Raw genomic sequence first — 69,308 nt, 5'->3', positions numbered from 1 at the left:
TCAAACTCTGGAGCAGACAAGCACACAAGTCCACGCCCGACGATACCCAGACAGAGGCTAAGCAGATGCACAAAGACGGCCTCATGGGCCACCAGATGCATGGTGAGCTGGGAGTCCAAAGCCAGACCCATCCCTTTCCCTCACCACAACCTTCACCCCAATGCAAGAAAAAAAATGCAAGCACACAAGAGTGCACAGCAGCTTACAATAAGAAAAGTCCCTACACGCTCAATGTACACACGCACACTTGGACACAAAGGTGCACAGGGTCCAACCAGAAAGGTCCTGAGCACTTTATGGGTGAGCATGTACACATCCACATCCGCACAAAGGCACACAGAGGTGCACCCCAAAAGTCCCGAAGACACAAAGTTCTACGGAGATAGGCACACAGGGACAATTGCAGGTAAATGTGTGTGTGCATATGTGTGTTTGTACATGCACAAGCACACACATGCACACACAGTCACACATGCAAAGACTCAAAGGCACACACGTCAGGTAGGATGCGTGGCAGAGCCAGGCTGGGAAACCCACCCCGCTGCACCACAGCCGCTCGGGCCCTTTCCCCGCTGAGGCGAGAATGGCCGCCTGGCCTCTGGTCCATGGCCCTCCAGCCAGCTCCGGCCACAGGCACCGTCATCTGTCCAGCTCCGAGTCACATCAATTGTCGAGCCTCCCCTCCTCGCTGACCAGCCATCTCGGCCATCAGCGGCCTCGGCCATTAGCCGGCTCGCGCCTCTGGCCTGCATTTGTTGAATCTCCCTTACCTGGCAGAACCGTCCAGACCAATGAAGCCCTTTCAGGGTCTGCCTGACCCTTTCCTCAAGGGAGTCCGCTGTCCCCTGTTGTGTGACCTTCGGCCCATGCCTCAGGGCAACCACCCCCTCGGCACACTACTCAGGCTGTCATTTTTCAATGACCGCTGGCCACGGTGGTTCTGGTGGATCGCGAGGCTGTGTGTTGGAGTGTGTGTGTGTGAGTCCTCTTGTAGGCATGTGTATGGCTACAGCTGTGCTTTAAGTCAAAAGGAGCGTCTGTGTATGCGTGTGTGTGAAGAAGGGGTTAGGATAGCAGCAGCTGTGCTAAAAGTCGAAGAGTGTCTGAGAGTGTGGCTGTGTATATGGGGAGTTGGGGTGTCGGGCTGTGCTTCACCTATGCGTGTGTGCTTGTGTGTGTGTTTTCATGCAAGGGAGTGACTCAGTGTGTAGGTCTGGGCTTGGTGTGGGGGCCATGAAAGGCTGTTTCTGTCTTGGGCATGGGGGGCTGTGCGGCACAGGCATCTGCTTCTCAAGCGGTTGTGAGCCAGTGGACTGTGTCTCTCTGACTCCGTTGCCTGTGTTTGTGAAAGTGACAGATGCTGCCTCCCTGGCCTCACTGCGGCGGATTAAGTCTGTGAATGCCACATGAGTCTGCACCCCAGTGGGGGAGGGTCCCAGCCTGCTCTCACACTTTGGCGTGTGGGCCACAGCCCTGAACAGTAGAGGATCCTGGGCGTGAACTCTAAAGTACCCCCTTGTTGGTTTCTGCAAGGGAGACTGTGTTTGAGAGGACACCAAGGTGAAGGGCTCTGTGTGTGCTTGCACGTGCATGCACGCATGCTCACATGCTAGTCTGTGTTGTCCAAAGCACATTGTCACGAGATGCACATGTGTGTGTGACGCATGTGGAGGATAGCTCCCAGGGGCTGGCCAGGTCAAGTTCAAACTTTTCAGAGCCTCCACAGATGGGTCCTAGACCCTTTGCCCACCTCTGCTCTTAGCACCACGCCCCCAACCAGGACTGCTTCCTCCCAGCTGCCCTGGGCCATCTTTCTGCCCTCCCCCCTCTCCCCCTTCCTCAAGGCCTGAGCATCCTCAGAGACCTACTTCCCAGTTTAAACCCACACCTCCCTCTGTCTCCAGATTCCCACTGACCCTGAAGCTCCCTTTGTGCTCAGGCACTGAGATTCTCATCTAAGGCTGGGACGGGATCCACTTCTGAGTCCGGAATTGGTGCCTAACGATGGTTTTCAGGTAAGGAGTGCTCATGCCACTATAGCCTGATTACCTCAGGGAACAAACTGTACTTCATGAGCTCAGTGACTCATGCCACTCAATAAATACCTATTGAATGCAGGGACCTAGGATGTGAGGCCACCACCTCCAGCCTCTTGCTGAGTGTGTCAGAGCTGGGAAAGCTGCCTGCTCCAACATGGGGCTGTGGGTGAGTGAGGGAAGGTGCACCTGCCTCTCGAGGCCAACCACCTGCGCCTGGGAAGGGGCTGTGCTGCACCAGGCTTCCCAGCAGCCGTGGGGGCAAATGCAAGCTCATCCACAGCCCTGTCTTTAAACAGGCCTAGCCCTAAACTGTCACCGACAGGGTAAGCTCTTGACCTCCCTCGTTTGCGGCTTTCCATTCAGGATACAAAGTGAGACCCAGGTCCTCGAAGCCCTCACTGAGCCACGTAAGGCATCCATCCACCTGACACGTCCTGGAAGACAGGTCTGTGGATGGACATCTCAGGGGGCAGAGAGGAAGTGGGGAAGGAGCAGAGCCAGAGGAAAGAAGTGCTGCTGGGACAGCTAAGGGAAGGGGGACAGACCTCCAAGGACACACCACACTCGGTATGAGGAGTCCAAAGACCTCGACCCTAGCACTGCTTGGTGGCTTACAGGCTGGGAGAGTCATGTGGACCCCAAAGTCTCATCTGTGAGAGGGTCACCATCGGGGCTGCTGTAAGAGTGAGGCAGATGCAGGGGTGGTGTTGTCCTCATTATTATTATGAGATCCCGAGGTGTCAGACCGAAGGGAAAAATGACAAGTGATGTATGTTTAGAAGAAAAAACAGACCCCAATCTGAGGAGACCTCACACCCATTACCTCCTCCAATAATTATCCACTCCTGGTTTCTCAACCATTTCAATCAAAAAAACAAAACAAACAAACAAACAAACAAACCCTGGAAATAAACCAGCACATGCCAGACAGGGAAACCATTCCCTCATTTCATCAAGGTCCAAGCAGCCCCTGACATGGCCTTCTGCCCACCTTCCCAGGTCATCCCGCACACACACTGGGGTCATGTACCAGGACTCCGACAGCTCTATCCAGTCGAGTCCTGAGGTTGGAGTACTTAGCTTGGCTGTTGCATTGGTGGGGAGGGGGTTCTGACCTATGGCCCCTGCAGGCAAGGAGCAAGTGCGTATGAACCAGAATGGAGGTGAGGAGGTGAGGGGTGGCCACTGATGGACCCACTGGAAATCTGGGCAGCATGCATACTGCTTAGGATGTACAGGAATCTCTCTCTCTCTCTCTCTCTCTCTCTCTCTCTCTCTCTCTCTCTCTCATATATACTGTGGCCGAGTTCTTTCCCTACCATGGCCTCTGCCACAAACACCCTCCATTTTCCCTGCCAATACTGGCAGAAGGTAGCGAGGGCAACCAAAGCCCCCCAAAGATGGCATTGCAACCAGCCAGCGGTTGGCCAGCAGCCTAAGAGGGATGGGGACCTGGACATCTCTAACAGGCACCAATGGGCCTCTGTGCAGCGTTATCCAGAAATCAGGAAGTAGACACAGAATTGTGTTACTAGCAACGGGAGATCCTGCCTGTGGCCCTGACGCTGTGGGACGCTGTGACTATGGTCACAGAGCCATGGAGGGTTTCCCTGGGCTGGCTGACTTTGGGGGGGGGATCTTTTCTTGAACCCAGCTTCAAGGTTGCAGTGCAAGCACACTCTGAAGCCCACCCATACACCTGCGACCTCTGTGCACATCTCTCATCACTGTACCCAGACCCTGCTACACAAACCCACCCTCCCTCTGACCCAGAACACACAGAGACCCCTAACAAGAACAATAACAACAATAATAGCTCTATGCAGAAACAGTACTTTCACATATGACTTTATTTAATATGTACCCTCATGTGCACATACCACATTCAGACCTAGTGCACACACGCCAAGCCTCTCCTCTAACCATGCTGCACATCCAGATTCACACACCCACCACCGATGCCAGACGTGGCACACAGACCTGCACACGTGTGGATGCCTGCCACACACAGAGCCACAGTGCCTTCTGAGTGTACACATAGCGAGGGGTCCGTGAACACCAAGACAAGGGAAGGACTAGTACAGATACACACGCCAACTCCCTCCTGCACACCTATCGCCTACAATGGAGACCCCAGGACCGGGCACCCCGCTGAGCACACATGTCATGACTATGCCTTTGGCTCCTCACTCTGCCAAGGCACCCAAAGCCTGCACACAGTCAGCCCGTCCTGAGCACCACTTGCAATGCACACAGGCCTCGCGCGCACACTCACACCGCCGCCATGGCTGGACTCTGCGCACACCAGCCCCCGCTGCGCACAGATGCTGCGCTCTCCCCTGTTCCCTGAGGGAGGGGGGCAAATACACCTGACAGTGTGGCAAGAGACTAAAAGCTACCAAGTTAAGTGTCTCATTGGGTCTTTCTCTAAATTCAGGACCTGCTCCCCAACTTCACAGGCCCCAGGATGGAGGGAGAAAGCGGGGAGTGGTCAGCAGGCCAGAAGCTTTCTCTTAGGATCTTTTACTGGGGCTCAGAAGCTCTGAGGGCCCTCTCCAGTGAACCCTAGCCCTAATGTCCTCCCCTTTTCACTTCCCACTAGCCATCCCTGTCATTTTCTTCTCTGTCCACACCCTTCTTTCTCAGTAGGGCTGAGTCCATAGCCATGAGCCCTCACTTGAGGTCTTCCCCTCCCCCTCTCAGAGCCCCAGTGAGCATCCAGCCAGACTTCCCTAGGAGGCCAGAGGGAATAGAGGGTGGCGCTAGAACCCCCGGGGCAGACCCAAACCACCAGCAGGGGAAAGGGGGCAGAAATATATCGGGGAGTGCAATAGAGGTTAGGCTTACAGGAACTTGGGCGATTCCTGTGTTTGCATGGAGCCCCGTTCCCTGGCACACTTTTCAAGGCCAAAATGATGAATAAATGGAACTGAGGGAGGGGATAGAAAGGATAGGGAGACAGAGGAATGAATGGCAGGGAGGGAGAATAAAAGAAAGGGGGAGGGAAAAAGAGAGAAAGAAAGGGAGGTTGGAGAGAAAGAAGATAGGAAAAAGAAAAACTGGAGGGGGAGCTTTTACTGAGAGCAGGAAGAAACAGGAAAACTAGGAATCAGGGAGAAAGAAAAACCGGCAAAGGAGGTGGAGAAAAAAGACCTCAGAAAAGACAGGAGAAGAAGAAGAGAGGAGGGAGTAAAGAGGCAGGAGGAGGCAGCTGAGGGGTTCCCCAAGTTACAGACTTTGCCCGGAGAGCTGAAGGGCGCACCCTGGCTCCCCAACATCACTCTGGACCGTGGAGCTCCACTGCCCACCTCTCCTCCTGCCAGAGTCGCCACCGCCTCTCTGTACCCCATCCCAGCTGCTCGCGCTCCCCATCTTTCACCCTCGGGCAGTTCAAGACACCCGTTTCTTTCTCTGTACCCTCATTCCCACCCCCTCAGCCCGTTCTAGTTCCCTATACCTTCTTACCTGTCCCCCCCAAGCACCCTGCTTGCTCCGGAGCTTCAGACAGCATCACCAACCATTATCCTCACCATCATCACACTAAACGGGCCCCCACACCCCCCAGCAAAGGGAGAAAAAACAGGCGGCACCACCACCAGCTTTGAACCCCTCTCGCCTCATTTTCTCCAGTCGCCCCTTCCCCAAATGTAGGGTCCAAAAATGGGGATCCCGCCCAGCCCGGGGAGCCTCTCCAAAGCGCCGGAGCGGATGCCACCTCGCCTCTCTTCCCCGCGCTCGCTCTTTTTGTATACGGTGGCCCAGGCTTCGATGTGTTGTTTTGTTTTCGTCTTTTTATTGCTATTATTTTTCTTGCCCTTTTTCTTTTTTCTTTCTTTTTTTCTTTCTTTCTTTCTTTCTTTTTCTTTTCTTTTTTTCTTTTTTTTTTGGGGGGGGGGCGCCTGGGGGCGGCAGCGACGAACGCCCACCGCCTGGTCTCCGCCAGCTCCCGACTGTCGGCTCTTTCTCTAGTCTCTGCTCCTCTCGCCTCTCTCCTTTCTCTTCTGTCTCCGCTCGCTCCTCCATCCTTTCAGCTCCGTCCGCAGTCGACTGCTCTCCCCTCTCCCGACTGCCTCCGCCCCACGCCTCTTCTTACCCCGTCCTTCTTGCCCCTTCGCCCCTTTTTCTCTCTCTCTTCTGCTATCCGTCCTTATTTCTTCCCATCCCTCCCCCACCACCGCCACGCACATCTTTCCTTTGGTTCCCTTGCTGCTACCGACAGCAAGCCGGACCCCCCCCCTCGCCCCCAAATAATAAAAATACCCAGCCAGGGGGCAAAGCCCCGACGCCGGGCGCCGCGAGGGAGGCGAGAGGGCCGGGGCCGCAGCAGCGGCGGGCAGCCGGAGCGCTGTGCGGAGCGAGCGGCGCCCGCCCGGCTCCCGCCCGGAGAGCTCTCTGCAATAGGCCGAGCCGGCTGCATTAAGCTTCTTGCAATCAATAAAGCGCGGGTCAGATTATGCAAAGCGCATATATTAATATGCAAAGTTTTAAAGATTTTTAAATGGAAGGGCGAGCGCGGCGCGGGCGGGCCGGCAGGGGCTGCGAGGGGAGAGGGAGGAAGGGAGGGCGGGCGGGCAGGCGCGCAGGCGAGCTGGGGAGAGGAGGAGGCTGCCCGCCGCCCGCCCGCCCGCCCGGCTGCGCCGCGCCGCCTTGCCTTACCGCTGCTCCCATCGGTAGGCGCCGCTGTCTTCGCCATGCGCGTCAGCTGCACGGCTCCGAGGGGATGGCCGAGGAGGAGCCGCCGCCGCCAACGCTACCCCCGCTCCCGCTCCCGCTCCCGCTCCCGCGCCCGCTCGCTGCCTGCTGCTGGCGCTGCTCTGGCCGCTGCTCTTCGCCTGAGCTGCCCGCGCGAGCCCAGGCGCGCGCCATCCCCGGCTCCCACCTTGTCCCCATGGCAACCCCGGGCCCAAGGATGCTCAGAGAGAGAGAGAGAGAGAGAGAGCGCGAGCGAGAGAGCGAGGGGGGAGAGAGGGAGAGGGAGAGGGAGAGGGCGGGGAGCGCAGGGGACACGGAGGCAGGGAGAGGCCCCGAGACCGACAGAGACGCAGAGAGACGCAGAGACAGAGAGACGCAGAGACACTCGGCGATACAACGGAGGGACAAAGTGACAGGGAAGAGGGGCAGGGATTAGAGCAGGGCACCCAAACAAGGAGAACCCCAGAGAGCCAGAGACACAGAGAGATACACAGAGACACAAAGAGACACAGAGAGACACAGAAAGAGACAGAGGGGAAAAGGGAGGGCGGGGAGCAGAGGAGGACTCAAAGACAAGGAGAGACCCTAAGGCCCAGAGACTCTCAGAGACATCCAGAGACAGAGACAGAGGGAAAAAAGGAGAGGGGAGAGGGCATGGAGCACAGAGGACACAGAAGCAGGGAAAGAGACAAAGAGATGCCCAGAGGCAGAGACATGCAGAGATACACAGAGACACACAAAAACATACAGATTCGGGACAGAGAGAGAGGGATGGGGGGCAGAGGGGGACTCGAAGGCAGGGGGAGACCCTAGACCCAGAGGCTCAAAGGGACACCAGAAACATAGCGACAAGGAGAAAAGGGATAGGAGAATGGGCAGAAGTCCAGGGGACATGGAAGAAGGGAGAGACTAAGAGAGACAGAGAGAGGCCAGAGACACACAGAAACATATACACACGCACAGTGGGGTTGAGGGGCAACAGAGAGGCGGAGAGCAGCGGATGGGGAAACAAAAGCTGAGAGAGGCACCAAGAACCACAGAGACACCCAGAGACAAAGAGATAAAGAGAAGAGGTCCATGCACAGAGAAAGAGAGATAAAGAGCCAGAAAGAAGAAAGATAGCCACAGAGAAGAAGACATACAGACAGGAAGTATAGAGAGGCAGAGACAGAGACAAAGACAGAGAAAGAGATGTGCGAGAATCAGAGATAGGAGAAAGAGCCACATTCAGACAGAGAGGGATGAAGAGGCAAGACAGAGTTGGAGAGAGACAGTGACAGGCACAGAGAGATAGGCACAGAGATAAGAGAGACATGTTGAATCAGAGAGATATGAAGAAACAACCATTGAGAGAGAGAGGTAGAGTTAGAAAGGCAATGACAGAGACCAGAAGATACAGAGACTGAGACAGAGAGAAAAAGACACCCAGAGAGAGAGAGAGAGACAGATGATCAGTGAAATGTAGGCAGAAACACAGGGAAATAGATGTAGGGATTCTGAGAAAGATTCCAAGAAACAAGAAGAACGAAATGTGCAAAGAGAGACACAGAAGTCAAGACAGAAAAAGACAAAAATAAATACAGAGGCAGTGAGAAACAGAAAACCAAAGAGGGAGAGTTAAAGTCAAAGTGATGCAGAGAAACACGGAGGTACGGAGAAGGAAATAGACAGAGGCTGCGAGAGACAAGGAAAGAGAGGCGTAAGGAGACAGAGAGATACCATGAGAAGGAGACAGACTCTGGAAGAGGCTTTCTGGTGGACAGGGATCCACAGGAGATACAAGACAGAGACAGCAAGAGATAAAGGGAGAGTCGGAGGTAAAGAATGAGACTTAGGAAAAAGGGGACAGGACAAAAATCACCTAGGGAAGGCAGAAAAGGATAAGCTGGGGTGACAGCAGAGACCAGGCGAGTGAAGAGTGGGGCTAGGGGAACACCGAGGGGGAGGGGGCAGGTGGAGGAGACAAGAGCAGAGGGGAGGGAGGAGGCAGGACCCCGTCACTGAGCACCTCTCCTGTGCCAGGCACGGTAAGATTGGGGAGGGAGAGGAAGGAAAAAGGGGCCTGGAGAAAGGAACCCTGGAAAGTCTGCGCTGGGTCTGGGAAGGGCACGTGGCTCCCGCCCCCTGCTGACAGGGGCGCGGCGGTGCAGGCAGGAAGATGGGACCGCAGAGTGGTACCCAGACCCGGAGGGGGTTTAAGGGGAGGAAAAGGAGGAGGAGGAGGAGGAGGAGGAGGACAGGGGCGCGCGCCGCGTGGTCGCGGCTCAGCAGCTGCAGCCGGTCGCTGCTTTGTTACTCGCACCACTGCCCCGAGGACTGAGTGGGTACACACGGGACCCTCGAGACATGTGCGTGAAAGAAACACGAGAATCACCAACTGCCCACGTGTACAGAGGCTCCCGGGACCTACACTGCCAAGTACTTAACAGAAATAAATCCCGGAAACACCTACCCCGCGGGCGTACAAAGTAAGTACCAAGACCTCTGCGGAGGGCATACCAGGGAACTACTCACTACCCCCCCGGACGCAGACAACAGCCTCTTGGAACCCACACTGTGTGCACAGCACACATAAAGGCAAGGAACAGCTGCCCTACCCTGTGTGCACACGAGGTAGGTACAGGTACCTCTGCAGCACGTGTGTAAGAGACATGAAACCACTTAATATCCTCTGTACAGAGCAGGCTCCCTGGGTTCCACACTGCATGTGCACACACCGATAAATAAGGAACTGCCTGCGCCACCTGCACACAAACTAGGCTCACAGCAGCTACAGAGCACGCACAGGAGGGGTACGGAACCACACACCAAGCAGCTTCCTGGGTCCCACACGGTATGCACAACACACACGAATGCAGGAGTGCCCTATGGCCCTACCTATAGGGCAGGCACGCCGACCAATGACCTCCCTGGTGGGAGCATGACGCACACCCAGGAGCAGGGTCTGGAGACCCACAGAGTGTGTAAAGCACAACTAAAGATTTTCCTTACAAAGACACTTGGGTCCCACTAGTAAGGAGGGAACTCAAAAAGGATGCCTGGAATGCCAACACAGGGTCTGCCCACCCTGGAAGGAGCAAGAAGGCACAGTGGACCCTGCCATGAGTATTCCTGAAGGACTCCTGAGCGCCCCGTTGTCTGTGTACTATACAAACAGACGAGCTGCAGATGCCCGGATGCCCGATGGAAGGGAAGCTGCTGACCTGGGCGGGGCCGAGGATGTGCAGCCCTCTGCCTCACGCCCAGCACCTGGAAGGACCAACACACAGCAGGGGCCCATCCCTTCTAGGAATGACCAAGTATGTGATAATTATGTGCACAACAAATACACATTAAACACAGGGGTACCAATATTAAGGATCCAGAAATGCTGATTTGCTACACGTGAAGCCCGTATCAGATGCTTACTGGACAATGTGTTGAGAGGCAGTGGTCTGCTGCTTACATGTGATAGTTATCTCTTTAGTTATCCAGAATATCCACATCAAGCAGAAGCTGACATCCTTCACGTACTTACCAGAGGTAGATCTGAAAGGTGACTCAACCAAGTGTGGGTGCAGGTTGTCCTAAATGCTCTGGGGCAGGGCCCCACCCAGCCCTGAGTCGTAACCCCGCGAGGCTGAGTGCAGCACGTGTATGTATACATGCCAGACACATGCAAAGATGCATACAGCTCACTGAGCACAACACAGGAAAAACATGTGTGCTCTCCCTGGCCCTGAAAGAGCCCCCATTCCAAAAGTACTGGATTCCTCTGAGGAGTGTTTGTGTGTGTGTTCTGGGTGAGGGCTGTCTCTGGGTATGGGCGCCCACACGCGCACTTCTTCCTATGCAAATGAAATTGTGTGCTCGCCCCGCACTCCCTCCTCATCCTGCCTGCTCACATTTCAGAAACATGTAAAGTAACAGTACCTGGCCTATACTGGGTGCAGTTTGTTGTAAGCTATGAATACTCTTAATTGCATATGTGTGCATCAGAAAGTATCTCCAGAGAGATGTGCATGCTCATTAATGCAAAATGTCTGTTCATGAATCTGTGGCCCCCTATCTCTGTGTGTTTATACATTTTTGTGTCTGGGTCACAAGTCTTGGGTCTCTCTTATGACTCTGAGGATAAAGAGGGTGAGAAAAGGGAGACAGAGGCACAGAGAGGGAAAGAGGGAAAGGGCAAAGGAGGAGGGAAGTGGGGCAGGAAGCGGGGGGTGAGGGGGAAGAAGAAAACTGGAACTAGAATGAGACCTAGATGAGGGCGGAAGGAAGGAGGCCCTGGGAACAGAAGCAGATGGGGAGAGGGTGGGTCTAGAAGGAGCAGAGGAGCAGGAGGAGAATGGGTGGGAGGGAAAGGAAGGGTGGCTGAGAAGGAGGAAGGGAGTGAGCGGGGACTGACGAGACCATGGTGAAGTGCAGGATGAGGGTGCCAAGAAGAGGGAAGAATGGGAGAAGCTGTGAATATCTCCATAATTACAAAGAGAAGGTCAGTGTATATGATAGTTGATCAATAAATTTTTTGTTGTCGAAAGAAAAAAAAGAAAAGAAAAAAGAAAAGAGATGGGGACTAGGAAGAGGAGAAAGGAGGTGAGAAATGGAGGAAAGGAGGCACGGGAAAGAAATAAGAGAGATAGAGGTGTTTCTGGTCTGTACAAAATTTAGATATTCCCCCAAGGGCCTCCCATGGGTAGGCATTTGAGGTGGGGCAGGGAGTGGGGGGAATGACAGGCAGCAGAAGAGAGAAGGGAAATCATAATGCAGTTGCCCAGGATGGGGCAGCCAGCTGTCTCCATCATCCTGCAAGGGATGGGCCCCCCGGGCCACAGAGGAAGTACACAGGCCAGGCCCACATATAGAGGGAAGGGTTCTGGAGGAGGCGGGGAAAGTTGCTGAGAGACTGGCAGACTCCGGAGTGGGGGTGGAGGGCTCAAGAGGACAGAGATTTCCAAAGGCCAGGAGGAAGCTGCAGTGGGCAGGAGTGGGGAACTGAGGACCCAGTGGAGGAAAGAGGCTTAGAAAGGGGCTAGGACATGCCAACCAAAAACAGCCTGGCAAACAGAGGAGCAGCTGGAGGACTAGGTGAAGGCCACAGGCGTCCTGCAGATGGGCCCTGCCTTATGCACATCCCAGAGTCAGAAGCTCTCCCAGCCTGGCTCTTCCAGATCATTCTAAGAAACATTCACTGTGAACTACTATGTGCTAGGACTATGCTGCAAGCTGAAGACACAAAGGGGATCAGGACAACTCCGCCCTCACAGAGCCACGTCTTGGGGTGGAGGGGAGGGGAGGGGGGACAGACAAGAAATATGCAGTTACTGATACGCACAGTGACACAGATGAACCCCAAAGCAGTGAAAGAAGCTGGACACAGAAGACTACATACTGCAGGGTTCCATTTATATGAAATTCTAGACAGAGCAAAACTTTAGTGACAGGAAAGCAGATCAGTGGTTGAGAGGGGCTGGGCATGGGAAGGGACTGGGGGGAGCCATGGGAGTGTTCTGCATCATGACTGTGGTAGTGGTCACCTGACTGTGCATGTTGTGAGTGTGTGACAAAGAAAGAAACTGTACGCTTCAAATCGGTGAATCAAACTGTGCACTTAAAATTTGGGAATTTCATTGTACAATTTTTAAGTCATGCTGCAATAAAGCTGACCAAAAATATAAGCAAGTACAAGCCAGAACAGTAAGCCTTGAGAGAGGGAAAACACAAGACTCTGTAGGCGCCAAGAGGAGGTCGAAAAGGCAGTGAGGGAGGGCTTCTAGGAGGCAGTGATGCCTGAGATAAGACCTGAAGGATGGCGGGGGGAGGAGGCATTTCCCTGAAAGGACTTTCACATGGAAGCAGATGAGGACTGAAAAAAGTCCAACATGTCTCATACACAGAATGCAAGTAGGGCTATCAAGAAATGAGAGTAGAGAAAATCAAGATCCAAAATGCAAACCTCATGACTCTTGGGAGCACTATGTTGAATAAGCCCCACCTGCACCCCCAAAGGCCCACAAGGTAGAAACGACAAGACAGGATTAGAAATTTCTGATCTGCCTCCGTCGCCCCACTGAAAAGACTTCCTTCCTCTGCCATTTCAGAACTTCTTCCCTGCTCCCTTCACGTGGGGACATCTCTCCTCATTAGGAAACAGCTTCTGCAACGGCCTGAGGCCCCAGTCTCAGCTCATCTACCCACAAGCTCCCTGGCCCCCGCGAATCCCTCCCACCTGGATTCTGTGTGGCCACTGCCCCCTGGTGGCTGGAGTGAGGCACTACTTAGGAAGGAAGGACAGCACCAAGGCCAGGCGTAGTCTCTCTCCAGAGCTCAGTCCTAGCCACTCCCATTGCAGTCCCCACTCCCAGACGACCTCCACCTTACTAAATCCAACAGGCGTTTCAGTTCTATTCTACTTTCCTTCTCTGCAGCACATGGCCTCAAACGTGTTTAAAAATCCCCTTTGGGGAACTTGTTGCTAGATGGGATGCTGCCCAATTGATGTATCACTTAATAAGATCAATTAGATCTCAAAAAAAAAAAAATCCTCTTTGAATCTAAGAAAGCTCACTCCCTTGGTTCTCCTCCTGGGTCTCGGCTGCTCTCCCAAGGTGAACCATCTCCTCCCACAACTGTCTTCTCCATGCAGGTAACCCCCAAATTTGTCTCCAGCTTAGCCCTCTCTCCTAAACTGCAGAGCCAGATGTGAACCACCTCTTGGAGGTCCCAAAGGCACCTCAAAACCAACACATTCAACCTGAACAGGCCACCTTCCCCACCATGTACCCCGCCCCGGAGACCTGGGTTCCCTCTCCTCATAGTGGCACCTCCATCTGATCCGGCATTCAAGTCAGAAACATGGCCCCCAGCCTTGACAGCCTCTTCCTCACAGTCACATCCAAGTCAGGCTCACAATCTTATCCAGTTCATTTCTTTCCTTAATATTAAGATGAACCATATAGAAATCGCCAATCATGAACTGGCTTTTTGTTACAAAACAGTAATTTTGTAGAATTTAATCTTGTATTTCTCAAGTCCTACTCTTCTCTTCCCTGCTCACACTGCCCTAGTTCAGGCCCCCACACCTCCTGCTCACCTGCTGCACCTGGCCTCCCTGCCTTCAGTCCACCCTCCACATCGGCCACTGAGGGGCTCTTTCTACCACATGGCTCTGATCAAGTCATCTCTTGCCTTCGAATGCTTTCAGGGCTCCCCATTGCCGACAGGGTAAATGCCAAACTCCTTAGCCAACTTGTCGGGTCCTTCGCAATATCTGGCTCCCTTCCCCCTCCAGTCACTGCCCACTTTCCACTCTATATGCCCACCACACCAGACCACCACCACTTCCTTGAATCTGCCTCCTCTTACCTCCTAGTCTTGGCATATGCTGTTCCCTGTAACTGGAATGTTCTTCCCACTCCTCTCCTCCTGGCAAGTCTATTCCACTTCAAGAACCAACTCACATATCTGAGGCTATCATAAATATCCAGTTTGTGATACACAATATACACAGCTGGAGTACCTGTGTAAGTACAACCTCCATGGGGGAGGTGCTGGGGATGCAAAGGGAGAGAGGGTACAGTTGCTGCCCTCAGGAACTCATGGTCCAGTAGGAGAGACAAACACAACAATGAATCAATGAACAACACGATGTGCTGGGACACAAACCCAGCCTGGGGAAATTTTCTTGAGTTTTAAAGGGGAAATAACCCTGGCTGGTGTGGCTCAGTGGATTGAGCACCAGCCTGCAAAGCAAAGGGTCACCAGTTCGATTCCCAGTTAGGGCACATGCCTGGGTTGCGGGCCAGGTCCCCAGTAGGGGGTACATGAGAGGCAACCACACATTGGTGTTTCTCTCCTGCTTTTTCTCCTTCCTGCCCCCTCTCTCTAAAAGTAAATAAATAAAATCTTTAAAAAAAATAAAATAAAGGGGAAATAATTCTTCCAAAGTTGGAGGAGCATTAACCTCAGAGAGAACAGCATAGACCAAAGCCCACATGTGACAAGGAGCAAACCTTGTGAGGGCATCCAGTGGGGTTGCTAAAGCATGAGCTTTGCGGGAAAGATGCTGCTGGAGAGGCTGGATGGGGCCCAGTCCTTCAGCATCTTTTGATCTCAGAGACCATGAGTTGCACAAGGGCAACTTTGCACTTTTGAGAGATGCATTTGAGGGGGCAAGAAGAGAGACAGGAAAAATCAGGAAGCTGCTGCAATAGCTTGGGCAAGAGGTGCAAAAAGGCTGGTACTATGATATTGGTATGACGGGAACAGAGGAGGTGACGAGAGTGAAAAGCCTTAAGGTGAGCCAAGCCATCAGGCTTTACATTTGGATGTAAGGGTGGGAGAGATGATGGCCACATTTCTCACCTAGATGCCTAGGTGGATGGAGATGCCATTCACTGAGCCAGGAGAAAATCGGAGGAGGCACAGAACTTATTCCACGAAGTCTTTTTGAAACCTCTGAAGTTTGAGGTGCCCAGGGGACATCTTCTGCACCCAGTAGTCTATGTTGGTTCTACAGTCAATATTAGGATATATTCACGTGCAGTGTCATGGAGACAGATCTAGGCTGAAGATTTGGGCACCGTGAGCAAACAGGTGATAGTCAGAATCATGAGAGTGGATGACGTCCCTCAGGAAGGACATGTAGAAGGAGAAGAGCTACGGACCAAGGAAGGGGCCCAGGGGAAGAGCCGTACTTCAAAGGTGGGCAGAGGAAGAGGAGTCCTTACATGGACCAGAGAAGGAGTTGTTAGGGAGGAAGGAGACCCGTGAGCACTACATCGTGGAAGCAGTGGTAGGCAGCCTTAAAGATGCCCCCAATGCCACCGCCTCCTGGTACTCTTGCCTTTGTGTGATCCTCTCCCCGGGCATGTGGGCTGGACCTCTTCTAATGAGCAGAACATGGCAGAAGTAATGAGATGTCCTGTCTGAGTTGAGATTACAAAAAGACGAACGGACATGTCTTTCTTCCTTCCACCCCTCTTTCTCAAATTATTCAGCCTCGGGGAAACTATGTCCTGCTATCCTCTCCACACACAACTGGAGCCTTAAGTAGAGACCACACCCCTCAGCTGAAGGGCTCATGGATTCCTGACCCGCAGAAACTTAGAGATAATAAATGTTTGTTGTTCGGGGAGGCTAAGTTTTGGGTTATTTGTTACGCATAAGCCAAGGAAGAAAAAGATTTTTGAAAGAGAGATACTGGTCCTGGTCAATGGCGTTAAAAACTGCACATAAACACTGGAAAATGTCCTTAGATGTGGCAAAGGTCATTACCAAGCTGGGTTCCAAGGGTTTCGGAGAGTTGAGACGCCAATGAGCAGTGGAGGCTAGGGCTGGAGAGCAGGAGTGCTCTGCAGACATCTGCTCTCTCTGCCTGCCCAGCATCCATTTCCCCATCGTCTATGACATCGCCCTCATTTTCCTCTGAGTAACCACCCATGGCCTACCGGACACAAGTCCATGAGACTGTCCATCAGGGTGCCCAGCTGTCCACAGGCCAAGTGGAGGCCACGTGACTCAAGCTGCACCAATCAGAAGCTCTCCCTGGAATCTGAATCAGGAGCTTACGTGACAGGAGGCCGGAACCTGGTTAGACCTGATTCATGTAGCAGCCAGGACCCTGCGGAAACCGCCATTCCTTCCTGCTGCTTCCGTTCCTGCTACTGACCTGGTTCCAGTCCTTTCTTTCCAAAGCCTGGTTCCTCAGTCTCTGCTGCCATTGTGGGTGCCATCCTCATTTCCTTCTAATAAACTCCTTGCTCGCTTAAAGGAATCAGCAGGGCAGCTTCTGTTGCTTGCTGCCCAAGAACCCTAACTCATACTTGCTCTTTCAAGAATTTTGGATGTGATGAGTAGGATCACATCCAAAAGAGCAGACACAGAGTAGAGGGAGGTAGGGGTCTTTTGTTAGTTTTTAAGGTGGCAGGAATTTGGGCAATTTATAGGCTAAGAAGGAAGAGAGAGAAGGAAGGACTGTTGAAACAGAAAAGGGAAGAATTGGTGGGGTAATCTGGAAGTCCTGGCAGGATGGGTGACCCATGGGTGGGGAGGACAGACTAAAACAGAACTTGGAGAAGAGATGTAAATCTGGGTGTAGGTTTGAATAGGAAGTTGAAGAAAATTGATTGAGTTGATTAGCCTTAATTTCACTTGCTGAAACTGAAAGGGTGGGGTGGGGAGACATTCGTGGGAGAGTGGCAACTGACAGAGGAGGCTGACGGAGAAGTGGAGCGGCTCCTGTATTCACCGCTTTTCCACCGTTCTTCCCTGAGCCAGTATCAGCCACGTGGACCAAGGTTCGGGATGTGGTGACAAATGAGGCAGAAGGCCAAGGGTAGAAGGGACTCAAGGAAGTGCTGGTCAGTTCCCATTTTCTGGTCCAGGTCCGCCCTGCACCCCACTCTACCCAAGCTCTCTTGCCCTCTAACTTGTAAGAAGGTCCCCCATGGGAAGCACCAGCAGGACGTTAGAGAGTCTACAGGTGACTCTCTAACCTGTATGGATGACGCTTTCTGGGAGAAGAAAGCGTCATCCAAGATATTCCTTCTACTTCCAGCTCTGTGTCAGCCCCGTGGTTCTGGCAGCTGCTGTGCTCTCCACAGCTCCAGTGCCACTTGGGTTACACTGCATGGCTCTCACGGGGCTCCAGTAACACCATCATTTCCTTTCCTTGTCCATGCAGACATAAGGGTGGTCACAGCTTCCTGCTGCCTTCACCTCCCTTGTTGGTTTGCTCAGCGCTGCCCACACCTCTACAAAGAGTCCGTTCATTAAATTGTCTTCAAAATCCCAGCTGTGGTGCCCTCTGTTTCCTGCTGGGACTCGGGCTGTTAGAGAGCTTGCAAGAGAGATCAGATGGTCCCATGTGAGGCTCTGGCTGGACAGGGAAGGGAGAGAAGCCAGGAGGGGTCCGGCCGGCTGGCAGAAAGCAGAGGGATCCAGGGGGCGGAGCTCTCAGTGAGCTGAGGCTACAGGTGAGACCGCAGTGAGGGCCTGCCAGGCCTGGAAGGCAGATGCTGGGATCCGAGTGCAGGAAGCTGGATTTCAAACACAGAAGACAGCACTGTGTTGTGCCTAAAATCAGGGCTTTTTAATCTGCGACCCAAAGAGTCTGCTGTTGGACTCTTTTTGGCAATCCTGGTGTTGGCAAAGTTCAGCCACTTTGCTAAATGTTTCACCCAGGGAAGTGACTTCACCTTCCTGAGTGTGTATCCTCACTTTTGAAACGAGGATATTAATACCCACCTTACAGGTTTTGTGAGGGTAAACACATGTAACTCATTTGGCACAGTGCCTGGCATTTGATATAAGTGCTTAGTGAATGTTTGCTATGTATGCTGCACTTGCAGGTAATGACTGAGTTTACGGTATGGTCATGGGAATGGATGGATGGAGTGGGATGAAGGTTAGCAGAGATGAGGTGGAAAGAGACTGAGAGGCTAGATCACTGGGGGGATGGACCACCATGGGAGGCGAAGTATCCCACCCAGCAGGCTGGCAGGGGCCGTGGTGGAAGGTCTGTGAGGAGGTGCTGCAGTCTTCAGGAGTGAGGGGAAGTGACCAGGGAGTCAACAGATGTCGCTGAGGAAAAGGGACAGAGGGTTGCAGAACCTGAGGGCATAAGGCTCAAGAAAGCCAGGTTCTGTGAAGCTAGGCTAGAGTCGGGATCTGTTTCAGCTGAGTTCCCATAGCCATTTATATGTCCCTTTGAGATGTCCCCAGTGATCTCGTACTGTGCTATGACAAAGCTTGTCAAGAGAGGGATTGGGCCTGGCCCATCCTGTAGTATCGGTAGCTAGAATAGATGTATAGCTTGGTAAATGATTACTGAATGACTTGGGGGCGAGGGAAAGAGAAAAGTACTGGGTGACATTTAACAAAGTGGCAGAGCCAGGATTCCAACACCAGACTCTTTGGGTCGCAGATTAAAAAGCCCTGATTTTAAGCACAACACAGTGCTGTCTTCTGTGTTTGAAATCCAGCTTCCTGCACTCGGATCCCAGCATCTGCCTTCCAGGCCTGGCAGGCCCTCACTGCGGTCCCACCTGTAGCCTCAGCTCACTGAGAGCTCCGCCCCCTGGATCCCTCTGCTTTCTGCCAGCCGGCCGGACCCCTCCTGGCTTCTCTCCCTTCCCTGCCCATCTTATTTACCTTTGGTTTTATTTCACTTATATAACCTAATCCTTAAAAACAAAACAAAACAAAAACTTATTCAACTTAAATGTTTTCTGCCACCTTTATGCATGTTATTACACCTATCTAGAATACCATTACCCATTCTATCCACCCAAAGACTTTCTGTTCCTCATTCAAGAATAAGCAAAAATTAATCATCAGAGAGAATAAAAATAAACCACACTGATATACTACCACACATCTGTCAGACTGGCAAAATTAAAGTATTTTACAGTACCATGTTGACAAGGATGTAAAGAAGGAAAACTTTCATTCAGTACTGGTGGGAGAGTGAATTGATATAAACACTTTAGAAAAACACTTTATGAGTATGGTAGACTGGAAAACGTCTGCCAAAAATATGTCCATGGCTTAATCCCTGGAATCTGTGAGTTATCATACGTGGCAGATGTGATTAAAGTTAAGGATTCTGAGATGAGATTATCTTGGATTATTCGGGTGGGTCCTACATGCAGTCACATGTATCTTTGTAAGAGGGAGGCAGAGGGAGATTTGACCGACAGAAGAGGGGAAAATGTGACCACAGAGACACAGAGATTGGAGTGATGCAGCCACAAACCTAGGGTTGATGGCAGCCCCTAGAAGTAGAAAGAGTCAAGGGACAAATTCTTCTCTAGAGCCTCCGAAGGGAGTTAGGCCTGAGAACAACTTGATTTTGACCAAGTGAAACTGATTTTAGACTTCTAGCCTCCAGAATTGTGAGAGAATACATTTCTGTTGTGTTAAACCACGGAGTTTGTTTACAGCAGCTCTAGGAAACTAACATAGGCAGTATCTGCCAAACCTGAACATAGTCGTGCCCATGTCCAGCAATTCCACTCCTGGGTATATCCCCAGAGAAATGTAAGCATTTCTTTTACATTCTGCATTCACCAAGAAACACACAGAGGAACGTTCACAGCATTATTCATAACAGCCCCAAACTGGAAACAACCCAAATATCCATCAACAGTGCAATGCATGAACTACTTGTGGGATGTTCATAAAAATGATTCAACTGCAGCCCTGACCAGCGTGGCTCAGTGGGTTGGGCGTCGTCCTGTGAAGCGAAAGGCCACAGGTTCGATTCCAGGTCAGGGCACATCCCTGGGTTTTAGGCCAGGTCCCCAGTTGGGGACATGGGGACATGCCAGAGGCAACCGACCGATGTTTCTCTCACACATTGATGTTTCTCTCCCTCTTTCTCCCTCCCTTCCCCTCTCTCTAAATAAAAATAAATAAAATCTTTTAAAAAATAAAATGAGTCAACTACAAATAAACACATGGAAGAACCTCACACACACAACATTGAGCAAAAGAAACCAGACACAATAGAAAACATATTTTATGATGCCATTTATGTCAAGTGCAATAAAAGATAAAATTAACTATATCACTGAGTGATATAAAACTAGAAAGTTAAAGAAAAGCAAGAAATTATTACTTTCAAAGTCAGGATAGCCCTGGCCGGGTAGCTGTTTGTGAAAGCGTTGTCCTGGTATGCCAACGTTGCAGGTTCAATCCCCGTTCAGGACACAAACAAGAATCAACCTATGAATACATCAATAAGTGGGATAGATAACAAATCGATGTCTCTCTCTCTCAAAACCTCAAGTCAATTTTCAAAAGTCGGGATAGTGTTCCCAGCTAAGAAAAGAGGGCAGTTGTGACCAGGAGGGAGCACATGACAGAAAGGTAGCATGGTGGGGGGTAGCTTCTGGGGTGCTGGTCATATATCCCTTAACATGAGAGGCACAGACACTTTACAACAACCTAACTGTACATTTATGTTTTATGCACTTTTCTGAATGTTATAGTCACAATTAAAATGTATCTTGGTGGTGATGGTGGTGGTGGTGGTAATTTTTAATGGAGTGAACAGGGCACTTCCTAACCCACGAAGCCTTCCTGGGCCCCTCCACCCAGGTCCCCAGGGCTCCACCAGCCTTGGCTGCTTGTTCAATCACTGGCTACTCTGGGCTGAGTCACAGTGTCCCAGTCTGGCTCATCCACCAGAACAGAAGCCAGCAGCCAGGCTAGAGTCCTCTCAGAGTCCCCAGCAGAAGCCAGCCCAGGGCCTGGCCCACGGGAGGCCTAGGGGAACCTGTGCTTCCATGTCCCAGGCACGCATGGCCTGTCTCATGTTTCCACTTCACGTGGTAATCTTCGAGGCCCATGTCTGCCTGACAGCGTGTGGCAGCCAATGACTGCTGATGCAATGAGGTGGCTGACTCTACCTTGTCATTTGCCTTTGATGCTGTCCATATGTCTCTCTACATCCCATTCGGGAATGTTCCCTAGGGTTTAAGTGAGATTCTTGGTCTGGAATATCTCCTCTGTGTCATTCTGTTGAACTCCTATTCATCTTTCGAGAGCCAGCTGCAGGCTCCTCTTCCTCCGGCCTGCATTCCTCTGAGCTCCCACAGTCCCTTATTTCCCTTGGCTGCACCCTGTTCAGAAGTCTTTCTCACCTTCTGAAGCTCTTTGATCTTCCTGGGTTATCCTTAAGGCCTGGGTCTGACCCATTTCTGTGCCTCAGGGGTCTGCTGGGTCACTCCTAGCACAAGTGCGAGCTCTGACAAGCCCAGGCGGCCTCCACAACACATGTGCTCAGGGAGGCTTTGAAGGGCAAGGCATTGCCTCAACGTCCCCACCACTTGGACAATGCTGAGCCTGCACGCTCCAGAGGCCTCGAAGTTGCACACTCACTTCCCGCATGCACATGCCAGCCAGCGAGGGAGCATCAGCCTGAGGAGCCGAAAAGGGAACGTAGAGGAAGGGGGTGGTGTGTGTGGGACGGGCCTAAGGAATAGGGCGGGGCTGAGGCAGGCAGTGCAGCAACAGGAGCAGGACCGACCTACAGTCCTGGGGGTGGGGGTGGGGGGCGCAGGCGGCCCATCACTCACTAGGGGTTAAGAGACAGGTACCATGGCCTGAGGGAGCAGCAGATCCTGGAATTAAGCCCAGCCAAGAGGGAGCAGTTCCTACCCTTAAGCACAGCAAGCCCCAAGTAAAATTGAGCCCCAAATCTGGGAAGGTTCTGCAAAGAAAGCCTACTGAGACCCAAGCCAAGGACAGTCCCCCAGCTCAAGGGAAAGACAGTGAGCAAAGCTCCCACGTCCCTCCCAACCTGACTTGGTCCACCAGGGGAGCACTGCTTTCCATCTCAGTGTTGCTTCTTTATACCCCAGGCAAGTGACTTCCTTTCTCTGAGCCCATTTCCTGACAAACTGGGGGTGATATCCCTACTTCACACAGCAGGCTAAGTATTAAAGAGATCTTGAGTATGCCCAACAGATCTGGGATCCCTCCCAAAGAGGGTGCAGGGAAAGCAGCAGTCACAAAGTGAACGGCTGGACCAGGTCTGGACTCCCTGGCCAGGACTCAACTACTAAACCTGGCACTTTATCCCTTGTGTATCAACATAGTTCAAGGGTCCAGGACAGGTTCCCAGGTGTGAGTAGGTCCACCCCTTCCCATAGGAACAGCCAAGTTAGAATCCCTGCTGACCCCACCCCGAGCTCCCCAGTTCTGGTTCCCTTCCCAAACAGGAAGAAAACCCCAGGGTGTTGTGTAAGAAACTTGGTTCCTAAGCCCATAAACAAGTGGTGGGGCAAGAGCAGGAGGCTACAACCTCCTGCAGCCACTGGGGGGCACGAAGAAGTGTTTGGCCTCAGTAAGAGAAAGAACAGAGACCCAAATTTGAGAAGGTGACTGTCTAGGTGATGTGTGGGGAACCACCTGGAGAGGCAGAGAAACCTGGCTGCTGATCTGCTTGGTTTCCAAACCCTCTGAGCTGTCAGCCTCGCAGACAGCTGGCCCACATCACTGAACAAGTTAAAAATACTGGCACTCCCAAGGACCAAGCATGTGTCAGCGGGGCTGCAAGTGTTTGTGACTTCAAGGCAGTACAGTGGTACCTCAGTACTCATTGTTATTTCGTTCCAGAACTCATGACGAGTGTGGACACCACTGAGTACCTAGTGAAGCACACTTAGTCTTGCAGGGCGGCACTGTGACTCATACCAGTTCTAGCAAGGGCAACGAGTCCCAAAACACTTTTTTCTCATCAAAATGCAATGAGTACCAGGTGTGACGAGGTCTGAAGCTGAGTAGTACTGAGGTATGACTGTACTTCCTTTGACAGAGGAGGAAACTGAGGCCCAGAGAAGGGAGCAAGCCTGTGGTAGCAACTGACATGATCTGGCATCCTGTTCACCCTCCAGCCTGACACTGGGCCAAGAACTCCAGGATTGGTACTAGGCCCAGGCTCTCATCAGCTCCTTCATCCATCCCATTAAGAAAAAGTCCCGGGAAGCCTGATGCCCACCTATACCCCTTCCGGGGCAGTTTTATTGGTGCCATTTAGAAAATACCTTTCCCATCAGCCCCCAAGCCTCAGCCTTTGCCTTTCCCTTTCTGAGAAGGCAGCTGGCTTCTGGTCCTGGCCTCATGGGCAACAGCACACTTGGTCTGATACCTGCTGGCAACACATATCTGACACTCTAGGTGTAGGTCCTTGTGCAAGTCCATGTCCAGCACTGAGGAGCAGAAGAGGTGGAGCGCCAGTTCTATGTGTGGGCAAGGTGAGCAGGCCCCATGTGTGCCCCAGCTCCAGTGCCTGGTGTGGCTGAGGCCCAGGGTTGGGGGCAGTAAAATCAGAGATCCTGAGAGAGAAGCCCTTAAGCCAAGTAAGTATGTGGAGCAGGCCAGGGCAGGAGCCCAGGAGAGACTTCCATGGGGACAGTGTGTGCACACAGCCCAGGGTCAAGGACACAATATGCAGGGGGCCCTTGGTGACTACGTGCCCTTCCCTTAGGGATCTGCATGCTAGAGCCCCTGGCCTCCTGGAGCTGAAGGAACACACCTGAGGGTGGGGCTGGCGGGGCGGGGTGGTTGAGAAGGAAACTCAGCTGGAAGTGGTTTAGGCCTCAGAGCCCACATCCTGTCAGAGAAGCTGTCAATGAGCCAGGCTGTCAGGGGGCCTGGCCATCTGTCTATCTCAGTCCTCAAAGCTGCTGGAGTGACAGTCCCCTAGGATCAGTGATGGTCTTTATCCTCCTGGGAAGAAGGTGGCCCAAAAGCTAGGAGGCGGGGTCAAGTCCTGCCAGATCCAGAATCAGGAGGCCTCTGACGGGCGACGTCCTCCTTCCTCCTCCATGAGCAGCAGGCGGCGCCGGCCAGCCTCATAGTCAGCCTCGTCCACACTGACCAGCAGGCGCACAGCCTCCCGGCCAACTGCCTCCCGCAGGGCCTCAGTTAGAAACACACCCCGCAGGGCCTGCAGCAGGGCACCACTCAGGTAGTCCCCCCAGAAGGCGTCCAGATAGGAGAGCTCCGAGAACTTGATGTCACACACCACGGAGCCCAGGTCTCGGGAGCGCAGCACTGCAGTGGCCTGCCCGAACACGTCTAGCTGCCGCGCCAGTGCCTGGGGCCGCCGAGATGCCACACCCTGCTCCAAGGCTGGCCCATGTTCGCAGTACTCTGCTCGCACTCTGAGCCGGATGTCTGTGGAGAAAGAGGGACTCCTCAGTGAGGGGCTGATACCCAACACAACGCTCAAGGGGACTGCCTCCCCTCCCTCCCTTGAGCCTCCTCTGCAGGCTCCTCCCACTACCCTGAGGGCTGCACTGCACCTGCCCCACATCCTTCCCCCTTTTGGTAACCACACCCAAGTATGGGTGACACCCCCCCATGGCTTTCCTCCTCTGGTCTGGCCTGTTACCTCCTGACCTGGCGCCTTCCTCTTCCCCTCACGGGCCCCACTCCAGCCTCACCACCTCCTTGCTCTCTGCTCCCCGCACCGCCAGGGAGGTTCCACCCGGCCCTGCCTCTCTTCAGCCCTGAGATGCTCTGTCCCCAGTCTACTCCCTCACTTCCTTCAGCTCTTTGTTCAAATGGCACCTTCCCAATAGAGCCTATCCCAACCACCGCATTTAAAACTTTACTACCACCACTCTGGCTCCCAGCATTCCCGGCTCCATTTTTCCCAAGGCACTTACCACCTTCTCACCTACTCTAAGCTTTCCCTTCCTGTCATGCTTATCGCCCATCTCCCCACAATGTACGCTCCATGAAGGACAGATTTTTGTCTGTTTTGTTTACTTCTAAGACCCCTTGGCACATAGTAGATGCTTTGTTCCCTTGCATAAACCTGTGGTACACAGTAGGTGCTCAATATATATTTATGAAAGAATCAACGCATGAATGAATGACTACCCTTTAGGCAATCAGCCTAACCCTCTCCCACCTTCAAACAGTGACATTCATGTGGAACCAGCCACATTCCCAGACCTCCACCTACCAAGCAAGCACCAGGCCCAGGAGACTCAAGGCTAGAGCTGGGCTGGCTCTACTGGAACCGAGTGCTCTCTTTCCAGAGGCTGCTAAAATGGTAGGCTGTAAAATGACAGAGGTGCTGAGGGCCACTCTGCCCCCAGGAAGGGAGAAAAATGAAGCCTATGCAGGGCCAGCGATAGAGGGAAAGACTTCTGAGCTCATCGCATGAGCCACAGAGCACCTGGAGTTTCAGCTACAATTTCTTTTCAGCTTAAGCCAGTCTAAGCTGAGTTTTGGTCACTTAACAGCGCTGCCCTCATCTGCCCAAATGAGATCCCAGCTCTGTGCAGTGGACAGGACATGGACGCTTCTGAGGCTTACTCATATAAATGTGACCTCAGGCACATCACCTCCCTTTGGGATCACCGAACTTGCACCTGTGAAATGGGGCTACTAACGCATGGCACAGGCTGTTCTAAGGATCAGCTATAAGCTACACGTAACAGCAGTCCTCACCGCAGAGCACTATCTGCCAGGCGCCACTCTAAGCACTGGACACCTATGAAATCACTGAATCCACAAACAACTCTGTGAGGCAGGTCCTATGATCATCCCCACTGTACAGATGAGGAAATGGGAGGCAAAGAGAAGTGCAGTGACTTGCCCTACGTTACATGGTCAGGCCGTTCAGCACGTGCCCCAGAGAGCAGTTCAAGCCAATGGAGCCATTTCCAACCCAGGCACTAGCTATGTGACCTGGGACAAATCACAACCTCTCTGAGCCCAGTTTCCTGCCTAAACCCGGGGACAATCCCCGCTGTGGAGGGCTGTTAAAAGGATTAAAAAGAGCAAAAAATTGAAAGAAACTAGCTGGCACAGTGCACACATCATGCCCAACAGGTGCTCCAAGAATGGCAGCCTCCAACAGCTCCAATGCACCAAACGTTTTACCTCAGGGGATTCAGTAGCATTAGCCCTGTGCAGCAGGGGCCATATTCAATCCATCTGACAGATAAGGAAACTGATGCTCTGGGAGGGGAAGTGTCATATCCCAGACTCCCTTTACCTTTCACAGACCATGTGAGCAGCAGAGCGGAAAGTAGAAGGCAGGTCCCTGCTCCCTGAGATGACTTCTCAACACCGCCCACTTCCTCCTCCCACTCCAAACCCCAAACCCTTCCTCTTTCTGCCTTGAGAGGAACCTCGCCCCTGTCTGATCGAAGCCCAGGGAAAGCCCGCTTGGCTCAGCCCCCATGACCTCGCAGGGAACTCAGGCCCAGCTCCCTCCAACTCTAAGGACCAGGTAAGAACTCCGGGTTCATATCCTTGACTCCTGTGTCTGACCATGCCCTCAACTGGTGTGGACTGGGGAACAAGGGGCTGGGTGGAGCAGCACCTGTCCAAGGCCATACATGGCTGCTCAGTGGAGGAATCACAGAGCCAGGTGGCGGAGTCAGACAGACCTTGAGGCGAGTCCCGGCTCTGCCACTCTCTAGCTGTGCAGCCTTGGGCATGTGACCTCACCTCTCTGAACCTCAGTTTCCCCATCTGAAAAACATAAACAAACAAGAGGTCCCTGCTACACAGTGGGGTCATGAGGATTAAATGAGGCAACTTGTGAAATGCTTGACCCATGGCCTACAACACTCAGGGCACTCAGAAACAGGACCTGCGATTCTGACACCCATCTCTAATCCCACAGCCCCTGCCCAGGTCTTGCCCTCTCTTGCCTGGGCCCCTGAGCCAAACACCTCCTCCCTCATCTCCTTCAAGCTCAGCTACATCCTTCCATACCCTAGTCTCCAGTCACAAGGAAAGTGCTCCCAGCACAAGCCTTGCTCACTCACAAAAATGACCTGCCAGCCTTCTCTGCCCGGAACAACCCAATCACTCACCATGGCCTGCCCAAGTGAATCCCCTCCAAGGTCATCTTTCTCCTCAGCACAGCTTGCTACTAGACCTGTGGCATAAACTGTCTATTCACCCAGCACCCGCCCCACAACCTTGGGGGGAGGGGTTTAGAAAGAGGACAAACCAGGGTGGAGTCATGTGTATCTCATGCATTCGTTCATTAAACAGCCATGTTTACTGAGTGCCAGCCACACAGGGGTGACATGAGCACCCTGCCACACGTGCAACTGGAAGACACATAATCCTCAGTTAGAGAGGGCTTCCCATGGACCTTACCCTCCCCAAGTCCTTTCCCTATCTCAGGCCCCCGAGTCTTCACAGAACCTTCATTATCCCCATTTACGGAGTAAATCCTTCACCAGACCATGGTCCAACTTGGTCTAGAACACAACAGGCGAGCACACAGAAGCCCTGCATTATCTGAACTGCTGTTCCGTCGCTGGCCCTGGATCACAGCGCACACTGCACATCACGGCAATCTCCCCCGGACTCCTCACCAAAAGATGTAACAACAACAGACGAAACATCTACAGTACTTACTGCAGCCTGGCACACACTTCATACCCACTGACCCTTTTGATCATCTCTGCAACCTTATTAGGCAGTGCTATTATCCCCTTTTTGCAGATGGGGAAACTGAGGCAAAAGGGATGAGTCACCAGCCCAAGGCCACAAAGACAGGAAACAGCAGAGCTGGGATTCCAACCAAGGTGCCTGGCTACAGAGCTCTTAACTACCCCTGCCTTGTTTGCTGCCTCTCACAACAATACACAGAAATCTGTAATTAAGAATATCCTGAGGGTGAGGAGAGAAAATTACAGAGAATGAGGTATAATTTAGATTGAAATGATCAGAGAAGACTTCTCCAGGAAATGACACTGGGAGTGAAATGTGAATGAGGACAAGTAGGTTGAGACAGAAAAACTGGAGGAGAGAAGAGCAGCATTCTGGAAGAGAAGACGTCACGTGAAAATCTGGAGGCAGAAAATGAACTTGGGACATTCACAGTCTGAGGGCCACTGTGGCTGCATCACAGTGGAGGAGAAGGGGACAGCTGGGGGGGAGAACTGACCACACCCTGGAAGGCCATGGCAGTAGGCGGGGACCTCCCAAGGTGACCACACCTCTCGGCACTTCAGTGGCCTCTTCCATGAGATCCCCACTCTAGCACCTGCTCTCATGGGCCCACTGATTCCATGGCTGGATGCAGGTAAACAGCTGAGGCTGCTACCTGGAATTCATTTTGTCCTTCAAGTGCATCAGGGTGTCAGGAACAGGGTAGGGCAGCAGTCAGGGAAGGCCAAAGGTGGCGGGTCCAGGATGGAAGCAGAAGACATGGCAAGAAGTGGATAGACTGGCCATGTGTGATAGTGAGAGGCAAGGCAGGAAGAACACCCCGTGAGCATGTGACCTGGGCTGGGGGCTGGTTGTTTCCTGTGTCCAGGAACACCAAGCATTTGTCAGCAGTCCTGCTCCACTTGAGCAGCTGTAGGGAAATGCCCTCTGCCCCCAGGGGACATAGGGTGAGGGTATGTCTTCCTAGAGAGGAGAGCTATTCCTGTTTTCTGTACTCAGGTGGGCCTCAGAGGAAAATGGGAAGGACTTCCCAGTGGGAGACCAGGGAAGATACAAGGGATAGGCCCTGGGCCAGGTGAACAGGTGAGCAGCCTTACATGCCAATCCCTATGCTACGTGTGCTTGGGGGCCAGGGATAATCTCAGGTTTTCTCTCTGCGAGTCCCTAATAGGGGTGCTGGGGACAAAGAGGACTTGTGCCCCCATGATGCTTGGTGGAGAGAGGCAGCCAGCGTGCTCCAATGAAAAGACCCCTGCTCCCCACTGCCACACAGGGCCAGGACCACCCCCCTCTGGACAACAGCAGCACCCCTCCCTTCCTCCAGTCTCTTCCCCAAGAGACAGCCAGAGTCAAGATGTCAAAAATGAAGTTCTTCAACCTCTACTGAACTAATGAATCAAGGCAATGAGGAGAAACCACTATCAATGTCAGACAAAGGTTAAGAACACACCACCTAGGAAGTGAGCTTGAAAAAAATGAAATACCAACCTAGAATATGATCAAGCCTTTCCAGCTGCAACTACCAATTTTTAGGAAATATAGACAACAGAGAAACATTCAGTCAACCCTACCACAGGATGAAATTGGCAAAATTCAGTCTTTGGGAAGGGCTGTGGGACAACTATTATACTTTCTTTTTTAATCCTCACCGGAGGATATGTTTACTGATTAGAGAGAGAGAGAGGGAAACATCAATCAATGTGAGAAACATTGATCGGTTGCCCTCCCATCCATGTGCCCTGACCAGGGATCAAACCTGCAACCTAGGCCCTGGCTGGTATGGCTCAGTGGGTTGGGCAAAGTCCTACAAACCAAATGAGCCATGGGTTTCCTGGTCAGGCATATGTCTGGGTTTTGAACAAGCCCCTAGTTGGGGGCGTGCAGGAGGCAACTGGTCAATGTTTCTCTTGCACATTGACATTTCTCTCCCTCTCTCACTGCCTTCCCCTATCTCTAAATATAAGTAAATACAAAAAACTTATATGCAAGACCATGGACATGAACCATGGTGGGGGGACTGCCTGAGGGAGTGGGAGGTGCCAGGTGGAGTGGGGCAAACTGGAAAAGATGAGGACAACTGTAATATCACAATCAACAAAGCATTACAGATAAATAAACTTTAGCCCTAGCCCTGGCTGGTGTGGCTCAGTGGATTGAGTGCTGGCCTGCAAACCAAAGGCTCACTGGTTCGATTCCCAGTCAGGGCACATGCCTGGGTTGTGGGCCAGGTCCCTAGTAGGAGGTGCATGAGAGGCAACCACACATTGCTAGTTCTCTCCTTCTCTTTCTCCCTCCCTTGCCCTCTCTCTAAAAAATAAATATAAAATCTTTAAATCAGTAAAAATAAACTTTAACCCTAGAACAAACAAAAAAACAAAAACAAAAAACAAAAACAATAGAAATAAATAAAATCTTAAAAAACAAAACAAAAAACCCCCTGCAGCCTAGTTATATGCCATGATGGCAAATCACGCCCAAAAGCTTTTGGCGTATGGGACAATGCTACAACCAACTGAGCAACCTAGCCAGGGCTGGGACAACTATTTTCAACAAACACAACGGAAGGGAGGAAAGAGAGAAAACAGAGATGGCCGAGGAATCCAACAGATTAGGAGAGACTTAGGAGAACCAACTTTTGTAAGACACCTGGAAATGTGAGCGCTAATTAGATATTTGATATTAAGACATTAATATCAAATCAGCCACAAGTTGACAACTGCTAAAGCTGGGTGACAGAAAATGAAGTTCATTATGCTAGTCTTGTCTGGTTCTGTATCTTCTCCACAGAGAGCACTGACAGAAAAAGCAAGCTCAGCCTGTCATTCAAATCCTCTGTTTTCCATCATTTAAGATAATGCTCCCTGGCCAGCGAGGCTCAGTTGGAGCATCATCTCCATTAACTGAGGGGTTATGGGTTTAACTCTCAGTCAGGGCCCATGCCTAGGTTGCAGGTTTAATCCTCAGTGCAGGCATGGACAATCCTTGATCTGGGCGCATACAGCAGGCAACCAATCGCTGTTTCTCTCCCCCTTACTATCTCAAAAAAAAAAAAAAAAAAAAAATCAATGAAAAAATGCCCTCAGGCAAGGGTTAAAAAAAATAAAAATTTACCTAAATAAATAAATGGAAAGCTCAGGCCCACGGCTCACAGGCTCTGCGGGATGGGCCCCTGGTTACCTCTGCTGCCCTCTCCTCCTAGCAGTCTCCCTCACTCCCTCCACTCCAGCCTTGCCAGCTTCGCTACCACCCCTTCATCACTACTACCACATTCCCTCTTGGGCCTGGGCTCCTGCTGCCCCTCTACCTGAAATATTCGACTCTAGGCAACCACACACTCTTCCGAGAAGCCTTCCTAGACCACCCTATCTACAAAGTAGGTCTAAAACCACATTTTCCACCATTCTCTACCCCTTTCTGCCCTCCTTTCTCTGCTCAGCTGACATCAGACATCTCTGTCTCTTGGCTTTCTCCTCCCATCAGAATGCAAGCTCCTTGAGGACAAGAGCCTCCAGTCCCTGCTGTGCCTAGCAGGAGCACTCGACAAATATGCATGCAATTACCAAATGAACAAGCCGAGGTTGGCCCAGCCCCACCCATCACTTTTGCGCAAGGACGGCCATCACCCTTATCCCTCAACACTGTCTTGAGAATTCAAGGTCAGGAGAGTAGTACACCTGGGACAGTGCCCAGGAGACACCCCTGAAAGGAACATGGAAACTCTGAGGACATGTGCCCAAGATCAGGACCCCACCCCACCCCACCCCCTTTCTCACCCTCGATGGCCCTCGGGTACTTAGGCTGGTTCTAGTGTAATGGGGCGCAGAGCGGGGGGGAGGGGGGAGGCCAAAATGATAGACCATATATCCACAAACCTTGCGGGGGGGGGGGAGTGGGTGATAAGGCTTTTAAAATACTTTGCATAACAATGGCAAGTTAATAGCTAGCTGTACTGCCACCCATGGTAAAAGATGTATGTGACTTTAAGGGCATAGAGTGACTCATGATATAACCAGGAGAGATGGACGCCCACCTCGATGACCCTGTGTCACAGGGAACTCTTGCCCTGACTAAAGGTGGCACCCGAAAGAAGGTAAAGGATATGAGAGAACTGGCAAAAGTAACCCCTCATAGGAGGGGCCAGATATGAGGTCACATAGGAGTTCTGGGCCAAACATTTAAAATAAGGGTGGGCTGAGAGCTAAGAAGTAGAGTCCATGTGGAGGAAAGGGTGCAGAGAAGGGCCCGGTCCGCCATGAGGGCTGAGGGTGTAGAGAGAAGCCATACGGGCCGAGAGAGGAAGCAGCTATGCGGAAGGAAAGCGTGTAAGGAGAGCGCTGATGGAGCTGCGCAGGGACCTGCCTAACCAGACACAGGTTTGTGGGAGCTGTTTGAAGCTGAACTGAACTGTGACCAGGAATGCTGACTTCTGCTTCTCTGGAAGATATACAGACAGGCCACTCTCTTGGGACGTGTGCCTCCCTGGACTCCACCATGATCCAGTGTAACATGGCACACGTTTTCCTAGACCATTACCTGGAGGCTGAGAACAATGCACCCCAGATCCTGAAGGAGAGAGCTGCTGCGAGAGGACGGCAATTCTGAAACGCACAAGTGCACGTTCCTGAAAGGATGGAGATCTGTTTGTGCAGCCAGCTTAAAGCCAGATAAGGACATGGGGAACTTCTGGGCATGGTTTTGGCCTATAGCCTTTTGGAGAGCACGGGAAATGCTGAGTTTCATGGGAGAATAGGGCTCTGAGCAGGGGTGCTCTCAGCCCCCCAGGGTTGGAATCCTGTTAATAAAACCCTTTTTCCTTCAACACTAATTGTTGGGTCATGTGTAAAGGCATCACATGGCCAAGACCCGATATGCTCAGTTATACTACCACTAAGTGGAGGGCAGCTAAGTAAGGGTCAAACCCCACAGTTATCACAGGTGAGGAGGGGACAAAAATAGCAGGATCCTTCCTCACTCAGGTCTGAAGGAGCCCTCTGTCACTCCTGTGACTGGGCCTCATTAAAGGTAAGCTATCTTTGCTTTCAGAGGGAAAAACCAGGGCCCTACTGGGGAGAGCCTCACTCCAGCCCCACCCTGCCTGGTGAGTCAGCAGTCAGACCTGCTTACCCCCCCCCCCCCCACCCCTCAAGAGCCAGCCACACCCTATGAACAACCTCCTTGCCCTCAAGGAAGAGACCTGATGCCTCTACAGGCAAAACCCCTCCCAAGTCTCAGCTTGGCCTGCTCCCTAGGGAGGCAGTGACTCCCTGGGCAGCCCAGCCAGCCTGGTGACTCTGGTAATTATCTGACTGGGGGGCAGAGGGAAGTCATGACAAGGCAGCCACCCCTCAAGGTCTACTGGTCTCTTCCTCCCGACCTGCCCCACACAGTCTCACCTAGGGAATCTAATGTGTAGCCCACAACCTAGGGGCGCGGGTGGGGAGGGGCGCGCAAGACACTAGTCGACGCAGGCATGGCCACTCTGCGGATGGCCAGAGGAAGCAGCCCAGACCGAGGTCTCCTGGAGAATGTAAAACTACTTCAACCTTGGACTTTCCACCTGTAATTCTGCCACCCGCCGCCCCTGCCTGAGCATCTCACCACCTGATCCCATGTCCACAGGCTTGCCCAACTCAGAGGATGTACCAGAGATGTGAAGGGGAATAGTATGTGAGAGAGAGTGCCCACCCAGGCCTGCGTCCTTCCCTCAGGACAGGTGAAATTTCTCGAGGACGAGAGTCTCCACAGCACAGTCCCCTCAACCCACCCACCCCAACCAGTCTGCAGGTCCAGTCAGCTGTACATCCTGACTTCCTCAGTCCACCCCGCTTCTCACCCTCTCCTATGCAATCACCTCTCCTCCTCGCTGGATCTGAGCAACACTGTCACTCATTTGCTGCTCCCACTTTAATTTACTTTACACGTACCTGACAGGGCATGGACCATATGCCCAGAATTGTTCTGTGTACTTTACAAATCCTAACTCATTTATTAACTGGTTTTCCAGATGGGGTCAGAGTTCCTTTAAAAATATGTTTCAGGTCACCTCACTCCCCTGCTCAGATCCCTTGACAGTACTAACAGCATGGAATAAAAATCAAACTCCCACCTACTTGGAGGCCTACTGGGCTGCTTCACCCAATGCCCACAAACCCTGCCCTCTCTTCCTGGGGCTTAGTGTCTAAAATGAGCTTCAGTTTCACTGGTATGTCATCCTACTAGAAAGAAGGTCACCTCCACTAGGGCAGGGACCTCACTGCTGTTCCTGCCCCACGCACATGGCACAGTGACAGTGAGAAGGGAAAACTGGTACACAGGCCTGGGCCAGGCATTATGCTGAGTGTATTACATGTGTTAACTCTCTTTCTCTCAACAATCCTGGCTGGAAGATACCAATACCAGCCTCATTTTGCAGATATGGAAACTGAGGCATAGAGGGGTTCACTCACCTGCCCAAGATCAGACTGCCTAATTAATTGCTAAGGCCAAGAGGTAAATAAGGCAGCTTGCCCCAGGGTGCTGTTTTCACCCCTGCAGAAAAACTGATCATTGAATACACACACCCTTGCAAATGTTTGCTAAGTAAACACATGAAACTGGCGGCAGCAGGTTGTCAGGGGAGGCTTCTAAGGGAGGCAGCATAGGATATGAGTCTTCAACTACAGACAGGATGTAGATAAGCAAGATGAAGAGAGGAACAAGAAATCCACTGCTAAACAGAGGGATAAGAACTGCTGCCCACCTGTTAGATGTCACTAGGTGTGCGACACCCCATACAAGTACCCATTCTTCCTGTCCTGTGGCTCAGCAGTCTGCCACGGGCACTGCACATGCATTCCCTGAGCTCCACAGACACCTACCACAGGTCACTTTGCCTTCTGAGGTGGGTCTGGCCTGCTCTTGCTGCTGCCGGGGGACAGCTAGGCCCCCTCTCCTCCGCCGTCTGGCACCACCACTGGGCCGGCCCCGATTCCGTCGCTGCCGCTTGGTCGGTGGGGAGCCTGAAGGGAGAAAAATGGGGTGGTTAAGGACCGATGATAGGCAGAGCACCAAGGCAGGTACCCAGAGCCCAAGGAAGATTTTGAGGTTGGTCCCTGCACTGTGAGACCCTGGGTGAGCACCTCTGCCTTGGAGGCACTGTCCATAAGACGGTGAGTAAGTACAACCTAGCATCATCTAGAAGGGCCGACCAGCACACCCCTGCACATCGATCCCACTCCTAGATGTGGGCCTACAGAAACTCCTGCACTCTCACACCAGGGGATCTGCATGGCACCAGCCACAGGGCTTTGTCCATAGCTTATAACTGCACACATTTGAAATCAATGTCAATGTGAAGCAAAAAAAGAATAATTTCTGGGATAAATTGGTTAGTGAAGCAAACTAAGATAAAAAAGAGGTGTCTACAGCTTGCTATACACTTCACATAAGAAAGGAGGGGAACAAAGATAAGTATGTATTTGCTAATTCTGCATATAGATTAGAAATGAGTGAAATTCATTACTTATTTACTGGAGGAGAAAACAACACGTGATGCTTCTGAAAACATCTTTTTCACATAGTTTAGTTCTGACATAGTCAAAAAAAATTTTTTTTACAGTTTAGTCAAAATATTTTAGAAAAATAAACCATAAAATCAAACACATACAGAAACAAATGAACCTAACCCTGTATAAAACTGGTAACATGAACAGGTGAAGAAAATAATTATTTCAAGTTATTAGGAGGATCATTCTGAATGCAAACTCTCAGTGAAATATAATCCCAAGGACCAGAACCACAAATTTGTGGATTTTTTTCAGTAAAGAGTCAGCAGTGGTATTGACACTGTAATTTTGAAGCAATTTTTTTTATTGTTATACAATAAAGCAAATAAATCCATATCTCAATGTTGTTAAAAACCAAGGTTTTCCGTGTAAGAGGAAAAAATCCTTGTAGTATTTGTTAATTTTGAATTAAAAGTACTAATAAGGCCCAAGCCACATAGCTGTGTAGCTCAGTTTGTTGGAGCATGTTCTAATACACCAAGGTTTCCAGTTCGATCCCTGGTCAGGGCACATATGAAAATCACCTAGTGAATACATGGATGAGTGGAACAGCAAACTGATGTGTGTATGTGCCTCTCTCTCTTGCCCCCTTCCCCACTCTCTCTCTAAGAACCAATAATTTTTTTAAGAATTTAAAATATGAATATGAGCTTTTCTTTCAGAGAGAGGAAAGGAGGGAGAAAAAGAGGAAGAGAAACATCGACTGGCTGCCTCTCGTACACGCCTAAAGTGGGGACTGAACCTGCAGTCTAGGCATGTGACATGACCAGGAATCAAAATGGTGACGTTTCACTTTGCAGGATGACACCCAACCAACTGAGCCACACCAGTCAGGGCCTAATATAAGCTTTTATCTTTTAAGATTTTATTTATTTACTTTTAATGTATTTATTAAAAGTATTTACTTTTATAAAAAGTTATATTTACTTTTATTTACTTTTACAACCCAGGCATGTGACCTGATCTGGGAATCCAACTGGCAACCCTGTGGTTTACAGGCCAGCACTCAATCCACTGACCCACTCCAGCCAGGGCAGGGCCTAATATGAACTTTTAAAAAGCAGTTTCTAACTCTGTTCACTGAAAGAGCCTAGAAATGATGCTCATACTCAGCAACCATATCTTAGTCTCTAAATACTACTGCCTCTAAAAGAAACCAGCCTTCTCAAAGCAGTGGATTATAGGATTGGGGAAGGGAAAGTACAAGGTGAGTGCCGCATCTTGCAGTGCCACAAAGCAGGCAGCACCCAGTGCATGATGGAGACTCATCAAAAAGACAAAGGAGATAGCCAATCTGAACATCAGAAAGAATGACTGACTGATTATGACACAATAAATAAGTAAGAATGTATGAATCCATTATATAGTGGTAGTCTCCACCAAAAAAAAAAGGAGGGGGGTGGAAAGAAAAACTCCTCTTGAAAAGCCAGCAGAATAGATGTAGGAAAATGAAAGAATTAGAAAATCACCATTTTCTGAACACCAATGTAATGATTGGTTTAGGCAGGAAAGGATGCTCCACCCACTGGGGGTGCTATTGAACAGGATGTGTCAAGATGTCATCCCATAGATTGTTTACTAACCACAGAGGGGGAAAAAAATATCCCTTTGCAAAGGACAAATATGGCAGACACTACCTTAACTAAGTGATCAAACTTGCCCACACACACAACAGTAAAACCAGACTTTCTGCTTCCTGACGTGCTCCAATGCGAAGCTCATGGCATCAACCAAGAAGCATTATTGCCAAAGACATGGAACCTGAATTGAATCAGACCGCCAGACCCAATCCCCATTTTACAGGAAATATAGGGGACAAAGGGACAAGTTAAATGACACCATTAGAAAATTACTAGACATTTCTGGAAATAATCAGGACATTCCACAAAACAAGTGGCCTGGTATGATCACGAAGTCAATCTCAAGGAGCGAAAATAAAGGAAAACGTACAGGCAGGGGACGAATCTCATTTCTATAGTAAAAAGTTAAGGAGATATACTAACTAACAACTCAACTATGAGTGGATTCTGAAAGTGAAGACAATCTTACAGAGATCTGAAAATGGACCATTAGGATATCAGAGAATTTGTGTATACTTTCTTAGGTATGGTAATGGTCTCGCTGTGGTAGAGAAGAATCTCCTTATTAACAGGAGAGGCCTGCTGATTTAGGGGTCAAGTGTCCTGATGCCTGGAACTTATTTTCGAAGAGTTCAACAACCAAAGAATTACATAAACACACATGTAAAACTAAAGTGGCAAAATGTGTCTAAAAAGGAAGATCTAGGAAGATCTTGTATCTAGGAAGATTAGGAACATGTTCACTGTACAAAATTTTTAATTTCTCTGTGTGTTTGAAATTATATTTGAATAATTTAAAAACTGGGGCTAGAGGGAGGCTGGATAAATTAATTGGCATGACAATCAAAAAATATCCATTAGTTATTCAACATGAATAACTCTAAGAAACACATCCAGCAAAAATAGCCACGTGAGGAATGATGAGCCCATGGTATGATGCCATTTAGATGAAATATAAAACTACTAGAAACAACTCCATATGTTGCCCCCGGACACATGCTTTTCTAAGAAAAATAAACACACAAAGTAAAAATGAGACAGAATAACCCCTTGCACCTTTTTCTTGATGGGCCAGGATAGGGGCAGTTCATCAGGGTTCAGAAGAAGAGAGAGAAACCGCCTTCACACCCACCCAGCTGGACTCACCTGTTTCCCACTGATCCTGCTGAACATCTGAAGAATTGCTAGACTGCCGACGGCGACGGCAGCTACCCTCTGTCCTCTTTGTAGAAGAGCTGGAGGTGCCATAGTTATAGCGTTCCGGAGACACTGCAGGGAGAGAAAAATGGAAAGAAGTATTAACAGTCTCTGGCCCATCCCAGGCCCAGCCTCCAATTCCCGCCCCTTGAGATGAACACCTGCCACACAGGGTGCCTGAGTTCCCCAGGGGTCAGAGTCCAGACACCCATTCCCTCTCCAGCACCTCCTGCCCAGTGGTTGCTCAATGCCTCCCAATAAAAAGGAGTCAGTCAGAGTTATTTTGTAAACTGAGTCATGGCCAGGATCCCTGCAACGTTGCCTGCCATCAACTGCCCCCAGCTCTCCCTGAGGCCCCAAAGAGTAAGCAGGCCTCTCTTCAGGCTTCCCAAATCTTCTCTTCCAGAGTAGTCTGACCTCCAGACATATTTTTCCAAAAGCGCTGTCAGTTCTTCCCTAGTGCTGCCCTTCCCCTGGTTATCCAAATCCCATGAGCTTACTCTGGGCATGGGGAGCCTCACAATTCCCTCCCCAATCACCAAGTAATCCCACCAAAGGCTCAACAGCTCAAGGCCTATACACATGTGGGGCTCCTGTGCCTTAAACCCTCCCAGGTCCCGGGCTTTTCAGATCGCTGTCCTTCCCTCACAAGGATTAAGGGCATCAACTCTGGACACAAACCAGCTGAGTGTGACTCCTAGCTGTCGCTTTCTAGCTGTGTTATCTGCAAGCCCCTGTGATGTGGCTTCACACCTACTTCTCTGCCTTCTCTTCAGTCCCCTCTGTTTGTACCACACTGGCCTCTGATGATGCCAAACTCATTCCTGCCTCAAGGCTTCAAAGGCTGCCTTTTCCTCTCCCTGGAGTTTTCTATGCACGGTGGCAGCAGTGCAGCCTCAATTTAAATGTCACCTTCTCAGAAAGGTCTTGACTGGTTATTCAATCTAAGGGGGGCCCCCTTCACTCAGAATCCCTACTTGCTACATACCATTACTTTGTTTTAGTCTTTCTATATCCATATGTAGGAATAAACTGTTTATCTCTTTTAATATCTGATTCCCCCATTAATGCTATGCCTCATGTAATAAGCACTTTATGAGTCCAGGCACATTGTATCTCCTGTGTCACTCACACAAGACTCAGTTCTCATTTGTGAGCAGGCTGCTTAACTTCTTTGAACCTGTTGTTTTCCCAGTCCAGTGTGACAGTAACAGGACTTCCTCGTGGGACTACCAGGAGAATATTATAATGATAGTTTATATTAAAGGCTTAGTCTGTGTCTGGCATGAAACAAGCCCTCCACAAACAGTGGCCACAAACATCATTATTGCTCTGGCCAAATTCCACAAGCTCGCCTCTCAAAGCCCTGCCTTCTCTCTCTCGTGTTTCTGATACTCTGTGGAGAAGGGAGCAGTGGAGAGGAACATAGGCTTTCTGATATCAGGGCACCACGAAGGCTCAGATGAGGAGCAAGGCCCCCTTCCCACCGGAAGTCTATCACCTTTGCGTTGAGCCGTACCTGGCCGGCGCCGCTTGCGCGCCAGGTGCGGTAGCAAGTCGTGCCGGGAGAGCACTCGCAGGAGTTGCCCCAGGAGCCGCAAGTTGCTCTCGTCGCACTGCCCGCGGCGCTCCAGCTCCAAAAGCAGCTCCAGGCCGCTACGGGCGTTGGACAGGCCGCCGGCGGCGCCGGGGGCCTCATCCAGCAGGAAGGCCAGCAGATCCAGTTCGCGCTCAGTCAGCTGCCCGCCCACCACCTCGAACATACGATGAAGCGACAGCATCCCGTAGTAGTCCAGGCACTCATCCTCCTCCCAGCTCGGGGCAGGGGTCGACCCAGACAGCGCCATACCCGGGGAAAGGGGGTGGAACAAGCTCGAACCAGGGCCTAGAACCCACTCAGCGGGGAGGGGGCAGTGGTCAGCGACATGGGAGCCCGAACGCCAACCTCGCCAGTGCGTCCCCCAATTCCCGACCCCCCGTGCAGGGCCACCCTCACACCCCAGAAGTCTGAACCTCCCACCCTCCCCGGAAATGAATGGTATCGTCCGAGGTCCCTTGGTAACAAGTCGAGACGCTAGACCTCACTCGACCTCCGACCGGTCTGGCCCGCAGAGCCCGAACGCCCCTCCCCAAGTGGTATGTCCCGAACCAGCCTCCGGAACCGACCAAGTGATTCGGTACGAACAAGCCTGGGGGCCCATTCCGGGGCACCCTAACGACTGACCTTTGACTCTGGTTAGTACTGTCCGGACATGCCCCTGGGCTCCGTCCAGCCGTACTATCCGATCAGTCCCACGGGTCCACCCGAGTGGTACCGTCCGAAAGTGACCCCCATTGGCCACTACAAGTGGGACCGACCAAACCAGCTCTCACCCCACACAGGTGGTGCCGCGACCCCCACGCACTATATGGATGGTACTGCCCTCACCCGGCACCCAGGTGGTTCCGTCTACCCGCCACCACTCGCCCTTAGGCCTCTCTGGATCCTCACCAGAATCCGGCGTCTGACGACTCCTGGGCGACGGCCGCAGCCACTTGTTTTGGATCTTTCTGGCACCTTCTCTATTATTACGCCTGCGTCACCTCGCTCCTCCTCCTTCCCCCAACTCGCGCAGGTGCGACCGCCACGCCCCTTAGGCGCAAGCGCAGAGTGAGGCACCGAAGCCCCACCCCTCAGGGCCCGCCCGCAAACTTAGCGTCTGAGCTGTCGTGTGCTGCGCCTGCGCAGAGCGAAAGCGGTTGAGCGTATAGGTTGGATTTGCTACAAGATTGCTGAGGTGCTTCTGCCAGTTCGTGACTTAAACCGATGGGTCCTTGTTACCTCACGTCACTACCCTTTGGAACTATTCATCTGATGGACTACAGCCCTCTCCTAATCACGACCTAGGCTCCCACAGTACCACTGCCCCCAACTGCCCATGGCAAAGACCACAATCACCACTAATCTTCCTGGCTCTGAGTAGCGTCCAGGCCCTTAGGATCAGGATTTAGATGCTCCTCCTTTAGATTGACTGCCCCTTACTCCTAAGGGCAACAAGGAACCCCCAACCCAACTGTGCCATCTGATGATCTCAACAGGAATCCCTCCTCATCCAACAGAACCCCTAGCTCCCATCTATAAGTTCTTTCCCCTGATCAAGACAAGGACTCCCGCATCTCGTGTTAAGAGCCAGTATCTCCTTCCTGATTGCAACAGACCCCTCCATCCCAACTGTGCACCTCTGACGGCGCCCACCAAGAGCCCCCTTCCCCCATAACCCCTTCCAGTCTCTGCCCTCTAAGGTCACAGGACCTCCCAATAGCCCCTCTCTAACCTGAACCTATGAGTTTCTTTCTGGGGAAAGCAGGTTTCTTAACAGAAGAGTTAGAGTCCATGGGAGGACCCCCATGGCGGAGTTTTGGGAGTGGTGGCCACCCCGCCCCTGACTTAGGTGACTCAAGTTCAGGGCCCATACTTGTCTTGAGACATGTCCCCTCCTGGACCGGTTCCCACCCCCGGAATTAGCTCCCCTTGGGAGGCGGGAGACCTAGGTCGTGCGTGGCACTAGCTCAGCAAGCACTAATTCTGCTTGGACTGTAGCAATGACCTTGGGAAAGTCCCTCCCTCTCTGATGGCAGTTGTAACCTACCGAAAACCCAGTTCTGGGTCGGGCACATGATGGTGCCCAATAAGTGAATATCATTAAATCAACAGGAGAGTGTGAGAGAAGGGAAAACAAACTGGGAAGTAGTGTGCCCATGTTAAATGGATTTTAGTGAGCACCCACGGTAAATCAGGCCCTGTGCTGAGCGTTTTTATGTGTTTGATTTCATCCAGTCCCCTCAGCAACCTTGGAAGTATGCTTCAAGCCCATTTTACACAGTAGTTACAGTGAAGCCCAGAGAGAAGTACTCCAGGTTTGTTGACTCCAAAGCTGTGCCCTCAGAACGCTCAGTCTCTTCAGCTATTAAATGACACCTATCTCAAGGGCTCCCGCCGCCCAGTCCGCTCTGTAGGTCCTCACTTTCCAATGGTGCCCACTTCTGTCCACTTAACTTTCGGACTTGGCAGAGAAGCAGCCGGAAGAACTGCGCAAGCGCTTCTCAGAGCCCAGAGCCCAGCCCACAGGGCACAGTTGTGTGCGTGGAGAAACTCACCGAGCCCCGCCTGAGCTTCAACACGCAGGCTCAAGGGCGCTTGCCCTACGCTGCTGGCTCTGATTGGCCGCTAGGATAAGGGCGCCGCCCAATGGGAGGTGTGGATAGTGAGAGGTGCCGCACACCGGGAGCAGGGGGTCTGTGTCAAGAGCGGCGGGGGCTGCTGGAGTGAAGAGAGACGGGTGAGGGGCGCTGCGGGGTAGGGGGCTGGAGGGAAGAGGCCGCTAGGCGAACGGAGAGGGTGGAGGGAGAACGAAGGGGACACCGGGGGTCAAAGAGCTTTGGGGCCTCCGCTATGGCGGGAGTGGAAGAAGAGCGTTCCTTCCTCTGTGCCTTAGAGCGTTGAGCTACCGCGGTGTGCAGGACCCAACGCTTGAGCTCACCGTTCCCCTACTCCTTGCAGGGAGCTCTTAGGTCATGGAGTTGATGTGTCTGGTCAGAAAAAAAGGGATGTGTAGCTGTGCAGAGGAAAAGTTGGAACTTCCAGGCCGCTAGTGAGTTCTTTCCTGGGAGGACTTGTGACTTACTATGTAGAAAGCTCCCATTCCTCCCCTCAATAGTTTACAATTCAAGATTGGTAAAGGCGGAATGTAAACGAGGAAGGTCCAAATGTTAGGTCTCTCGGGCTACTTTCTAGAGGGACATTTACTGGGGGCCTGCTTTGCCTCGGCTTTACACCGACGCAAAGGCACTGGGCCTCATTCTAGAGGAGTACTCTGTTTTGAGTGGGGCTGTAAACAAGGAAAAATTGAACTCTCAGGCCCCTGGTTGGCTACTTCCAGAGAGGTCCTTTATTGAATGGCTATTGTGTGCGAAAATTAGTGAGGAAGTTGAGGAAAGTTTAGCTTCTGGGCTTTTAGTGAATCATTTACTCGAGGAGCATTTATTGGGCACAAACTGAAAGCAGGGCCCTGTACTGGGCTGTTATTGTGGGAGTTTACAGTTTAATAGGAGAGTTGGCCTGGTGGGAGAGGTGGAATGTGCAGAGGCACAGTTAAAGTCTCTGGGCCTCACTTTCTGGAGGGAGCATTATTCACAACTAAATACCTCCTCGGTGCCTATTTCATGCTAAGCATTTTTCTTGGCACTGGAAATATATCACTGATGAACAGACTAAAACCTCTGCCCTCTGGGAGCTTAATATGAGCAACTTTTATGTGCCAGGCTATAAACTGAACTCCATCTGCCTTCTGGCACTACCAGATGAGTTGAAAAAGAGATGGAGAAGATGGAAATTGAATTTAGAAAATTTACTCCTATATTTGCGGGGTTAGGGGGGAGCAGTCATTTGCTGAAGGGACATGGGTTGGATTTAGTCCACACGACTAGAGATGAGGCACATGAAGAAAAGTGCAGTAGTTAAAATCTCTGTCCCTGGTCTGTGGTTATGTTGATGACAGCAGTCCCTTTAATGAATCAGACCTTTCCTGCCTACAAGCTCAGTGAGGATCACAGAGACTTCATCCCAAGTGCATGACAATTGCTATGACAGAGGTGGCACTGGATGCCATAGGATCCCTGAGGAGGAGGGAAGTGGCCACAAGCTTGAGACTGTAGACATGTCAGAAAAGCCTTCACAAAGGAAATGCTGGGGAGGGGTTTGCTAGACAAGAGGAGGAGAGAACTTTCTTGACACAAGGAATTAATAGCAGCATCAAGACCTAGGGTCCAAAAACATGTCTGCATAACTACCAAGTGGTTTTGTCTAGCTTTTATCAAGTACCAGGAACTTTGTGGCCAGTGCTACTTGTAGCCCCATTTCTCAAGTGAGAAAACAGTCTCAGAGAAAGGAAGTAAGTGGTGGAGCTCAGATTCAAGCCAAGAGCGGTCTGGTTCCAGGGCCTGGGCTCTTAATCTATTTGCTTTCCTGCATCTCTGTGTCCCCATGTAGAAAGAGGAAAGGTGCAAAGAGAAGGAACTGCACGGGCATAGGCCAAGAGGCCCGAAGACATGTTTTCTTAGAAATGGTGCAGCTGGCCCTCTGGGTAAGGGGGGCAGAGTCAGAGGCCAGACTGAGGAGGGCTGTCTCTCTCCTGCAGATAACTGGCTGTCATGGGACATGTGTCAGCTTCAGAGTCACGGGTCATTGAAGACTGAGACATAAATACTGAATCTAGACTCGGTGACTGATAGAGAGTAGTGAGTGACAGGATGGGCAAGGGAATTCCTGAGATGTCCTCTCTCCCCTTGGTTTCCTGGTGTCTCACTAGCTCCCTTCTTTCTCCAGGCAGTGCCTTCCCCACAATGGCAGATATGGTAGCTGAGGTGGCTGAGATGGCCGAGATGTCAACACAGATGTCACCAGAGGCAATGGAGATGTCGATACCAATGTTCAGAGAGATGACAGAGATGTCAACAGAGGTGACTGAGATGAAACCTGGGGAGGCCCTTGCCTCATCCCTCTTTTTCCAGCACCACCAGTTCATGTGCTCCGAGTGTGGCAACCTCTACAACACACTGGAGGAAGTCATCTCACACCAGGAGCAGCATATACCCACTATCACAGAGGAGGAGGCACTGACCACCCAGGATGCTGGCCTGGAGCCAGAGCTGGTGCCAGGTACTGAGGATGGGCCTTTCCAGTGTGGTGAATGTAGCCAGCTCATCCTCTCCCGTGGTGAGCTCCTGGCCCACCAGGATGCCCACCTCCAGGAGTCTGCAAGCCAGATCCAGTACCAGTGTGGGGACTGCCAGGAGCTGTTCCCCTCGCCTGAGTTGTGGGTGGCTCATCGAAAGGCCCAGCACCTTTCTACTGCAGCAGCAAGACCACCAATGCTCCCGCCTCCGCCTCCACCTCCCCCAGCACCACCACCATCTCCACCCCCTGATCCACCCGGAGTCAAGATGGAGCCCTATGAGTGTCCTGAGTGCTGTACCCTCTGTGCCACCCCTGAGGAGTTCTTGGAGCATCAAGGAACCCACTTTGATTCCCTAGAGAAAGAGGAATGCAATGGGCTAGAGGAAGATGAGGAGGGTGAAGATGATGAAGAAACAGAGGAGGAGGAAGGGTTGGTAGCAGAGGTTGGTAATGATGCTAGAGGAGGCGACAAGTCCACAGCCAGCCTGGCCCAGAGCTGTGGGGATTATCACCAACACTGGACCTCAGCAGGGGCACGCCGGCGACACCGGCGGGCATCCCATGGCCCAGCGTCAACAACCCATCCCTTCCGCTGCAGCCAGTGCCAGCGCTGCTTCAGCTCAGCAAACCGTCTGCTGGCTCATGGGCGGGCCCATGTCGGCGGCACACATGAGTGTACCACCTGCTTCAAGGTCTTCAAGAAAGCAGCCTCACTGGAGCAGCACCTGCGGCTGCACCGTGGGGAAGCCCGCTACCTCTGCGTGGACTGCGGTCGCGGCTTCAGCACAGAACTCACATTGGTGGCCCACCGGCGGGCTCACACCGCCAACCCATTGCATCGCTGCCGCTGTGGCAAGACGTTCAGCAACATGACCAAGTTTCTTTACCATAGGCGCACCCACGCCGGCAAGAGCGGGGCACCTCCCACCACAGCAGCGGCCTCCCTTGCTCCAGCTGAGCCCATGCCCCCGCCACCACCCCCTACCCCACCTGCCCAGCTGCCCTGTCCGCAGTGCTCCAAGTCCTTCGCCTCAGCCTCCCGCCTCTCCCGGCACCGGCGCACAGTCCACGGGCCCCCTGAGCGGCGACACTGCTGTGGGGTTTGCGGCAAAGGCTTCAAGAAGCTGGTCCATGTGCACAACCACCTGCGGACACACACGGGCGAGAGGCCCTTCCAATGCCACTCCTGTGGCAAGACCTTTGCTTCTCTGGCCAATCTCAGCCGCCACCAACTGACCCACACAGGTGTGCGTCCCTACCAATGTCTGGACTGTGGCAAACGGTTTACACAGAGCTCCAACCTACAACAGCACCGGAGGCTGCACCTGCGGCCAGTGGCCTTTGCTCGTGCTCCACGCCTCCCCATCACCGGTCTCTACAACAAGAGCCCCTACTACTGCGGGACATGTGGCCGCTGGTTCCGTGCCATGGCGGGCCTGCGCCTGCATCAGCGGGTCCATGCCCGAGCACGGACGATGACACTGCAGCCCAGATCACCACCTCCCGCCCCATCCCCGTCCCCACAGCCTCAACAGACTATCATGTGCACAGAGCTTGGAGAGACCATCGCCATCATCGAGACATCCCAGCCACTGGCACTTGAGGACACACTGCAGCTGTGCCAGGCAGCACTGGGGGCCAGTGAAGCAAGTGGGCTATTGCAGTTGGACACGGCCTTCGTGTGACACAGCTAAGAGCAATAATAAAACAGTTTGGTTGCAAGAGCAAGTGTGAGCGCCTCTGGGGAGAAAGGGGACCACCCCCTGGCAAGCCACTCTGGCACCCACCAGGTGCCAGGATCCACCCTGCCCTCTTACGTGCTAACTCTTCAGAACAGCCCTGCCAGGTTTCTCTTGTCACCTTTCTCTGCCTGAAGGGAAACAGAAGCTCTGAGATGTGATAGGATCTGTCCCAGGTCACCCACAAAGTGGGGTTTGCCAAAGTTCTTTGTATGACCTTGCTACCCAGCAACATGAGGTAACCTTTTCTGAGCCCTGGCCGTGTGCTCAGGTATGTGCCCCATATGTCTTCAGATTCTTGGCTGTTCCTGCCGCCCTAGGCTTCCCTGGACTCTCCTCACCCAGGACTCAGCACCGCCCAGGAGGAAGACACTTGACTTCCCTGGGCTTTCTTAATCTCACTTTTAACAATGTGGAAGGAAACCTATAGGCTCCCAGGTGCTCAGTTGATGTGATGCTGGAGTCCCAGGAATGAGTCAGATATGGACTGCCGTGTGGTAGGAGGAACACACACAAGTACAGATGGTCTAAGTGTGTTTCATTGATTCTTTCATCTTGGATGACCTTCCTGAGTGCCGGGTGATGCTTGGGGCTAGAGATGAGTCAGGCCTCTGCTCTGCCCAGGAGGCAGACAGATCTCAGCTCCAGGTTCCTCAGGGTTGCGATGGGGATGTGCATTGGACAGTAGGTCCCAAGGAGGGAACAGAACTCGGTGGTGGGAGATCAGGAGTCAGAGGCTTATAGAGGAGGTAGGAATCTGCTAGCAGAAGAGAACAGCATAGAGGATGAGTTCTTAGTATACTTGGAGACCCCGTCCAGTTATTCACAACTACAACAGTGAACATTTGGCTCCCTCTCCATGGCAGGCACCGCAGTAACCATACATGTATTATGATCCTAATGGGCCTGTGAGGTGATCTAAGAATTCTCCCTATTGTACAGATGAGAAAATGGGCAGATTTGCCCAAGGTCTCGCAGCTAAGCAGAGGCATTGCAGAGATGTGCACCCAGTTGGTCCCTTAAGCCCATGTCCAGATCCAGTGAAAACTTTGCAGAGGCTGGGGGCTCAGAGGATTCATTGTAACTGGAGGAGTTGGGGGGATGTCTTTCAAAGGGTCAAAGGTCAGGAGCGGGAAGGGATCCCCAACCTTTCCAAAGATTCCCTTAGGTGACAATCCTTCTGTCTCTAAAAAGATGATATATGGCAGCTCAGGTCCATGAGCAGGCTCCTCCCAGGCCTCTGCAGATCCAGGTACTAACAGGTGAGGCAGAATGAGGCAGGGCTGTGGCTGTGAGTCTAGGAGGTAGAGACCTCAGTAAGGCCTTAAAAACTGGGCTAAGTGGGGCAGAGTGAGAAGGCATGGGTCCAAACTGGGGGTTAGGGCTCCCTGGAGTCAAGGTGGGGTGTTGGGGGAGACTGAAGATGGTTCAGGAGGAAGACAACAGGCCAGAGCTGAGCAGAGGCTGTGAGGGTGGGAGGAGAGTAAGGGATGGTGACCTCATGGCTGACCAAATGTGAGCAATGGGGAAGAAGGGGTCCCCAGGAGCCCAGGGTCTGCCCCTTGCCCAGACTAGCCCTCCTCCCCTACTCCACTCCACTTGCTTTATGGATTCCTAATACAAAAAAAAAGGTGATACCCAGATGGTGTTGAGCGGGGAAGGCCAGGGTTTGCTTTGGGCAGTATATACATGTGCCCCTGGGGCTGACCTGAGCAGACAAAAGCCTAGATGCCACAGGAGCAGTCCTTAAACTCCCTCTGGAACATGTTTGAAATTCTTCATCTTTCTTGACCAGCGGAGCATGTGTCAGTTGTTCCTCCCCAGACCCCCATCCTCCTCTGGGGCCTCCTGCCCTTGCTGTCTGTGGGCACCACGTGGAGGAGGTACCATTTCACTCGGCCCATGGCCTCGCCATCTGGCCCAGCATGTTGTCTCAGTGAGGGTAAAAAGCGAGGCTCTCTGCACCCACGTTCCCAGGTGTGTTACTTCCCAGCATCCCTAGGAGGTGGGTCAAGTATGTGCCCTGTTGTGAGACCCAGAAATGAAGGCTTGAGGATCTGCTAGGGTTTGTGGACAGCACCTCTGCCCCCATGCATGCCCACTGAATCTACATCAGGCTCAGTTTTATGTTCTTCAGATCCTGGAGCAGCAGGCAGCACAGGCTGAGGCAGAGCTTTTTGTTCAAGTCTTGACTCTGCCACTTATACCCTATGGCCATGGCCTCTCTGGTCCCCAGCTGTCTCCCTCCCTGGGTGGAAGCAGATGGCTCATTCTGGGTCCAGGGACCAGGCTCCTCCCAGGCCTCTGCAGCATGTAAGCCAGACCTGTTCATCCTCACAGGAAGGTTGAGCACCTGAGCCAAGGCCCAGATTCAGGCCTCAGATGACCCAGCCTGGGATCACTCTACCCTGTCTCCCTTCCTGAGATACAGCCCACTCCTGTTCTACCAGGCACCTCCCTCACCTCGGTGGACACAGGCAGCCAGATGGAAGCAGGTTTTCATGCCAATAATTTATTGAACGGAGGTCTGTACACAGGCAAACCTTACTGTGGAAACTAAGACATCAGGATACCTCCACCACCCCCGGCCCTTCGGGGCAGGGAGAGAAAGGAGGTGACCTCAGGGCAGAGGACAGGAGGTGACACAGCTATAGGAGGGGGAGGAACCAGGTTGGACGGTGCGAATTGACGTTTTCTTTAAGAAAAAAATTATAACAATCTATTTACACCCGGGGACCAGGGAAGGAAAGAGGAAATGGACTGGTCTGGTTCTATTTACAAGGGACACAGGAGGAGGGGGTGGGTTGGAGGAGGTGGAAGCCTGGGGAAGGGGAGGGGGCCAAGGGGTAGGAGGTCCTCATGCCCCCGACCCCATCCATCCATCCTTCTCTTCCCTCCCCACAACCAGTTGAAATCCTCTTAAAAAGCCCACCATAGGGGTGAGGCTGGTGAGGGAGGGACAGGAGAGGGGACAGGGACTCATTTACCTCTGCCCTCTAGTCTAGGGGTCCAGCCAGGGCAGGAGCCACGCCCCCCACCTTCCCAGCCCCACCTGGGGCTCCCAGATAGACGGGTAGTTGGCTGGGCCCTCAGGAGGAGTTAGTGAGGGGATCTGTGGGATCGGTTGGCTGCCATTCCGAGCTGGTCTGAGCCTCACTTAAAGCTGAGGAGGAATAAAGAGCAGACAGTTAGCCTTTGCTTTTCAACCCCTGCCCCCCATAAGCAGGAAGTCTGTGTGAGATGCTACTTCAGAAACAGAAAGCTGTCATTTTAGGTCCAGGGTTGCAAACTCAAATGCCAAAGGGCCAGGTTGGTCACTGAGTGACTCACCAAAGAGCCAGACCCCACCTCAAAAGGGACAACTGGAACTCAGCCCTGGGGGAAGGCAGGCCCACTGCTGTCCCATCTGACTTTCTTCCCCAGCAAAAACACGAAATCTAGATTTGTACATGAAATGGCCCCAATTTTTAATGTGGGCAACAAATTCAACTGTTTGTGTAAGCCAAGTACGTGTTTTGAGTTTTTCAGTTAGCATTTCAACACAAACAGAGATGATAGAGCCCAATACAAGTGGCCATTCACAGGTTGTAAAATATGTTTTCTATATTTCAAACCATCAGCGATTCTTAAGTACCTACAGAAACCCAGGGGCTGTGAAAATAGGACCCCCCCCCCCAACTGAAAAATGCTGCTCTACCCTGACTTACCTTGTGAGGATGGGTTGAGGGTGGCAGTGCCCGCTGGGGACCTCAAGTGAGGAGGGATGAGAATGGCATTGAGAGATGGTTGGATGGAGAGTTCTAGAGACAGGAATGGACATTGCCTGGTCAGAAGGCAGGGCAGGGCATCTGCAGACCCAGTTGGGGTTAGAAAAGGGCACTGAACAGGGACCCAGCTCTTGGCCAACAAGTGTGGCCACCAAATACTTCAAAAGAACAACTGTAAAGAGCCTAGCATGGGAGATCACAAGGCACAGGGTGAATCAGGTTTGGGTCTTCCTAAATCCCAGGGGCCTCTACAATGCCCAGGCCTTCCCTGTCACCCACCCCCTTAGCTCCCCACTCCTGTCTTCAACACCAAGCTCTTCTCTACAATCACTGGGTGCCCCCTCCAGCTTTCCAGATCCCAGGCTGTGCCCTCACCACCAGGACTGAAATTGAAGAGGGGGGGAAGCGAGCGGTTGTTGGGGAGCTGGATTCCATGACATCGCAGTTCATCAAAGAAGCTGTGGGCACAGGCTTCCAGCGGAGAGAGTCTCGAGGACGGTGTGTACTCCAGCAGGCTAGAGCAGAGCGCAATGGCCTCAGGTGGCGTTCGAGATTTGAACACCTGGCGAAGAGAGGTAGAAGTCACAAGGGTGAGAAGCCCAGGGCACTGGCATGTACCTGCACCTCAATGCCACAGCGCCAGCAGTAAATGTGACTGCCCGCCTCCCACAAACTCACTTTCCAAAGGAGAAAACAGGCATAACCACAGAGGGGAGCACAGTTTGTTTATCAGGTAAGCAGCCCACCAGGTCCCATGACTCTAAGGGTTCTGCTGTTAAGTCTGTTTCCCCACTAGAAAAATGGGACTCTTGACTCTACTGTGGGTCCTCAACTTTTAGATTATGGGAAATTATATAAACTGAAATCTGATGAAAGTCACTGACCCGCTCCCAAACCTTGACTCTGTAGCCACATCCCCAGACCAGTTGGTCTCCAGTGGGGACCTTAGCCATCTTGCCTGGGCCCCTAGCTTTGCCCCACCTTTGTCCAGGGGTGAGCTTTAATCTGGGGGAACTTGAACTCCGTGTAGTTGGGGTTCATCTCTCGGATCTGTTCCCGGGTTGGTGTTCCCAGCACCTGTAGGAAGAGGGGTCTGAGCCCAGACTCCTATCACTTAGCCCCGCCCCCGGCCACCAGGCCCTTCCCTCACCTTGATGATCTCCACCAGCTGGTCTACCCCACTGTCCCCAGGGAAGATGGGCTGGCCCAGGAGGAGCTCGGCCAGTACGCAGCCAGCTGACCACACATCTGAAGGGGAACGGGGGGGAGGGTCAGGGTACCATGCCCATTCCCTCACAAACCCTTCTGTCCCTTATGATCATGCTGAGAGGGCCCAAGAGGCCCATTCTCTTGACTCAGAGGAAGTGTTTTGCTCAAGGTCACATAGTTTAGGAACACTGGAGCCTGACTTTGAACCTCCTGGTCTGCCAGGTCTGCCTGACTGCACTGCATTCTCCAATCTGGGTGAAGAGCCGCAGGCTGGTGCTCTCACCTCTTCCTGGTCTGCACCTTGACACCTTTGGCACAAGTTCACACCTAAGGACCAGGCAGTTTCTTCACCCCACTGATGAATTTTCTCACCCAAACCCTTCAGGCCCTCTCCTCAGGCCTGGAAGGTGACATCCTTCCAGGGAGGTACACAGAGCCCTGTGAGCAGGTCACACCCTCATAGCCTCACCTCAAATTCCCCCGAGGTCACAATCAGCCCTTCCCCGTGGAAAAGAGAGGGCTGACTCGGACTACAGACTCTAGAGTTAGGCCAGCTTTTCAAAGCCCAACCCTGCCTGGTCCTAGCAGTGTGACTGCAGGCAGGTAGCCGCATCACTCAACCTAAGACTGCTCATCTGTAAAGGAGTATACAACAGCATAGCCCTCCTCAATTTGTGAGGACTGCATAAAAGGATAAACATTAAGTTTTTATCACCAAGCCTGGCTGACAAACAACAAAACTCAAAAACTGCCATGACTGCCACCCCCACCCCCAGCCTCCCGTAAGTCTGACCAATGGATGAGGTGTAATCAGTGGCTCCAAAGATCAACTCTGGGGCCCGATAGTAGCGAGAGCAGATGTAGGAGACATTGGGCTCCCCCCGGACCAGCTGCTTTGCACTGTGGGAAGAGGTGGGCAGGAATAAACACAAGGCAAGAGTTAGGGTCCCTCCTTAGACGGTCAGCCACCCAACACACCCCAGGTCAGGCTCACCTGCCAAAATCACAGAGCTTGAGGACAGCAGTGTCAGGGTCCACCAGCAGGTTCTGGGGCTTGATGTCACGGTGACACACGCCCTGGGAGTGGATGTAGGCCAAGCTCCGGAAGAGCTGGTACATGTACACCTGGGACAGGCAGGGGACAGAATTCCAGCCCAGCTCTCCCCACAGCATGCCACTACTTCACCCTCTTAGCCTGAAGAGCACTTCCAGGCCCTCTCTCCAATTTGAACTCTTCCACACCCCGCTTTGTTCTCAAACTTTTGTGTGCACCAGAACCACTTGGAGGCCTTATTAAAACAGGGATTCCTGGGCACCACTCCCACAGTTTCTGATGCAGTAAATTGAGGATGGGGCTTTTGCAACAACTCCCAGTACTGGTGCTGGTCCACACTCTTAAGAACTACCGCTTCAGTCCCACACCTCAGCAAAAGCCTGGTGAGTAAGACAGAGACATGAGGCAGGCCTTGGCACTCAGATCCCCGAAAGCCACTGGCTAGAAGGGGTCAGCCTCCTCTATCCACCAGTCAAGCCACCCACAAACAGCCCCTCTCCAGCTGGGTTTCCCTAACACTCTCCCACTAACTAGAACCTATGTGCCAAGAGAACAGTGATCTTTGTGTTTTCATCACTGCCTCACAGGGTCTGGCAAGTAATAACTGCTCAAACCTGCTTCCTGAGCCCCTTCCTCCTCTGTTTCTGCTGCCCTTGGCTAGAGACACCACTTCCTCACCCTGCACCTGGTCTCTTCCCAGAAGCCTTTCTTGATCTTCTTTGCCCCAAAGCAGGCAGGGTTTGTGAGCCTTCTGTGTTTCTAGAATTCCCTATATTCCTTCTAGGAAGGCAGTTGGTAGTAGTTTTATAGTTACCTGTGATGATACTTGTCTACCCTGCTAAACTGAGAAGCTTTGAGGGCAAGGCCTGCATCTTAGTCAACTGGGCCTCTGAAATTGCTCATCACTGGGCCAGACACACAGGCAGCCACAGGACAGAATCACCAAACTGGAGAACTCCCCTCCCAGGAGGTGGAGTTTCACAGCACCAACCACTGGCGGAGCCCTGTGGATCACCAGGAGGACTAACTGGGCCCCCAGCAACCTCAAGCAAACCTGGACCCACCCAGCTCCTCCAAAAGCAGCAAAGCTTGCCCCAGCCTCTCTTCTCCGCATCATGCCTAGGCTTGCTCGTTTGCTTGCTCATTCGCTCATTCATTCATTCATTCATTCATTCATTCAAACACCTGCTAAGGGATAGAAAACACCCAGGGCTCTCAGCACCAAGTACTGCGGAATGAACTGCAGAGATGATGGATGAAGGTGCCTGCTTTCCTTCAACCCTGCCACCTTCCCACTCCTCTCCCAGACTTCACTGTGTCCCCTTCTGTACTTGTCATCACCAGCACTGGATTCTAAGCTACTTCTTCCAACACCACTGGTGCCACTAGGCTCCCAGTAAAGACCCAAGCAGGTACTTGCAGCCTCCCCAGCCTTAGTCACCCTGCCTCCCTGATTCAGTCAAGTGTCAGGTTGGGCTGCCCTGCACTTGGCAAGCTCCACCTCTCGGGGTATGTGCACAAGGGCAGGAAACACAAGGCCTCCAAAGACCAACACAAACTCGGAGAACAAGAGAACCCACAGAAGCATGAGGGTCCAGAGCTCCTAGCTTCTTGGGCCTGGGCCCCAGCAGTCTGCCCGCCTGCCCACCTTGACGTAGATGATAGGGATGGTCAACTTGGCCTTGGTGAAATGGCGGGCCACCCGGTACACCGTCTCAGGTACGTATTCCAGCACCAGATTTAGATAAAGCTCATCTTTCTGTGTAGAGCAAAAGAGAGGTATGAGGCACCGTGAAGAAAGAACAAGGAACAGGGAAAGGAAGGTTTGGGGAAAATGGGTGAAAGCTTAGTAGTCATGAGAAAGGCCTGCAGGAAAACAGGTGAAGATGAAGGATTCCCCTGCCCCTGGGGTCTCACCTTCTCCCCACTGGAGTAGAAAAAGTATCTCAGCCTCACGATATTGCAGTGGTCCAGCTTCCTCATAATCTGCAGTTCTCGGTTCTTGGGGGCAAAGGGAGAGAGCTTCAAAAAACCAGTTCTCTTTGCCTCCTCTCCTTAGCATCCTTCACCACAGCCCTACACCCCCATTCCTGCCAACAGATCTGGGTGTTTCTTTACTCCCTGTGTCCAGGCTCCCAGGCGCCCCTGGGGAAGCCCCTAATTACTCACTCCGCCCCCCCAACTCATCTCCCTCACACACAAGCTGGAGGCCTATGGGCTAAACCCAGAACACAAGATGTGTTTTCTTCAACCCACTTTTTCAAGTGTTTGATTTATTGCTGGTATTTGAAAAATCAAATGACTTCACATAGAAACCCAGTTTTGCAACTTCTCTTGAAAAATCAGGTAATGTGGCAGCATGAGGCCTGCCTCCTTGCATAGCATAAGCGACAAGAGACAAGCAGTGGCCATCCAGTTCATCCTAGTCCCCACTCCTATTGTTCCCCTGGACACATATGAGCCATCGCCCCCTGGCTTGGATCCCGAGTCCCAGACTCCAGGCTTCCAATTCTCATCTTCCCAAAGAAGGCCCAGTCTCAGTATTATTCCCTATTCTGTTCCCCTCTGGGACCTCAAAACTACCCACCCTCAGATCCTTCTCACTTCTGGGATTCAACAGTAATCAAATTCTGACTGATGCCCTGGATCATCCTGCTCCTGACACTGCTCACTGTGAAGACCCAGGGCCTGACCTGTTTCCCTCCCAGCCTAGGCTCACTTCTCCTACATCCAGACTAGCCTTGTCTCCAAAATGCTGTCCTTCAAACACCAATTATCCCTCGATTTCCACGCCTCCATCTCCTTCTCATTCTCTGGGTATCCACTAACTTTCAGGGCACCTCTCTATGGGTGGACAACCCTTTTACAGAAGGACAGAGCCTCACACCAACGTGTGTGGTTTGGTGAGCACTGAGCAGGCTGGATTCCACCCTGCATTTGCCAAACACCTGAGGCAGAGTGAGACCTTTGCAAACACACTTATCAGCCCCACCAGCTTCCTTTCTCTTCTGAGCAGAAGCTTAACTTAATGATTAAGATGGAATGCTTGGGAGTAAGAATATAGTTCAGACCTCTGACAGTCCTCTTATCTGAGTCTCAGTTTCCAGTTTCTGCTTATTTAAAATGGGAATGACAACAGTACCTACACCTCCACACAATCTCTATGTAAATTAAAAAAGAACTTGCCTGCAAAAAAGACAAAGAACAAAAGTCCAATGAACTGTCACCTCTAAGCTTTCCTGGAACCTACATCCATCTTCTACACAACTCACTCCCTTTTTTCTCCCTTCTCTGGCCCATGCCCAGATCCCCTGTGGGACCCCCAAGGCCAGTGTCCTTGCTGGGGCTCTTCACTAGTCATGACCAGTTAAACCTTCTTGTCCCCATTTCCCCCAAGCTACCTTGAACCTCTTGTCCTGGAGAACCTTCTTGATGGCTACCAGTTCCCTGGTCTCTGCCAGCCGTGCCTGGTACACTACCCCGAATGAGCCATTGCCAATCACTTTGATGTCTGTGTAAGCCACCTCCTGAGAGCGCTCCGGGCCTTGGCCTAGAGTGGCTACCACTGTGGTCACCTTCCCGCTGTCACCTGGGGAAGAAAGAAGACACAAAATCCGCTGACCTTTCCCCTTTGGCCATCCCCCATCCTGGGGCAATGGTGGGGGAGGATGTCCATAGGAAGTTTTCTGGGGCTTCTCTGTCCCTTTTCCTTGCCCCTCCTCCCATATAGGAAGATACGGACACCTAAACCTCTCACTGATCCCTCATCTCCACCTCTAGTAAGCAGCAACCCACTGGGTCCTCTTGGTCTGAGGAGACAATGACACTCCCATCGATGTCATTGAGAGAGACTGAATCTGTCCAAGCTCACTGCCCTCTGGCCCCTCCTGACTGGGAAAGCCTGAACTAACCTCTTCCACTTAAGAGGGCAGCAACCCTGAGGTACTTTACTTTAGGAAAGCACTAACCTTTCTCACAGCTCAAGGGAGAGTGACCTCTATGTCCTCACTGGTGGAGTTCATAACTTCACTAGTTTTTGGTGACAGAAATAAGCGACTCCTCCTGGCATGAGTGCTAGTGCCCTGACTCACTCTTTGGGGACTGTTAGCCCTTACCCAAGTACCTTGAGGTTAGAGAAGGCACGGACCTGATCTCATCTGTGCGGTTGAGCCATGAACCCCTTTCCGTATGTAAGTGGTCCTGAATAGATAAGCACTAAATTGTGACACTGGTGAACCTGATCTCTATGAGCAGGGGGCTAGCCCAGCCTCAGTCCTTCATAGGAAAACTCTAATCCCCAGTTCCAGTCTCAGTATTCTTTGGGGTAGTGACCCCTTTTCTTCAGGGAACTGAAGAAAAGTTTCTCAAAGAAAGGGGGTCACTGATGAGTCAAATCCATGTTGAAGAGCCAGTTGACACCTTCTCCTGAAAGAGATGATCCTATATATCTGTTTTGTCCACAGCCAAAAACACCACACCTCAGAGTGATAAAAGGGGTATAACCGAGATCCATATTTGATGGGGAGCTGTGACCCTCCCCCATGCCCATTCCATTTCTGTGAAAGGAGACCAACAAGCCATGTTTTTTGAAAAAGAGTGACTATGACTTGGTGTGAAAGGTACGCTGACTCCCTACCTGTCCTTATTTCTAAGAAACAGCAACCATGAATTTCCACCACTGGGAATACAAATATAATGAACAGATAATGAGATCAGGCCTTGCGTTTTAAAGGGGAAGATGACATGAGTACCATGTTTGGAAAGCTGTAGTCCTGTTCTTTGGAGACACAGTAACCCCAAGTACCTTCTTCTAAGTAATACATACTCCAAATCCCTGTCTCCTAAAAATAGGCAAATTCAGATTCCCCCTTTTGGGTGGTGACTTTATTCTTGTTCTCTTTGGAAACAATAACCCTTGAGCCCCGTTTGTAAGCCAGCCACGATGACCCCTGATCCTGTTATCTAATGCAGCGCAACGTCAGATCCCTGTTTTTAAGCCTCAAGGACCCAAGACCTCGGTACTGGAAGAACAGGAACCTGTGACCCCTGTTTCTCTGAGGGTTACTAACTCTAACTCTAAACTCCAAATGATGGTAGTCCCCCCGAAATCCTTTTCCGGGAGGGGGAGAACTCAGATCCCCGTTTTTCAGAGGCAGTGACCTCGAGCTCTTATCTGGGCATGTGGAAGAACCTCAGCGATGACTGAGGGGTTTCAGGAACCATGATCTCCACCCACCACGGACACCGCTAGTACTTACGGCCCAGCTTCACTCCGGGCGGCGGGAAGCTCGTGCCCGCGCTGGGGCCGCCGCTGCCTCCTCCGCCGCTGCCGCTGGGACCACCCCCGGAGCTCGAAGCCCCCACGCCCCCACCCATGGCTCCGACTGACGCTTTCCCGCCGCTGCTGCCGCCCGGACCAGAGGCCGAGCCTCCAGGGCCGCCGCCACCGCCGCCTCCTCCGCCGCCTGGCTCCGCGAACGAGCTGGTCCGCGGCCGGCCCGAGCCCACAGGGACGCCCGCCGAAGGAGCGCCGCCGCTCATGGCGCCGAGCGCAGGCCCAGGCCGCGGGGCTCGGGCTGCCCGGGCTGCCGCTACCGCCGCCGCCGCCGCCGCCTCCCCCGGCCTCCGGCCTCTTCCAGGCCGCGCCGCTTGGGCTCCGGCTCCGGCCCAGCGCCCGCCGCGGGGCACGCCGGGAGATGCAGTCCGTGTGCCCTCCGCGCCGCCTAGAGAGAGCCGTGTGGCACGCCGGGAAATGGAGTCCGCAAAGGCCTCAGAGGTACACCGCGCTACTCATCGGGAAATATTGTTGGCATTAAGTCAGTCGACTGTGTCCACGGCGGACCCTAAAGTACTTGGGGAAGCTGAGACAGAGTCACACACTCATTCCTCTGCGACAACTGTGATCGGCTCACTATGCCTCAAAAATGTAGTCGCCGACCGTCAAGGACCTGATGCACCCCGGGAAACGGAGTCTAGTCATTCACTATGTTTATTGGCTAAGTGTGCCCCCGGTTCCAAGTGCACTCTGGGAAATTGCGGCTCAGGAGGACCCGCAGATATCAGATCGAGAGGCAAGCCGGGAAATGGAGTCGTCGCCACGCCCTCACTGCATTGCAGGTGTAAAGAGACTCCCAAAGCACGCCGGGAAATGGAGTCCCATGTGATCTCTAAACTCCAAGTGGATACTGCAGTTCCGGGGTCAGGCTAAGAAATGGAGTATATACAAGACTCCTCCTTCCTCGCACTCTAGGTCGAAGTGCCTGCCGGGATCTGTAGTAAAGACAAAGACTTCGGAGCAGTTGCTACAGCGAGCCCTTATGTCTTCTGGGAAATGGAGTTCAAGGACGCCTTCCTATAGACTGAGGGGAGGGATCTACCATGAGCCCGAAGCATGCTGGGGAATAGGCCATACCGGATCCTGACACTGTAATGCAAGGCTGCCTACCCTTGCGGGAAAGTGGAATTCAATGGATACCTTCGACAAATCGTGAGCGAAAGGTGAAAGACGGCAATTCCCTGTGGAATCTGCAGTGTTTCAACGTCTCCTTCCCTTTCCCCAGGCCCTAAGAAAGAGCCGAAGTCGATTAGGGGCTGCTGGAAAATAGAGACCAAGTTCCAAGTTTCCATAAGTCGGGAAGGAAAAACTCCCTGCAAATGATTTGGGAAACAAAGTTCCTGGCGGTTTTTTAGAACAATAGTCTTCGGATACAATGTAGTTTTTCTAGCATTGTGGGTTGCACCAGGAGGTGAGCCGAGCGTCCAAAAATATGTATACAACTTGTCCTAAACCCTCATTCAGCTTTTTGCGTCCTCCTGTTTACTAAATTACAGGATCTTGGAGATCCCAAACAACGAAGCCTTCGGTTTTGAGCACCTTCGGTTATGTCTCATTTATTGACTAATACCTGTAAAGACAATAAAATCAAAGGGAGCTGGGAAACAGTTCGTGTGACTGTGTGTCCCGAAAATACCTGGAACTAGAATAAAAAAAAAATCACCCTTAAGCCCCTCCTGCCTCGTGGAATGATGGGAAATGCAATCTCTAGGCGTCGCTTTAATCCGGGACTATGTTCGTACTAACTCTTCTGCCTATTCTGAAGTCTGAAGAAAGTCTCGTCCCCTCAGTTTGTTCCTGAATTCAATTCCCAGTGGACGTAGACCCCTGAGGCCGGCGCTAATGCCTTTCGGACTACATTAACCAAAAGGCAAAGCGCAGGCATACTTCCGCTCCCTTCTCAATAGATGCGGCACGTCTTTCTGGGAGTTGTAGTTTCTCAGCCAAATGGTGTCTACTGCCTTCTAATAGCAGCTCTGAGTCGAAAAGCAAAAATCTGAGTCAAGCCACAAAACCTGGGAAATCAATCCTGCACTAGACCAAGAAGTCTCAGAAAGCAGCGGAGCGAGGCGGGACAGCGGCGGTTACTTAACGGCCAGAACCCGTGGTTCAGGCGCAGTGCACCGCACGTAGGCAACTGCCACGAGGGGGTTGGGACTGGTGGGAGTCTGAGGGAAACTGAGGAAATAAATCTTGACCAGGATGTTTGTTGGGACTGAGAACGTTTGTTGAGTGGTTCTAGACCGGGTTTAAGTATCTCTGAGGAGCCTATGGGTGTCTGGAGGTACTCAGGGGAGTCCGTGGAGAGATGAAGGGGTCTTATTGGAGACCAGTAGAGAAGTCAAAGGGAACTTGGGGTGCTTTTAAACAGTCTGTGGGAGAATGTGAGAAACTACTGCTTAATTAGGGGGATGTCTGAGGGACCTGAAAGGATGAAGACTGTTTGAGGAACATCAGGATGGAGCTTTGGGCGTCTGTGGGTGTGCTTTATAGGTATGAAGGGAACGTCTGATGGGATGAATTAATTGGTGAAGTGTCTACTTGGAATCCAGGGATCCTGGAGAATGTGGAAGGGATCAAGGGTGTGGTCTTGCAGAAAGTGTGAACAGATTTAGGTGGGTTATTAAAGATTAGAGGACCCACTGGAGTTTCAAGACCAGAGGCCACCTGTGACATCCCAGTCAGCCAGAATTGGGGGCAACATGTCTCTTTCGGCCTGGTCTGACCTGGACAGCAGTTTTGGAACTGAGGGCTTTTGAATCCATGTTAGACCTGGATAGAGGTACTTTGAAGGCATTAGAATCAGGAGCTGTGACTACAGCTAAGGTCTTCCCCACTCCTCCCAGTGATAACATTTTCCTTTATCCATCACCACCACCAACTCAGCTGTATCTGTGTTGCCAGGAGACATGCCTCATCTCAACTTCCAGAAATAGCCCAGCGGCCCCCACCCCAGGGAATGACTTACATCACCCAGGAGAGGGAGCAGTTGCCCGCAGGCTGCCACTGGATCCTGTTTATTGCCAATACCCCAGCCCTGGGTCCTCTCTTCACTGCCAACAGGACATCCTGGGACCACCCACCCTGGGCTGGCATGAAATGAGGATGAAGAGTGGGCAGGAGTTACCAGTTCCTTCCCCTTCAGAGTTGCACAGGGTGGAGTTTCAATGAAGCCATTCCAACAGGCCCTGAGCCCTCTATTCTCTCTCAGCAGCTGTGTGGCCTTGGGGAAATTCCTTCCCTCTCTGGGCCTCAGGCACCCCTCCTGCACTGGAGTTGGGCTGTCATCAAAAGCTCTTCCAGTCTGGATTCCTCATTCTTTCATCTGATTGGAGCTCCCCAACTGGACTTCTAGCTTGATGAGCTCACCTCTCAAAATCAAAGACCCTGGTCTAGACCCAACCACCCTGGATTTAAGAGGAAAATTCAGGCACACGTTTTTTCAAGTCCTGGCTGGTCTTGGGACCTTAGGCAAGACATTGGCTGCTACCTTATTTCACGTTTGAGGCAAAGCATCAGTTACTAAGCCCTAGATACAGTGGGTACAATAGGCCCATCAACAGCAATTCTGATTAAGCCAGTCCTGACTCAAACTTGGTGGAGAGTATTCCCATGGTTCCAAGGGAAGATCACTAAGGTGCCTTCCAATGTTAACATTTCAACTGCATGCCTGTCCCCAAAGAACTCCAGACTATCTCCGAAGTGTTGTGCTGGAGAACTCTAGAGAGAACAGCGCAAAAGGAGGTCTGGGCCTTCACCAGAGCCTGGGGATGTGGATAAGAATTCAGGGGCAGAGAGGAAAGGCCTTTCAGGCACTAGGTGAAGATTCTAAATGCTTCCAAGGACAAGCAGCCCCCATGGGCTAGGAGAGCAATCGTATGATGGTCAGAGTATGCCAGAGATTTTCATCATCAGGCCCTGGGGTTTACGTACCCCCCACCCCAAAATTGAGAGATAATTTCCAAGGCCTGGATTTGATCCATTCAGATGGGGTTAGGCATCCTGGCCATAGGTCCCACTGGGGAGCCAGTCCAGTCCCGCCCTTCAGAAATCTACACAGGCTATGGCTCTGCAGTGAGACAGATCACTCCACCCAAAGGTCCAAAGTTTTATTGTTCTGAATACATTCTCCAGCAGCCCCCAACTTTCCTCCCCCCCCCACCCTCCAACCCCAATACAGAATAAGGCTTGACCACAGACCCCACCCCCACCCCAAGGGGCCCCAGCTGGGAGGCAGAAGGGGCTTCCAGTTTGGTTTCAGGGTACACCTTTCCCACCCTCCCACCCCCCTGCCTATGGACTGGTCCTAGGAGCAGCTGGGGGTGAAGGGGTTGGACCAGTGCTGGGGTGAAGAGTGGAAGAGGGATAGCAGGCACTTGTAGAGATTTGTGGCCTATGGGTGGCACCCCTCACCCTCCTCTGACCCCCACCCCCCCCACACACATGGAATTTTTGGTTCATCATAAAATGCCCATCCCTCCCATTGTAACCCTGTGGGGTTAGAAACCCAGGCACTCATGGCCCCTGGAGGGGCAGGGAAGGCTGGATTCAGGCTGAGAATGGCTGGGGGTGGACAGGGAGAGGTATAGGAGGCACGAACAGGGAGGGAGACAAGGCTTTACTTCCTAAGTGATTGTAATAAAAAAGTTCCTGGGCGTCGAGGCCAGAACCTCAATTGATATATAAATTCCCCAGAATGGGGGTGGCCCCCCCCTTCCCTCCCCCCTCACCACCACTTTGCCCGGAGCTTAGAAACCCACAGAGATGGGACAGCCCCAGCCCTGGGTTACCCACCCACCCTCACAATTTAAAAAAAAAAAAAATTAAGTTTTATACAAAATATAGGGAGAGGAAAGGGAGGAGGCAGGGAAGAGACTAGAGCTGCCCTCACCTCCAGGACATGGGGGAGTTAAGGCAGCAGAAGAAGCACTGGGGGTGGGGGAGCAGGGTCCCCTGCCCACAGCCCTCAGGAATCTCGATGCTCCAGAGAGAGCTGGGCTGTGGCGTGCTGGAGGTCAGAGCTCACCCGCCTTGGGGTGAGGGAACCCCTAGCCTCCCCAGGCCCCTCCCCACGCACCTTCTTGTCCTCACCCTCATCCTCGAGGCCCCCAGTGGGGGCCCCACCACCCTCCAGACGACAGTCTTCACTCCAGCGCCGTTTAAAGCGCAGCTTGAGAGGCATGCATTGTGCAGCTCCAGGTGTGTCGCCAGGCTCAGGCTTGGGGGGTGCAGGAGGTGCACGAGGCGTCTTGAACACCTCCCCATCTTCTTCGTCCTCATCACTGATGTCAGTCACCTCCACCTCCTCTGACTCGCCTTCTGAGATAGGCTCCACCTTGATCTGTGGTGGCGGCGGCGGTGGTGGGGCCAGTGCCCCTGCCCCCTCGGCCAGCCCACCTGTGCTGCCACCACTGCCAACGCCACTGCTCTTGTCAGCGCCTGCTGGAGCCTTCTCCCCAGCTGCCCGCTGCCGACGTCCTAGTGGGGGTGGCTGGAGCTTAAACTTGAATGGGGAAGAGGAGGAGGATGAGGCCGAGGAGGGGACCGGTGGGGTCTCAGGTGCCATGGGTGGCAGCGGGCACTTGTCAGGGCGCTGGGGCTGGGGCACCACCAGCCCAGGATAGTGCAGGAAGGCGCGGGGGCTGAGGTGGTAGTTGTAGACGCTTTGGGTGTGGGCCTGCAGGTACCGTTTCATGTCCTCAGGGCTGAAGGAGAAGTGGGAGCCTCCCCCTGAGCCGCTGGGGCCTCCGCCACCACTGGGATACATAGGGCTCAACGTGGGTGAGGGCGTGTAGGCCAGGTGGGTGGGCGTCATGGGCAGAGCCGGTGAGAGCTGAGGCGGTAGCAGAGAGCCAGGCCCGGCCAGAGGCGACACAGGGAAGGGGCTCAGGGGCTCAGGGCCACCCCGGGGCCGGGGGTAGACACGGAAGACGCCAGGATCATGGGGCAGGCGGGCCAGTGGGGGCCCACGGAAGGCACCCAGTTCCGGAGGGCCCGGAGGGCGGACACGGGGGTCCTCTCCCAGTGGCTCCTCCAACTCTGAAGTGCCATCGCTACAGTCACTGACTGAGCCTCGGCCCAGGCGTCGGGCCACCACAGCCGAGAAGAGGGAGGATGAGGATGAAGAGCAGGCTGGTGAACGGGGGTCCTCGGTGGGGGACAGCACCTCGGAGGGTGTTGAGGGAGGGAAGCGGAAGTGACTGCCACCTGATGGCACTGGAGGGGCACTCTGGGGCACTGCACCCCCTGGTAGGAGAGAAGAGACATGGAGTCAAGGCCACTGGCCCAGCCTGGAGATAGAGACAGACCCTCCCCTCCCCTGAAGGCCACGTCTGCCAACCCTAGTACTCACCGGCCAGCCCCACATCAATGAAAGGGTAATTAACCAGCACCAGTTTGTTGAAGTTGAACTTGTAGGTGAACCGTTTCCCCTTGGTCTTGTGCAGAATGCGTTTGTTGTAATAATAGCTGTGGGTGTAGAGACACCATCTGGTGGTCAGTCACAGGGGACCTAAGTCTGGGCCCCCATACCATGACATGCTTTAGGTGCTGCTCATGAAGGGACACTGAGAAACCTGGGCCACAAAAGTAAAATCAAGTACTTCCAAAGGGTAGGAACCAGCTCTCCCCTCAGGTCTGGAACAAGACTAGAGGCCACACCCATGATTATTCTCTCCTCAAGACACTTCTGTGTGACAAATGGGTTTAGAGAAGGGTTAGGACTTGCCCAAGGTCAAACAACTATGATTTGCAAGAGCCAGGAGTCAAGCCAAAAGCTTATTCCCACACGTCAGGGGCTCCTCAACTGGTGGGGAGCTGTCCACATCTGCCCAGGGGCTCTGCCCTCCTCACCGCAGGGCCCGGCTCAGCTTGTCATAATTCATCTGGGGCTTGCACTTGCGGACACCCCAGAGCCGGGCCACCTCGTCAGGGTCCTTGATGACGAATTCCCCGTAGTCCCCCTGCCAGGCGATGACACCCTGGTATTCCTCCTTCCGCAGCAGCTCCAGGATGAAGTGCCACAGCTGGATCTGCCTCGAGCCAGGGGATGACTCTGGCTTGTAGGCCCAATCCGGGAAGGCAAACCCTGGGGACAGGAGGCAGGGAAGTAGCTCTTGGTTAGGGTGCCAAGTCCAGGGCTCTGGGTCTCCTCCCAGGATCCACCTCCTACCCCACCTTCAACATGGGGAAATCCGTCTCCACTAAGCCAAGTCAAGACCTGGATAGGCAAGGGAGACAGTGTGTGTGTCTGTCTGTGTGTGAGGGGTCTAGATGGGGGGGCCTGTAGGGGGGAAGCTGGAGCCTGCTCCAGCGACACCGGGAGAAACAGGAAACCGACGGCGGCGGGTCCCGGGGCCAGTGCCAGGGGGCCAGGCACCAAGCCAGGCCGACGGGCAGGGCTGCCAGTGGGGGAGGGGCAGGAAGGGGCACACGTGGCCGAACTGGTTGGGGCAAGACGCCCCCCTAGATTCCCCCCACTCCCATTCAGGGCCAGTCATGTCCCCCACCCCCTCATCCCCACCCCCCAACCAGCTCCTCTGGTTCCCTCCTAGAAACACACACTGTCTCCCTCCCAAGACCTACCAGAGCCCTTACTCCCACCCCAGGACCCGAGAGGATTTTTTTTTTCTTAAAAGGACCAGGAGGGGTGGGGTGGCTGGTTGACGATGAGGTCAGCAGTTGCACACACAGAAGCTTCTGTCTTCCCTGGAGAGTGAAACCCAGACTGTCTGAGACAGGCCCCCCAAGCCTGGACCCTCTGTGCTGCACTGCCCTCCCCAAACCTGGGCACACGGGCCCAACCTGGCCAGAGTGCCCCAGCCCAAGCCTCAAGATTAAACAGACACTGCTACAGCCTATTTCCCCTTCTGCCTTCTCATCTTCAGCTTCTTCCCTGCCCACCTGCCTACCCACCCCCAGCATTAACCTTGGATAGAGGTTGGTGGTGGGCTGGCTGGTCCCTGGAGGGGGGTGGGCAGCCTTAGGGGGGAGGAGGTGGGGGGGCTGCGGTTGTTGTCATTTCCCAAACCCCCGGGTAATCAGGGACCATCAATAATTCAGCACTAGGCAGCCGGTAATGGAGGGGTGGGAGGAGGGAAGGGGAGGAAAGGAAGGGGGGGGCAGGGCAGGGGCCCTGGTGCCACTAGAGGGAGAAGGCCAAGGTAGACAGCTAAGAGTGGGCGGGGTCCCTAGCCCCAGCCAGGCTGTGTGGGTCAGCCTCTCCCCAGACTGGCCTTGGCTCAAGCCCCAGCTCCAGCAGGTACCAACCAAGCCTGGGGCAATGATGAGACTCCACCCCAGCCTGGAATCCAACAGGGGACTCCTCTTGAGGACACACAGGGGATCAGCAGTTTCTGCTCCCACAGGGACCACCCCTCTAAATCCAGAGCTGACTCTCTCCCCCACAGGGACCCAGCTCCTCCACTCCTGGCCAGCATTCTCCAATGAGTCCTTGCCCCATTCAGAAATCCTAGCCTAAAACCAGCCCCTCAGGGCTCCACAGATAGGGCCCACAGCACACACATCAGCAGCCACTGCTCCATTCAGAAGTGACAGCCCCTGACAACGCCTCTATGGACCCCCAGCATCCATAGCTCCATCCTTCTTTCAGGAATCCAGGCATTAACTCCATTATACTCACCCTGCTAGAGAACCCAGGCCCCAGAAACCCCTGGGAACCCAAGTGACCAAAGCATCATCTCCATGAACTCTCCAAGCGACTCCAAAGAGCCCCTGGCTCCACCAGGACACCAAGCTCCATGTTCCTCCCACCTAAACCCCAATCTGGCTTTCAAACCCAGGGTGGGGTTGTGGGGGGTGGGGTGGGGAGCAAAGCCCCTGAGATATCAGTCTGGGGCCAGAGGGGTGTGCTGACTTCCACCCTGCCCCCCAAATTAAAGCCACCCTTTCCAACCCACCCACCCCAGCCTCCTTGTCCCGGTAACCAGGCAACGTGTGTGCAGCGACAGTCCTGGGAGCGGGGGAGCAGGAGGCTAAAAATAAACTTTGCAGAAGAGAAGGAGTGAGAGAGACTATATGCAACACAAAGGAACTCAGAAAGGAGGTGGGGGACTCTGGAAAGGCCTCGAGCTGCATGCCAAGGGCTGTCCCAGGCCCCCTTGTGAAGTGCTCTTCCTGGACAACCCCCCCCCAGCAGGGGCCAGGACCCTGGTTCCCACTCCTGGCAGGGACCCACTCCACTGCCAAGCCCACCCCTATACCAGCTTTCCTCACAGGACATGGCATACATGAGGGCCTGTTTCAGCTTTGGGGGGAGAAGGAAGAAGGGAGGGTGACGTCAGGGTGTTTCAATGGGGCTCTGTTCCCCAGGCCTTGGAGCCAGGAGCCAGGCACGGGCAAGGGGAGTGGGGAGTGTGTGTGAGTGTGTGCTGTGTCTGAGTCCACGTGCTTAAATCAGAGAACCACCAGGCCTGCACCAAGAAAGCCTGGGAGTGCAGGACGTCTGGAGCATGGGGGGACAGTGGGGGCAGGGAGAGAGCAGCCGACACTGAGAGGGGTTCAGGACCTTGTGAGACAGGGTGGAGAAGTGGCAGCAAACAGACAGGAAAGGCTGGTATGGCGGGGTCCCAGAAAGCACACCTGGGTCCCACAGAGGCGGGGTAGAGATTCTCCCTGACAGACTGTGGAAACCTGGGGAAACTGAATTCCTGGACACCCCCCTCCTAGTTCACTTGACTGTCCAAACTTTTTTTTTAAGGGTCTAGGGGGATCGGAAGGGAGGGGTGGTGGTAGAGGAAGAGCACGCCGGCCTCCTGGGGGGGCCCCACCACCTCCCCCACTCCAGGCAGTCTTCAGTGGCGCCAGAGCCGGGAAGAAAACAGGAAGTGGGAAACAGCCGCGGCAGGAGAGAGGGGCCGGGATGGAGGATCGGATGGAGGGGCGCACTGCCGCCGACCAGGAGGCAGACGGACCGACACACCGACAAACGACCGAGAAGCCATGCCAGGCCCCCCGCCCCTTCCCCCAGCCGGAGAACCCACACTCGGCTCGGCCCCAAGTCAGGGTTAGGGGAGCGGCCCAGCCGGTCCCACCAGGGGAAGGCCCGAAGCAGGGAGGGAAGATGAGGCGGGGTTGTCTGGGCGCCTGGGCCCACTCCTCTAACAAGGGGAGTCTCCTGCTGCCCCCAAAGCCAGCAGCCCTGGAGTCCGTGAGAGCCGGAGAGACGTGGGTTGCACGTGACTGACCCTACAGCTCTCCGTACCCCTGCCCCAGCCCCCCTCCTCGGTCGCGATCCCTAAGGGCCCTCCTCAGCGCCGGAGCCCGGCTCTGAGCCCTTTAAGAGCCGCCCCCACCCGCCGTGAGGGGGGGCGGGGTGGGTGGGCCGGTCGGGGCACACACCCGCACACAGGAGCAGAGCCGCAGCCGCCGCCGGGGGAAGGAAACAAGTTTGAACAGCGGCGCCCGGCCCCCTTCCCCCTCCCCCGTCCCCGCCCGGGGCCGGATTCCGACGGGGTAGACGGGCAGGGGGCGGCTGGGACCCCTCCCCCCAGCGCGCCCGGGCGCAAAGTCCAGCCCGCTCAAGCCCGGGGGCGGCGGGGGAGGGGAGGGGGGGAAAGTCCGAGTGGGAGGGGGGTTAATCCCGCCGCCCCCCGCCCGCCAACCGAGCGGGGGAGGGGAACCTTGGCCCCTTAAGGAGGAGCAAGTTGGCGGGGAAGAGGGGGGCGGAGGGAGAAGACGGCCGGTTGAAAGAGAAGAGCTGGGTGAGGAAGGGGGGTGAGAGGGGAGCCTCCGCGTCCACCCCACCTTCCCTACTCTGCTCAACCCCCCAGCCCCCGGCGCGGCGGGAAGAGCGTACCCAGGTCTTCCCAGAGCCACCTTAAAGCCGCGCGTTCTAAGGTCGGAAACAAAAAGTTCCTTTTTCGAACGTTCGGGCTGCGCTTTGGAACTTTGCGACTCCGCGAGGGCGGGGGAGCGAGGAGCCGGCGGAGACGAACGGGGGAAGGGCAGCGTAGCTCGGACCCCGAGTCCGGGATCCCCACTCACGCCCTCCTCCTAAAGGCCATCCTTGTCCCCCTCTAAGCCGGTGCAGGGCACGCACTGCGGTGAAGGTCACGGGCCGGACCGCGCAGCACGGAACCAGGGATAGCGGGCCCAGTGGACAGCCCCCCCCACGCCCCGCACACGTCCCGGCCCCCAGAGTGCAACGTGACAGAGCGGCGGGGAGGGACCCCGCCACCCCGGTTATCCCCAGAGTGGGGTAGAGCCCAGCTTTCGGGGTCCAGACAGGGAGAGGACCAGGACTCGCAGTATCTAAACCACTCCGCCCGGAGCCAGAAATTCGGGGTCCCATGCAGCAGACCCCCGCTCACGCCGTGAGATGCAACAGGTCTCGCGTGCTTGGGGGTCCCCTGGAACTGGGGATCACTCGGGTTTCTCCGGAACCCTTCAGCACCCCCCCAAAGTTTCTCTGCCTGGTTTCCCAGGGCAACAAGTCTCCCCCACACGTGCTGCCCCCGCCCCCACCTGTGTCCGCCGGGGTCTTCATGCTGGG

The 69,308-nt window shown here is 53.1% G+C and overlaps 4 protein-coding genes across 5 annotated transcripts in view; 1 reads left to right on the top strand and 3 right to left on the bottom strand.

Annotated features, from left to right (window-relative positions):
* Positions 1-20,244: 20,244 nt before the first annotated feature.
* DEDD2 (death effector domain containing 2) lies at positions 20,245-40,590 on the bottom strand. Its single transcript, XM_054579507.1, has 5 exons — positions 40,469-40,590; positions 39,497-39,862; positions 37,927-38,049; positions 34,514-34,654; positions 20,245-24,398 (listed from the first exon to the last, which is right to left on the bottom strand). Exons 2-5 carry the CDS (start codon positions 39,822-39,824, stop codon positions 24,007-24,009), a joined length of 984 nt encoding a protein of 327 aa, XP_054435482.1. The 5' UTR covers positions 39,825-39,862; positions 40,469-40,590; the 3' UTR covers positions 20,245-24,006.
* Positions 40,591-42,217: 1,627 nt separating this feature from the next.
* ZNF526 (zinc finger protein 526) lies at positions 42,218-46,404 on the top strand. 2 transcript variants are annotated; one of them, XM_054579495.1, is made up of 2 exons: positions 42,218-42,296; positions 44,346-46,404. In XM_054579495.1, the coding sequence occupies exon 2, from the start codon at positions 44,359-44,361 to the stop codon at positions 46,375-46,377; it is 2,019 nt and encodes a 672-aa protein (XP_054435470.1). In that variant the 5' UTR covers positions 42,218-42,296; positions 44,346-44,358; the 3' UTR covers positions 46,378-46,404. The 2 variants fall into 2 exon arrangements, with proteins under 2 accessions (XP_054435470.1, XP_054435469.1); XM_054579494.1 differs by having other exon boundaries at positions 44,342-46,404.
* Positions 46,405-48,927: 2,523 nt separating this feature from the next.
* GSK3A (glycogen synthase kinase 3 alpha) lies at positions 48,928-58,017 on the bottom strand. The gene is made up of 11 exons (XM_054579506.1): positions 57,720-58,017; positions 55,863-56,050; positions 54,379-54,462; positions 54,110-54,220; positions 52,402-52,532; positions 52,201-52,307; positions 51,349-51,446; positions 51,180-51,275; positions 50,574-50,760; positions 50,139-50,231; positions 48,928-49,594 (listed from the first exon to the last, which is right to left on the bottom strand). Exons 1-11 carry the CDS (start codon positions 58,000-58,002, stop codon positions 49,521-49,523), a joined length of 1,452 nt encoding a protein of 483 aa, XP_054435481.1. The 5' UTR covers positions 58,003-58,017; the 3' UTR covers positions 48,928-49,520.
* Positions 58,018-62,090: 4,073 nt separating this feature from the next.
* ERF (ETS2 repressor factor) overlaps positions 62,091-69,308 on the bottom strand; it is a 7,343-nt gene continuing 125 nt past the window's right edge. The window contains exons 1-4 of the mRNA XM_054579505.1: positions 69,281-69,308; positions 64,649-64,883; positions 64,149-64,264; positions 62,091-64,042 (exon numbers count right to left, since the gene is read on the bottom strand). The exon at positions 69,281-69,308 is cut by the window's right edge and continues 125 nt beyond it. Of these exons, the coding sequence (XP_054435480.1) occupies positions 62,763-64,042; positions 64,149-64,264; positions 64,649-64,883; positions 69,281-69,302 (1,653 nt within the window). The 5' untranslated portion in view covers positions 69,303-69,308 and the 3' untranslated portion in view covers positions 62,091-62,762. The remainder of the gene's footprint in view (positions 64,043-64,148; positions 64,265-64,648; positions 64,884-69,280) is intronic.

Source organism: Pteronotus mesoamericanus, unplaced genomic scaffold, assembly GCF_021234165.1.
Source record: "Pteronotus mesoamericanus isolate MK-2021 breed Mesoamerican mustached bat unplaced genomic scaffold, CSHL_Meso_final contig_538, whole genome shotgun sequence".
Taxonomy (NCBI): Eukaryota; Metazoa; Chordata; class Mammalia; order Chiroptera; family Mormoopidae; genus Pteronotus; species Pteronotus mesoamericanus.
Note: the sequence above shows the minus strand (reverse complement) of the source record. Positions and strands in the feature narration are given on the sequence as shown.

Excerpts from the sequence above, each read along its gene's own strand:
- DEDD2 (XM_054579507.1), bottom strand. The coding sequence starts at position 39,824 with ATGGCGCTGTCTGGGTCGACCCCTGCCCCGAGCTGGGAGGAGGATGAG. Across the intron at positions 34,655-37,926 it reads GCAGGATCAGTGGGAAACAG|GCTCCCCACCGACCAAGCGG; the intron begins GTGAGTCCAGCT and ends TTCTCCCTTCAG. Across the intron at positions 24,399-34,513 it reads AGAAGGCAAAGTGACCTGTG|ACATCCGGCTCAGAGTGCGA; the intron begins GTAGGTGTCTGT and ends CTTTCTCCACAG.
- GSK3A (XM_054579506.1), bottom strand. The coding sequence starts at position 58,002 with ATGAGCGGCGGCGCTCCTTCGGCGGGCGTCCCTGTGGGCTCGGGCCGG. Across the intron at positions 54,463-55,862 it reads TCCAGGACAAGAGGTTCAAG|AACCGAGAACTGCAGATTAT; the intron begins GTAGCTTGGGGG and ends TTTGCCCCCAAG. Across the intron at positions 50,761-51,179 it reads AAGCTCACCCCTGGACAAAG|GTGTTCAAATCTCGAACGCC; the intron begins GTGGGGCAAAGC and ends TCTCTTCGCCAG.
- ZNF526 (XM_054579495.1), top strand. The coding sequence starts at position 44,359 with ATGGCAGATATGGTAGCTGAGGTGGCTGAGATGGCCGAGATGTCAACA.